At 36.5% G+C, this 69,381-nt stretch overlaps 10 protein-coding genes, 1 long non-coding RNA gene and 1 pseudogene across 12 annotated transcripts in view; 7 read left to right on the top strand and 5 right to left on the bottom strand.

The window, feature by feature from the left end:
• The window catches only part of LOC18019643 (oligopeptide transporter 1), a 4,249-nt gene extending 4,195 nt beyond the window's left edge, over window positions 1-54 (top strand). Inside the window, exon 6 of the mRNA XM_006401336.2 lies at window positions 1-54. This exon is cut by the window's left edge and continues 1,194 nt beyond it. The gene's annotated coding sequence lies outside the window, so the exon portion shown is untranslated.
• A 56-nt stretch (window positions 55-110) lies between these two features.
• Window positions 111-2,235, bottom strand: LOC18019642 (ER membrane protein complex subunit 8/9 homolog). Its single transcript, XM_006401335.2, has 5 exons — window positions 1,909-2,235; window positions 1,308-1,454; window positions 1,166-1,225; window positions 495-661; window positions 111-388 (listed from the first exon to the last, which is right to left on the bottom strand). The coding sequence occupies exons 1-5, from the start codon at window positions 2,128-2,130 to the stop codon at window positions 358-360; spliced, it is 627 nt and encodes a 208-aa protein (XP_006401398.1). The 5' UTR covers window positions 2,131-2,235; the 3' UTR covers window positions 111-357.
• A 5,810-nt stretch (window positions 2,236-8,045) lies between these two features.
• LOC18019193 (nucleotide-sugar uncharacterized transporter 2) lies at window positions 8,046-10,540 on the bottom strand. The gene is made up of 7 exons (XM_006401334.2): window positions 10,233-10,540; window positions 9,773-9,924; window positions 9,467-9,675; window positions 9,203-9,296; window positions 8,959-9,125; window positions 8,713-8,883; window positions 8,046-8,500 (listed from the first exon to the last, which is right to left on the bottom strand). The coding sequence occupies exons 1-7, from the start codon at window positions 10,309-10,311 to the stop codon at window positions 8,182-8,184; spliced, it is 1,191 nt and encodes a 396-aa protein (XP_006401397.1). The 5' UTR covers window positions 10,312-10,540; the 3' UTR covers window positions 8,046-8,181.
• Window positions 10,541-16,672: 6,132 nt separating this feature from the next.
• LOC112086732 lies at window positions 16,673-18,636 on the bottom strand. The gene has a single exon (XM_024156301.1). The coding sequence runs from the start codon at window positions 18,297-18,299 to the stop codon at window positions 16,839-16,841; it is 1,461 nt and encodes a 486-aa protein (XP_024012069.1). The 5' UTR covers window positions 18,300-18,636; the 3' UTR covers window positions 16,673-16,838.
• Window positions 18,637-18,864: 228 nt separating this feature from the next.
• LOC18019192 (transmembrane protein 245) lies at window positions 18,865-21,290 on the top strand. The gene is made up of 2 exons (XM_006401333.2): window positions 18,865-20,848; window positions 20,939-21,290. The coding sequence occupies exons 1-2, from the start codon at window positions 18,989-18,991 to the stop codon at window positions 21,032-21,034; spliced, it is 1,956 nt and encodes a 651-aa protein (XP_006401396.1). The 5' UTR covers window positions 18,865-18,988; the 3' UTR covers window positions 21,035-21,290.
• Window positions 21,291-24,663: 3,373 nt separating this feature from the next.
• Window positions 24,664-27,139, top strand: LOC18019191 (E3 ubiquitin-protein ligase At1g63170). Of its 2 annotated transcripts, none has more exons than XM_024156868.1 (4): window positions 24,664-24,773; window positions 25,420-25,949; window positions 26,044-26,416; window positions 26,730-27,139. In XM_024156868.1, the coding sequence occupies exons 2-4, from the start codon at window positions 25,453-25,455 to the stop codon at window positions 26,874-26,876; spliced, it is 1,017 nt and encodes a 338-aa protein (XP_024012636.1). In that variant the 5' UTR covers window positions 24,664-24,773; window positions 25,420-25,452; the 3' UTR covers window positions 26,877-27,139. The 2 variants fall into 2 exon arrangements, with proteins under 2 accessions (XP_024012636.1, XP_006401395.1); XM_006401332.2 differs by lacking the exon at window positions 24,664-24,773 and adding an exon at window positions 24,781-25,219.
• Window positions 27,140-27,883: 744 nt separating this feature from the next.
• On the top strand, window positions 27,884-28,240 carry LOC18019190. The gene has a single exon (XM_006401331.1). The coding sequence runs from the start codon at window positions 27,884-27,886 to the stop codon at window positions 28,238-28,240; it is 357 nt and encodes a 118-aa protein (XP_006401394.1).
• A 950-nt stretch (window positions 28,241-29,190) lies between these two features.
• LOC18019189 (calcineurin B-like protein 2) lies at window positions 29,191-31,479 on the top strand. The gene is made up of 10 exons (XM_006401330.2): window positions 29,191-29,338; window positions 29,928-29,981; window positions 30,062-30,216; window positions 30,345-30,427; window positions 30,516-30,575; window positions 30,660-30,768; window positions 30,851-30,903; window positions 31,002-31,082; window positions 31,157-31,269; window positions 31,416-31,479. The coding sequence occupies exons 3-10, from the start codon at window positions 30,093-30,095 to the stop codon at window positions 31,471-31,473; spliced, it is 681 nt and encodes a 226-aa protein (XP_006401393.1). The 5' UTR covers window positions 29,191-29,338; window positions 29,928-29,981; window positions 30,062-30,092; the 3' UTR covers window positions 31,474-31,479.
• A 2,424-nt stretch (window positions 31,480-33,903) lies between these two features.
• On the top strand, window positions 33,904-36,511 carry LOC112086468. The gene is made up of 3 exons (XR_002899537.1): window positions 33,904-33,940; window positions 34,522-34,614; window positions 36,472-36,511. It is a non-coding gene; the product is annotated as an uncharacterized LOC112086468 (long non-coding RNA).
• An 11,592-nt stretch (window positions 36,512-48,103) lies between these two features.
• On the bottom strand, window positions 48,104-50,946 carry LOC18019188 (heat shock protein 90-2). The gene is made up of 3 exons (XM_006401328.2): window positions 50,696-50,946; window positions 50,267-50,408; window positions 48,104-50,172 (listed from the first exon to the last, which is right to left on the bottom strand). The coding sequence occupies exons 1-3, from the start codon at window positions 50,816-50,818 to the stop codon at window positions 48,338-48,340; spliced, it is 2,100 nt and encodes a 699-aa protein (XP_006401391.1). The 5' UTR covers window positions 50,819-50,946; the 3' UTR covers window positions 48,104-48,337.
• Window positions 50,947-61,221: 10,275 nt separating this feature from the next.
• On the top strand, window positions 61,222-62,142 carry LOC18019187. The gene has a single exon (XM_006401327.2). It carries the CDS (start codon window positions 61,243-61,245, stop codon window positions 62,140-62,142), a length of 900 nt encoding a protein of 299 aa, XP_006401390.1. The 5' UTR covers window positions 61,222-61,242.
• A 1,930-nt stretch (window positions 62,143-64,072) lies between these two features.
• Window positions 64,073-67,301, bottom strand: LOC18019186 (annotated as a pseudogene).
• Window positions 67,302-69,381: the final 2,080 nt, after the last annotated feature.

Below are 69,381 nucleotides of genomic sequence, written 5' to 3'. Positions count from 1 at the left end.
AAAAGGACTAGGTTTGGTTTTATGTTCTTTAGGATTTAACTATGTACTTCGCAAGTTTAAGAGCAACAGCCAAACAAAGCAGAGCTTTCATTCCAACTATATAATCAAAATGCAAACAAAGAAATAATTAAAAAAATTGGATCACGAGAACAAGCCCCAATTCATATCATTCAAATGATAAAACTAGGGTTTAAGATGTGTACCAAATAAAAAAATTGAACTCTGTTGCGTAGCTGGATAAATACTTCAACAAGATTCAAGGGAATTTGTAAACAGAGGTCTTCATGAAATTTTTGTTTTTCGACTGAAGATGATGAAAGCAAAAAAAGTCTAATTAGCTATATCGCATATCCGTCTTCAGTTGAAAAGTCCAGGGTTTAGCCAGTCCCTGCAATTACAGTGAACATAAGTCAGATTTTACCATCGTCTACATAAAGTCATAAAGGTTATAGCTTTTAGTTTTTTTTTTTTGAGTTTGTGTGTATCAAACTTACTTGGTGACATCATCGAGATGATCATCAAAATCTGTGATGTCCTTCCATTTCTCAGATGAAATGTAATCTGATAAAACTACATTGGCCGATGGCTCTTTCAAGAGAAGCTTGCTTCCTCCATCTGTTCCAACTACTCTCCAGTTCTTAGAAGCATCCTTCACACAGAGCTAGCAAACACATAGAACAACTTTAATTACTAACCAGATAAAAAAATGGAAATTTGACCTATTAAGTATTAGTTGCAGCAAAAGAAAATTTTCATCAAGCAGAAAGTACCCAAAGAGAAGTGTTGATTAAAAGGACAACATAAGCTGGGTGTCAAGAAAGTTGCTAGCACAATTCAGGTAGACATTCTGGAAATGTAATCAGCTAGTATGGTCATGTTTTATATCTTAGCATTGACAGTATTTGTTTAGGATGCAATACAAAAAATGAATGCAACGATGAGACAAGAGCCGGGACTAACAATACATTTTGCAAATACTACAAAACTCGAGCTTCTCAGTCTTTCAATACTCTCTCTTGAGCTTATGTATAGCAATAACAATATGAAAACCATACTTTTAAATGCCAAGAAGCTATACTGGTGTAGAGTGGCCATGATATATATTCCTTACTAAAACATGCTATACTAAGCCTTCCAAAACGTTGTCCTGATTAGAAATACCAACCTGCATCACGGGGCTTCGCTCTTTACTCCTTGATAAAGCTTCAAGCTTTTTGTTGTTCAACTACAAAACAGCATACATGTGCAACATAAGATGGTTATTTCAATAAACTGCTGTAATTGAAACTAGAGGATAAGAGATTCACCAAGAGAATTGGTGCCTGAGGGAAATAACGAGAGATGTGATCACCAATGTTCTTAGCCACACCACAAAGCTCCACATCATCGAACCTCTCATTTGCATGAAAGTACCCAACAATACTCAAACCTTGAGCCACGTAATGCTCCTCTATCTAACACATCAAAACAGCAAAAACATATCCGAAATCCGTAAGTTCAGAATCCTAGACAAAGTTAAGAAATGCAAGACTTTTTCCCATCTGCCAGTTCGCATCAAGAGCATCTATAGATGCAGAATATAAATCTCTCTCAAACACAGCTACGGAACAATGTTATGCTGGTGATTAAACCTAAACAATCCAAGATCTGAATTTTCAATGTTCATATAGAAACAACAGTAAGACTTTAATGAGAATTAAGCAACAGAGAGAACAGTAAGAAGAAGCTAATAAATACATTTAGTACACGAGCTAAAGTTTCGAAAAATTCGTAATTCAATATCCACACCAAAGCAATCAGATCCTAAGTTTTTCAAAATTCAATTCAAAGCTCATGTATCAAACCGATTCGAATCAGCAAAAAGAAGATGTAAGAAGCAGAATCATAAGAAGAAGAAGAGAGACCGACCATGATGAGAGAGATCTCGAGAGGAGGGAGGAGAGCGAGGTTAGAGTGAAAGAGCGGCACAGAATCCGAGATCTCCACGACTCCTTCGTCCTTAGGGCTGATTCGACCGACGAGGACTCCGTTGACCGCCGCCGTCTTGTGTCGCAGAGAGTGGAGAACGAGTTTAATGTACGCGTTCTGGGAGATCTCATACTTCAATTCGCCGTTACTTCCCATCCCCATCTCTCTCTAACTCGATCGGAGACTCACTGAGTCAGTTCTTATAGTCCCACTCGCCGGCGTACGGTGGATTATAAAGGATATTATGAAGTCGTGAAGCAATTGAGACGTTCTGAGATCAACTTTTTGGTTAACGACAGTGGAATGGACTCCACAGAAGCCGGGTTCGGGTCGGCCCGAGTTTGTACCGGTTTACCCGATTCAATTAAAATTTTCGTTTTTGTTTTTTTTTTGTCGTAAAATTTTCGTTAAAGTACGGTAGGTGTTTTGAAATTATAGAAAACATCAGTAAAGTTGAAGTAATTACTAATTATATCTCCTATTATCAAAAGGATCACAAAGTTGTTATAGATACTCGAAAACTAAACCATATATTCCATTTTTTGTACTCATAAACCATTAAACCGTTCAAGCCCTCTTTCACCAACGAGAGGAAAAAAAAAACTCATTCTCATTGATTGAATAATTAATTTACAATTGAACTGGTTTTATACACAAAAGAAACGGGTAAACCAGTAACCCAAAAACAAAATAGAAATCGGTTTATACTATACCGATGTACATCAAAATCAATATGTACCAAAGCCATACAAGAAAGCTATACAAAACTACTCTATATACAATAAAAGTCCCCCTCAAGATGGGGCGTAGATGTTTCGGAGACCCATCTTGCCAAGTAGAAACTTGAACTGAGCAGGATATAGAGGTTTTGTAAGTGGATCTGCAACCTGCAACTCTGTCTTGACATGAAAGAATTCAAACAAACCAGATACCAATCTCTCTCTAATACTATGACAATCAGACTCTATGTGTTTAGTCCTTTCATGGAATACAGGATTCCTAGCAATGTGCATGGCAGAGGTATTATCACAGTATAGATGAGTGGGTTTAGAGAGTGGAACCTGGAGTTCTTTGAGAAAGCTAGTAAACCATACCAATTCGTCCGTTGCTTTAGATAGGCTCCGATATTCAGCTTCAACGGATGATTTGGACACAGTTGGTTGTTTCTTTGATTTCCAAGCAATGAGAGACGTTCCTAAGAAGATGCAATATCCAGTGGTGGATCGTCTCGTATCTCGACAAGAAGCATAGTCAGAATCAGCAAAAACACGAATCTGAAGTTCTGACTTTGCAGAGTAGAATAAGCCTTGTCCCACGGTGCCTTTGACATAGTGAAGAACCTTGAAGAGAGCCTCTTGATGAGCTTTCCTCGGAGCAGCTGAAAACTGACTGAGTTTGTTGACTGCAAAAGTAATGTCAGGCCTAGTGATCTGTAGATACATTAGGCGACCAATGAGACGTCGGTAAGATTTAACATCAACAAAGTCACCTTCTTTGTCCTTAGAAAGTTTCAAATGAGGATCCATAGGAACAGAAGAAGGTTTACACCCTAGAAGACCTGTGTCATCAAGGAGATCCAAAGCGTATTTACGCTGACACACAGTGATCCCTTCAGCAGATCTGGCAATCTCCAAGCCAAGAAAATACTTCAAAGGGCCAAGATCACGCAGTTTGAAATGAATTTTCAATTGTTCCTTGAGAGTGTCTACTGTAGAATCATCATTGCAGGCTATGATGATATCATCTACATAGACTAAAACACATAAGAACACAGTAGATGTTATTCGGATAAAGCATGTATGATCGGCAGCTGTTTGAGTGAATCCCAAACTGATCAATGTGGTGGAGAATTTAAGAAACCACTGGCGAGATGCCTGTTTAAGACCATATAAAGATTTCTTCAGCTTGCAAACAGCATTCGGAGGAAGGTCCCCCTTACGAGATGAATACCCTGGAGGAAGCTTCATGTATATTTTTTCATCAAGGTCCCCATTAAGAAAGGCATTCGAAATGTCCAGTTGAGTAAGAGAGAGACCATATATCGCTGCAAGAGATAACACAAGCTTAACCGACGTGAGTTTCACTACAGGAGAAAAAGTTTCATTATAGTCAACACCTTCTTCCTGCGTGTAACCTTTAGCAACCAGGTGAGCTTTATAACGCTCAATGCTTCCATCAGCATGAAACTTCACCTTATACACCCATTTGCAACCAATGCAGTGTTTATCAGGTGGTAAGGAACAAATGTCCCATGTGTCTGTGTCCTCAAGAGCCACGACTTCAACATCCATTGCATCACACCACACCCGAAATTTCTTTGCCTCAGTATAGGATACAGGTTCTTTTTCTTTGTCAATAGAGGCTAAAAAAATGTAATAGGTGGGGGCGATTTTATCATAGGATAAGTATTTAAAGATTTCGTGAATGGTTGAGGACATGACTGAATCATAGTAATATTCCTGAAGATAAGCAGGCTTTTTGGTCCTCCTATGTGATGTTTGAATAGAAGATTCAGAAACATCTGTAGTAGGAGTGTCAGAAGGAGCACTCTCTACGGAAGGTGATGATGAAGAATTATCAACACCGGATCTGATAGATGTCATAGGAGGGTTGTCCATTAGATCAGGAAAGTGGTTATAAGCTTCCTGTGAAAGATCTGTTTGGACGAAAGGAAAGAGCTCTTCATGAAAGACAACATGTCTAGAAATGAAAATGGCATTAGTTTGAAGATCTAAGAGCTTGTACCCTTTATATCCATTAGGATAACCAAGGAATACACAGGCTCGAGCTCGGGATCGAATTTATGTCTGTTCTTGGGTGAGGTAGAGGCATAACATAAACAGCCAAAAACTTTGAGCTGAGTATAATCAGGAGCCCTCTTAGTTAGAACCTCGAATGGACATTTGTCCTCTAGAACAGGAGCTGGGGTACGGTTTATAAGATGAACTGCAGTAAGGACACATTCACCCCAATAAGGAAGAGGAATGTGGGATTGAAAAAGAAGGGATCGGGCAACATTCAAGATGTGTTGATGTTTTCTTTCTACCACCGAGTTTTGTTGAGGTGTTTCAGGGCAAGAGTGATAATGAACAATGCCTTTGGATTTGAAAAGTTCAGTGAATTTGAGTTCGTGAGCATTGTCGGATCTAACCCCTTTAAGTTTTGTTTCAAATTGGTTTTCTACCATAGAGATGTAGGTGGGAAAGACGTTTAAAACATCAGATTTGTTCCTAAGGAGATAAACCCATGTGGCTCTAGAACAATCATCAACAATTGTAAGGAAATATCTATAACCACCATGAGTTGGAACAGAAAAAGGCCCCCAAGTATCAATATGAATAAGGTCAAAGGGTTTATTACATATATTGTTGTGAGAGATAAAGGGAATATGTTTCTGTTTGGCCAAATGGCAAACCTTACAATGAAAATCCGAAAGAGTCTTGGATTTAGGGAATGAAAGAACAGAATGCATGGGCTGTATCTTAGACATAGATGGGTGACCTAGCCGTTTATGCCACAAATCTGGACTAGAGACACTGGCTACTACTGACGCAGATGGAGTGCTTTGAAGAGAGACTGACTCAACATCCAGAAAGTAGAGATTAGCCACTTGCCTACCCATTCCAATCATTAATCCCTGTGTACGCTCCTGAAGAACACAAGAAGACTCATCAAACCATATTCTACAACCCATGTCTTTCGTTAGACAGCTGACACTTAACAAGTTGAATTTGAACTGAGGTATGTAAAGAACATCACGAAGAATGAGATTTCTACCCAAAGGAACAGTACCTACACCAACAATGCTCACATGAATTCCATTAGGCAAGGTAACGGTGGTATTAGGTAAAGTTTTAAAGGATGAGAAGGAAGATTTTTCATGGGTGATGTGTTTAGTAGCTCCTGTATCTATGACCCAAGCATTAATAGCAATGATGTTGCTATTAACAGAACAGACATAAGGCCTATCAATTCCGGAAAAAGAACAAAGGATAGAGGGAAAAATTTTACCGGAAATTGGGCAAACTGTGGATTGAGAAAGGTCGGAAGATACTGAGACAGAGTGAACCTCGGGTGTGACAGCAACACTAGGAGATTGAAGTTTGCTGCTAAGGAATGAAACAATCTGTTGAATCTGATCAGAAGAAAGATCATCTGCAGAAGAACCTTGAGTAGCAGGTGACTCATTCACTGTCATGTTCGCATGAACGGAATTCTGTTTGCTGAATTTGTGTTTAGACTTGAAGTGAGCAGGATAACCATTCTTCTTGTAGCAACGCTCAACCACATGTCCAACTTTACCACAAAATGTGCAAGTAGGTCGTTCTTCATTAGACTGAGATCCGCCTGTATTAACAACTGCATTCGCATTGTGAGAAGGATGCTGTTGTGAGATCTGAAAGGCCGAAGGATCTATGTCAGGAACATGAGCAGATTTTTGACTTTCTTCTTGATCAAGGAGATTGTATACTTCAGACAGAGAGGGAAGGGTCTTCTTCATCAAGATACGACTTCGTATACTCTCATAGTTATCGTTCAGTCCCATCAAGAAGTCGATGACACGATTAGTCTCTCTTTCAGCTAATAGATCTTCAACAGTACGAGCTGTGATCTGAAGACTGGATAACTCTTCCCAAAGAGACTGAACTTGAGTGTGATACGACGATAAGTCTAAATTGCCTTGACGAAATGTATGAAGCTGATGACGAAGCTTATAGAGACGAGGCAAGTTAGACTTGTGGAATCGCGTATGGAGATCCTTCCAAATAGCTGATGCAGACTTAAAATACAGGATGCTAGTGTAAATCTTCTTTGTAACACTATTAAGCAACCAGGATTTCACCATGCTATTGCATCTACACCAGATCTTATAATAAGGATCAGATTCATCAGGCTGAGGTATAGAACCATCGAGAAATCTCATTTTGTTCTTAGCCTCTATACTAGTGACCATAGCTATGCTCCAGATTCCATAGTTCGAGCCATCTAAGGCTTCAGCAGTAAGAACGAGACCAGGATGATCCGAGCTAACCAAATGATAAGGACTATGAACATTATCGGGAGAATTTGATACCTCGAACGGTTGCGAAGACCGTGGAGTGATAGATCTGCGAGGATCTAAGCGATTCGGAACACCAGTAGCATCGCGAGAGGAATGAAGATCCATGGATTGATCGCGAGCCTTCAGAGGTGTGGGAGAACCAAATTCTGGTGAATCTGGTGATGGATTGCGATACTTCGACTTGCATTTCTGTTGTTTCACCATTGTTGACTTGAAAACAGCTCAGTTTCACGGGAAACGAGATTTGAGACTGTAGAACACGGGAAACGTCGAAAGGGAGCTCGTCGAAGTTGAAGAGATATGATCGGAAACGGAATCGAAAGATTTTCCGACGAGATTCCGGAAAAATTGAGCTCAAAAGGAAGAATCTGAGATCAGAAAAGTTTGTTAGACTCTATCGCTCTGATACCATTTCACCAACGAGGGGGAAAAGAAAAACTCATTCTCATTGATTAAATAATTAATTTACAATTGTGTTGGTTTTATACACAAAAGAAACGGGCAAACCAGTAACCCAAAAACAAAATAGAAATCAGTTTATACTATACCGATATACATCAAAATCAATCTGTACCAAAGCTATACAAGAAAACTATACAAAACTACTCTATATACAATAAAACCCTCTGTAATATTTAGGAGAGGCGGTTAAAAACAAAAAAAAATTGCGATTTAAATTTCTACCCAAGAAACTCTTATTGTATTGCCATCATTTTGTGGCAGTAAGAATATTTATGTTTGTTAATTCGAAATTTGTATTAAAAGACTTCTGAAAGTAAAGGAAACATCAATAACTTGAGAATTAGTGAACTAAATAATCTTGAGTATTTTATTTTTAAAAGTTGACTTTCGGATCATTTTGTGGCAGTAAGACTAGTTTACTTTTCCTACGAACTAAAATTATAACTGTTATGCCCATTTTTTCACCTGAAAAACGTTTACCGCATTGTTTTACAAGTCAAACCCATTAAAAAAACAAAAATGTATCTAAATACATCTCACACAGTAACAAAAGACATCAAATCTGTATTTTATTAATTTACTAATTCAATTAGATAGCAAAATGTTTAAACTTAAAACCGATTTTACAAGCTAATCCCTGAAAAGGAAAGAAAACTATTTTCTTGGCATCTAATTAAAAAGAACATAAGCTATACGATATTTGCAGTTGTCGTCTTTGAGAGATTTGGCTCAGCCGAAACAACGGCGGTCTCTCCTCCTCCGTCGTCATTCTCAGCTTTAGGTTTCGAAACGGCAGTGTTTTGATTCGGAAGCAGCTTGCTCGAGCTGTGATCGATGGATTTCCCTGGAAGATTGAGCCACGTGTATACAGACATGCCGGCAAGAGCCGCCACAGCGCCGCAGATGCTGATGAAACCGGGATCGGAGCCAAAGATAACGTAACCCCCAAGCAAGATCACACATGTCTTGAATTGCCCTAATACTACATGAGATGTTGCCGAGGTTGCCCTGAAACAAACAACAACGTTTGTTCATGAAACAAATTTCTATAAACCGCAAACAAATTGATGTTTAGCACCGGTTTTAATGTTTAGGCGATGAGTTTGAACCGGTTTAGGTTCTGTTCTTGAATCATGATGATAGCCAAATGAAGCAGAATCAAGTCATACGAATTACTCAAGACTGATCTCCGACCGTGAAGCAAAGAACAAAAGACTAACCCGAGAGCGAGTGCACCAGACCACTGGAGAAGAAAGCCGAGCAGAGCCGAGACGAGGATTGCAGAGGAATTACCCAAGTCCCATTTGAAGAGCAAAACTCCAGGTGGGTCAAGCCATGGCATGAGAGCCAACAAGAAGAAAACAGTAAACGGCGTCGTCTTCCACATCAATCTTCATTCAATAAAAAAATATATTATCTTAGGAGACTTCAATTGCTTAAGCATCAAGTATAAGAAAGATTTTTACGCTAGAGCAGTCCAGTTAGCTTGTTGCTGAAGATTAGACCAGAGAATTTTATTGATGGCACTTGGTATAATCCAAGCAACAGCAACCAATGCACCAAACAAATTGAATTCTAGATCGGTTACTGTCGCGATAGCCACACCTAAAGATACTATGGCTAATGCCACAACCTATAAGCACAAAAAAAAAACCATGTAATAAGTTTTTAATTAATCAGGTGAAATTTTTTAAAAAAATCCAGCTAAACCTTTGTGGAAGAAATGGTTTTCTTGAAGAGAACAAACTCTGCAAGGACAATCGTTGGTGTCACCGCGATCTTGGCCATCTGGTAGAATCCAACACTGGACAAAAATCAAAAGTTTTTTCAAGTATGAGATAAGAAGATGAAACAAAGCATAATCTCTTTATCTCTTCACAGTCTGATTTTAGATCTACACAGTTTGATTAGTGCTATTAAAAGTAAATCTTGAGCTATGAATGTTGAGGCAATATTTACAGATTAAGCTATTACCTGTTGTGTTTGAGACTGGTATTAGCGAGACCAGAAGCAAAGGCCATGACAGCTCCAAGAGAGAAGAGAGAGGAGAAAGGTGTTGTCTTTGAGGGAGGAGACATTGGAAGTAATGAAAGAGACTTGAAGAAAGCTAGAAGTATCCACGCAACAGCATAGTGAATCAACGTTAGAAAGATCGGAAAATTGAATCCAACTCGTCCCATCACCTGCAGAATTAGAAACCCACCAAAAAAGAAGTTTACAATTACTATTGTAACATGGAAAAAGAGACAGAAGAAACTGAGATTGATGAAGCTAAATTACTAATTTATTGGCGAGGATGATTCCAACTGCAACAATGAAATTGAATGACATTGCAACAACAGGGCCACAGAATCTCTGTTGTTGGCGTTTAGCTCCTTCTGATGTTTTAAGCTCATTGTATAGAGAGCTTCTAAGTTCTTCCAAAGCTCGTCCTGAAACAACAGAAAACGAATCCACAAAATCACAAACTGATCAAAGGCAATTCATTTTCTTCAGAAGCAATTCATCAAACAGGTAATAAACATTAAATTCTTAAAACGGAAACAAACGATTAAATGATCCTTTAGTTATCAACAATCCGATCACGACCATTTAACTTAGCGATTGAAAAACAGAGAAAATGTGAGAACAAAGCATCATCTCTTCGAAATCTCTGAATTTTAGGGAAATTTGTAAATGAGCAAGGCAAATCAAATGAGGAAGATGATGAGCAGATTCATGAATTATTATAACCATTCACCTGCTTCTGCAGCATCACTGTCTTTCCTTTTGAGAAATTTCCTTGCATCTTTTCCAAACAAGGAATCAACCAGACCCATCACTCAAGAAAAATAATGAAAAATCTCCGATTGTTTTAACTCTTTCTGTGAAAAACCCAGATCACATTTTCCATTTTGGTGAAAAAAAATGAAAACTTGACGTCAGATCAAAAATACGAAAAGGAATAAAGAGATATCTGGATTTAATGTCATTGGTATGATTGTTTCGGCAGAGGCAGAGCCCTTATAGAGAGAGAGAACAATTAGCAGTTGCTTCAATACGCAGTTTCATGGCGTATATATTTCTGTTTTGTGTTATTCATTTTTATCTTGAAAATTAAGAAAATTGAGGAATTTTCCAGGGATTTTTTGTTTCCCTTGAGAAATTGTCGAGTGTGTGTGTTGCCACGTGTTGGTTTCATGTACGTCCAATTGCTGACCTCATTGATGAACAATTTATTCAGCTCGGTTACGAGGTTTTTTCCAATTAAACCGTACAAACATCTGTATAACAATATTGCTTTATACAGAATATATTCAAATTTAAAGGTATGTTTATATTTATGAGAATATCTCTCTCTAGCTAATAAAGCAAAAACATATAGGTGTTTATATGTACTTTTCACATTAAATAATTATCTATTTGATCACAAGCATATCACTAAAGCATTTACACTATTAATCGAATTACTAACTATGTTCGAATTTTTTTTTTTTTTTAAATCAATCATTGTCAACAAGTTTGACAAAGTCTGTCGATAGGGTTAAGAGAGTTATGGGATAGCAAAATATTGTTGAAGTCAGGACGAATACTTTAAGATTTTCCTCATATTCATACAGTATTTAAAACCAGCAGTAAATTTCTACTTTGAAATAGTAGGGTTAGTTAGACAAATGATTCATGCGTTAGGCGTATAACATAAGGATATTTCTTTTATATATAAATGATGATAACCTGTGATAGTTAACTGTGTTTTTGCGAATAAAAATGACTTCACATGTACGCTTGACCTCGAAATCGTGAAGCTTTAATTCCAAGATTTAGAAGTCTCAACAAGAACAAACTATGGAAGGGCCTACAAAAATAATAAAACAAAAAGCTGCATGTCCACGTCACCATCTCTTTGTATAATTTAACTATGTACATAAACTAAAAGTAAATAGTGCTGATTTGTGGATCCACCTCTTAATTAAAGTATTTCCATTTTACTATGACTAAAACATAACACCAATATAGTCAGGACCCGGTTCTGTTTGGTTCACAAATGAAATCTCTACTATTCTCTCTGACAAGTTTTATTTGATATGATGAAAGCAGTGGAAGTATACAATACACAGAGATTGATGGGCCTATTAATCAAGTCCATTTTTGATCAGTCCTTGTCCAACAATTTGTTAGTCACTTGGCCCGGTGTACCAGACGTCGGATGAGTTGGTGAAGAAAATCCAGCATGGGGACTTACGACCACAAACTCACAGGTCATTACATGAGGACAACACATATTCTGTAAATCAATTATTGGGAATTTCATTTATTTAGAAGATCTCAGAGATTACGCAGTCGACTTCTATATATTTTCTATTTTTTTTTTAGAAAAGTTTGCATTTCTGTATTATATATTTGTTCTAACATATAAACCATCGCACTACTTTTTTTTTCATTATATTATATGAAGGTTAGACTTGTGTAGCAGTTAAATACTACTCTTTAATTATTTTCTAAAAGAAATCTAATCAACTAATTTTGCAAGGGACCTTTTTGTAATCGATTTTTTATTTCTGTGGTAAAATGTAATTGAAGGTTAAGAGTTAATTTGAGAGAATCGGTCAGTACGTTGTTAAATTATAATTGCATCTCATAGTATTTGTGTATTTGCCTATGGATCAAAACATAATCTAGTTTCGCAAAATACTAGTTTCTACAAAAAGCTTTCATCAAAAAGCATAATTATTTGACAGAATTTGTTTCTTAATTTGGATAGGAAAAAAAAAGGTCTAGTGTTGGTATAACAATCACTAAAAAGAGAAACTTTGTGCAAAAAGTATAAAAAATGGTAATCCGTTTTGTGTAAAAGGAGTTATCGAATGCTTGTTTTGGGATATAAACATAGAAATACTTTGTTTTAGTACAACATCAAAGAGACACGAGAACGTGTTAGATTGTGACTCGCGTTAAAATATCTGGCCTTGTCGTGTCTTCCATGTTCGAGTCATGTGGCATTTTGGTTTGACAACTTGTGTTGGTCAACTGATCTAATTTACATTAACAAAATTTTATAAGGATTACTCACCCTAAGTACCAATTTATATATCCAGAAATAGACTATCAATCAATTTTAGTGAACTTAGTCTATATTTTTTTTTTCCGTCTAAATTGTTTTTTTATTATAAACAAACAAACCAATTTTTACAAACAAAAAAAATATCACAGCTAAACATCAAAGCAGAAACAGACCAAAAGGATTTACAACACAACAATGTCACCTTCTTCTATAAATGTATTCTGCATCCAAAAAGGGTAGCCCAAAGCTACATATGATTGTCGACGATCTTCATTCATAACACTTTTAGCAATAAGAGAAGCACCTTTGTTAGTACTCGGACTCTCAAAAACAGTTTTCCAATCCGAGATCTTGCTTAAAACTTTGGAGATTTCAAGAGCCTGAAACTTGAAGGAAGGCCAGGCATTAGGTCTCGATAAAGCTCCTATCAACTCTGAGGCTTCCGACGCAAAAATTATATTAGACTGATGCAAACTTGACATACTTTCCACTGCCCAGATCCAGCTTGCTAACTTAGCATCATTAAACGAAGGAATAAGGCTGAAGGAGCATCTACTATGTAATAAAACCACTCCTTTATCATTCTTTAAGACCCAAGCAGCACCTCCTATTGAGTTAGATTTATCCCATGAATGCCCAATATTACACTTTCTCCATGAAATAGGAGGATGCAGCCACTTCTTTGCTCTTAACGTGGCACCATTACGATCAAGCTCCTGATCCACTCTTTCTATTTCTTGAGCTAGAAACCATTGATTGGTATCATCTCTAATCTTATCCATAGTATCAATGGCTGAAAAATTCTTAGCTTCAAAGAGGAAAGAGTTTCGGTTTTTCCAAAGCAACCAAAGAATCCAAGGGTATAATCTTCGAATTTCTAAGGGAATATCTTTGTTTTTCCAGCTCATCAGCAAATAAAAGATATTCTGAAAAACTGAATTTTCATGGAAACCATATTTTGGAGTAGGAAATTGAGAAGAAGCCCATACCTGTCTTGCTCTTGTACATGAGAATAAAACATGATTTGCAGATTCACCTTCAAGACCGCAAATTTGGCACCGAGTGTCCATCTTCATACCTCTTGAAATGAAATTATCAACGACCGGAATGGCCCCGCTAATCACTTTCCACATGAATGTTTTGATTTTGGCTGGGCAGAGAGAGGACCAAATTTGTTTTTTAATTTAATCAAAGGAGGGTTGTCTTAACATCTCTTCTCTAACAACCGAAGCGTTAACTTTACTAGCCAAGCAAAATCCAGATTTCACCGAATATTCTCCACTCCTTTCAGCTTTCCAACACCAAAAATCAGGAGATGATAAAATCGGTTTGATTTTGATGATCAAATCAATGTCTCGTTGTAAAAAGTGTTCCTCCAGCTTGTCTCTATCCCACCAATTCCTTCTATGATCAATAAGATCTTCCACTTTTAATTCCAAATCTACTAGACTGTTTTTTCTAAGAGGAGCTCTGTAATCTCCATCCTCAATCCATAAGTCAGTCCATACTCTTATAGAAGCACCGTTACCAACCATAAGTCTTAAACCTCTCTCAAGGAGATCTCTTCCAAAAAGTATGCTTCTCCACCCAAAGGAAGGCCGAGTTCCTATTTCAGCATCTAGAATGTTATCATTATCATAGTATCTACTTCTCATAACCTGAGAGAAAAGACATTCTGGATCCTGAAGGAGTCTCCAAGCTTGCTTTGCCAACAACGCTTGGTTAAAATCTTCAATTTTACGAAAACCTAAGCCTCCTTGATCTTTGGGAATACACATCTTTTCCCAGCTAATCCAGTGAATACTCCTTTTATTCTGCTCTGTTCCCCACCAAAAATCAGCCATTGCAGAAGTTAGCTTCTCACAAGTATATTTAGGAAGTTTAAAACAAGTCATTGCATACACCGGCATTGACATAGCCACAGACTTAATCAAAACTTCTTTTCCTCCTTGTGATAACAATCTTGAGTACCAGTTGGACATTCTATTCTTGAAATTATCTTGAATATAAGCCAACATCTCTTTTTTTTTGGTCCACTGAAGCATTCCGGTAAGCCTAAATATTTGCCTGCTCCACCTTCATTGTGAATACCAAATTTTTCTTTTACCATCGTCTTCAGACTTTCTTCAACATGATCACCAAAAGTCAAGGAAGACTTATCACGATTTATTACTTGACCAGTGGCTTCGCCGTACTCCTTCAAAATACTTTGGATTGTTGCACATTGGCTTTCTTCTATCTTGCACATGAATAAGCTATCATCTGCGAATAACAAATGATGAACCGCAGGACCCGAATCCGAGAATTGAATACCATTTATTAGACCTTCTCTTTCAGCTTTATTAAGGAGATGAGTCAAACCTTCAGTGCATAGAACAAACAAGAAGGGGGATAAGGGATCACCTTGTCTTAACCCTCTTTCTGGAATGATTAAACCATGCGGTTGACCGTTAATAAGAACTGAGTAGGAAACTGATTTGACACAGAACATAACCCAATCTATCCATTTACGATGAAAACCAAGAGCCTTGAGAAGATCAGCCAAAAACCTCCATTCAACTCTGTCATAAGCTTTAGACATGTCAGTCTTCATAGCCATAAACTCTTTTGAGATCTTGGGATGAGTTCTTAAAGCATGAACAGCTTCATGGGCAATCATAATATTGTCTGAGATCAATCTTTCAGAGACAAATGCTGATTGATTTGGAGAAACAATCAGAGGAAGATGGGGTTTCAGTCTTGATGCTATGATTTTGGAAATAATCTTGTACATCACAGAGCAAAGACTGATAGGCCTCAGATCAGTCATAAGTGGAGACCCAACCTTTTTCGGAATCAAGCAAATTTGAGTGAAATTCCATTCTCTTGGAAAAAAACCTTTTCTGAAAAAATCCATAATCTCTAAAGATACTTGATCCCCAATCATATCCCAATAATGTTGAAAAAACAAACCGGTCATACCATCTGCACCAGGTGCACTATCCGGTTTAATAGAAAAGGCTGCATTCTTGACATCTTCTTTTGAAACGTCTTGGATGAGTAAATTATTAATGCTATCCGAAACTCTAGGCTTGAAATCCTTGAATGTATCATGAAAGTCTTTAGGATGAGATGATTTAAAAAGATCAGAGAAATACTTTACGGCCACATCTCCTTTAGAAGCTTCAGCTCTTTGTAAAATTCCATTACCATCCATCAAAATTTCCAATCCATTTCTGGACCTAGAGGCTTTCACCGAGGCATGGAAAAATTTGGTGTTTCTATCACCATTACTAAGCCATTTATCTCTGCATTTTTGCTGCCAAAAACTTTCTTCATCAAGATAGGTTTTAACAAGATCACTTTTCAAAGATGTCATTCTCTAAAAACAAGGAAAAACGGCTGAATACTCTAAATCCAGATCTTTCTGCAGTCGCTGTATTTTATCATTGGCATTCATATTATTTTGCCTTTTCCATTTACTTAAGGCTTGACGACAAGATCTCATCCTATCTGCCACACTATTTGCTTGATTCCTTGTAGAAGAATTCCATGCTTGTATCACTGTTTCTTTGACCAAAGGTTGGTGAAGAAACCTTTTATCAAATCGGAAACAACCTCTATAAGAGTCTTGGGAAGAGATCAATTTCACTAAAACTGGTCTGTGATCAGAACCTCTTTTTTCTAAAAAAGCTTGATTAGAAGCTGGAAAAATTCTAAACCATTCTTTATTCCCAAATCCTCGATCCAGCTTACATTGAACCCATGTAGTATTCCTTGTTCCACCCCAAGTGAATCCATTGCCTGTACTTGGGAGCTCAGACATACCGCAACCATTAAGCATGTTTATGAACGGAAGAAAAGAAGAGTCGCATCTTCTTGGACCACCCAGTTTTTCATCATTGTTTTGGATTTCATTAAAATCCCCAATCATGCACCAGCATTCTTTTCTATTTACACCAATCCTCTGCAATCTTTCCCACACCAACGGACGTAGACTTGCAGTCGGATCTCCATAAACACAAGACATGAAAAGGGTAATAGCTCCATATTAAGATCCATCAGATGCTTATCAACAAACTTGATGACCAAAATAAATGCTTTGTTGCTTTAATTTTAGAGTAAATTTCATGGTCGGTTTATATATAGTATAAACACGATCATAACCTAGCCACTCTTGAATATCTACAAGAACATCCATCGCATTCATCGTTTCCATCAAAAATAGAATCTCAGGGAAATGCATCTTCCGCATTTCCATGAGCCGCGGAACTGTCAAATTTTGTGTACGCCCCAAACCTTGATAGTTCCAAGACAGAAAGCTCATTAAGCGTTGGACGGTCCCTCATTTGGGACCATCTCTTTGTTGTTGGTCTTAGCAACTTTGGGAGAATTTTTTCTTACAGATTCTGTCTTCCTTTTATCCACGATCCCTTTCTCCAAACCATGATTTTTCTTTGCTTTACTCAAATCATTTTGAACCTCCGCTCCTTTTATCTTTCTTCTGCTAACATAAGGTCTCTTCCTCACATACTGTCTTTTCAGTTTTGTCCCGGATGGACTAGCTTCAGAGAAACCAGAGTCATATTCCGTTGAACAATTCTGGAAAAATAGAGGATCAACCATACCAGAGCAAACCACATTATCGCTATGAATAGATTGAAGCTGCGACTCCCAATTCATAGCTGTTCCAGCTTTTATGGCAGAGGACAACAATTTCTGGTCTGAAGAAGCGGTAACATCCTTTCTAGAGTTTGTCTCGGCCATTTCATAGTCATAAACAATCCCCTTTCCTATGTTGATATCATATGAGACTAACGGTGGCGGTTCTAAACGCAGAACAGTTTTTTTAGCTATTGGATCTTTTTCAACCTCTTTCAAAGATGATTTGATTCTCTCTTCCCTAATCTTCCTTTCATCTGGATTCACAACCATTAAGTATTGTCTCATACCTTCAAGAACTTCTGCTGCAATCTTTGGTTTACCTGTAATAGGGTGAATCCCAACTTGATCTTCTGATATAACTCCAAAGAGTGGGTCATTCTCCTTAAAAACAGCAGATTTTGATTTATCCGAGAGAACGTTGGACCTTCTATTTGCAGCATCAAGTTGTCTCCTTTTGATGAGAAGAGGACAAACACTTTGTTCATGGGTTAATCTTTGACAAGTGTAGCATCTTTTCTGAAGGCGTTCATAAGAGTAAAGAACAGTTTCCTTTCCTCCATCAGGCAAATTAACCTCCTTAAAAGTTCTCAGCGGTCTAGACACATTGAAAGAGACTTTGACTCGCACAAAATCCTGACTTTGAGCCTTAGCAGGATCAAAAACAACTTCAACAACACGACCGACGAATTCTCCAAGAGCCGTAATGGCACGAACAGTACGATGATTCATCGGAATATGACGGATCTGAACCCAAAGCGGGATGAACTGGAGATAATCTTCAGGGGGTTTAGCAACCCATCTTTCCATAGCTAAGGCCCAATCGTTATAGGTATGAACACCTTTCTCAAGAATCTCAATTAGGTCATGTTCTTCTTTGAAAAAGAACTGAAATTTCTCCTTCGTAAGAGCCACCCCTGTTACCTTGTCATACTTTTGCCATTTCCGTGGCATATCGAGGATTAAGTTAGCCATCTTTTGACAATCAGGATTCAACAATCTTCCAACCAAACTTAATCCATTTTCTCCACTTGAGCAGTATTCCGGAAGGTCTGGCATATCAAAGGGCTCTTCAACCTCCTCTAATGACATAGCCATCAACGCTTTGTCCATAGCAGCAGACATCGTTGGTAACTTTCTGGAAAAAACTTGATACTTGATCAAACACACAAAAATTTCGGTGGAACTTGGGTATAACACAAACTTGAAGCACTGAGCCAAAGAGAAAAATGAACTCTTATTTACTTTGAGAATTTTTGATAAACAAGAACTTTGACTAACTTTGACGAACACTGAAGAAAAACATGGAAATTCGGGTAATTTTGAGCAGATAAGATAGTAAATATCTTAATTTGGGTAAAAAACAAAAGAGATAAGAAGTTATTCAAACTAATGCTCTATCTTCTTTCAAAAAGCGAATACTCTGATAGAAGAAGAGAGGACTAAGCCCAAAAGAGGGAAACAACGAAACTATCAACCCATCTCATAATCATGGTTGTGAACTTTGTCTATATATGTAAAAAATGTTTTGTAAATGTAATGGAAAAAATTGAAGTCGTCTCATTGTGGTGTGGTCACAGACTAATATATTCGTCGGTTAGGGCATATCCGTCATTTCATGTTACTAGAATAGTTTCTCATTCTGTCTCCATTAATGGCCAATCATAACATCTGAGAAAAATAGATAAAATAATTATCTGAAAAATCTCTCTCTCCGTTTCTCCTTGCAGGCTTGAAGGCAACGCATTTATGTAAAAAAAGAAAACCTTTTCGTAGTTTTCAAAATCCGGTCTTGGAGGGAGAGAGATTGATCGATGGAATTGGTCCCGTACGATTCGGAGACGAAATCATCGATCCCCGAAAATCTCGCGTGGCAAGACATGTTTCGCTCAGCCTCATCGCGTAAGCCTCAAGACCCTTCTCCTTCTTCGTCTTCATCGGAGCCGCCGCAAAAACCCTCCGCCGTCGGAGGAGGAGAATCCGGCATGACGTCGCTATCCGCCGTTGATTCCCAAGCGCGTCTCGCTATCTACATAGCCATGGCTCACGCCGGTCTCGCTTTAGCCATTTTCGTCCTGTATTTCGCTGGGAAGCTATTGCAAGAGTATCTGAGACCGATTCAGTGGGCGATTCTCTGTTCGATTCCGTTGAGAGGTATCCAAGAAACCCTTGTCGATTTCTGGAGCGAGCCATTGAAATTAGGGCTCACCGAAGTGATTCTCGCTGTTCCGGTTTGGGTGTTCAACGTTTTCATCGGATCGATTGTGGATATCAAAAACGTATGCTTTAGGGTTTTTCTAAGGAGATCGAAACCCAAAAGAACGAGGAAGAGGAACAAGTCTGGGTTTTCGAAATTGGTCAAATGGTTAGTCTCGTTTGGTGTGTTTGTGATTGCTTATGAGAGAATTGGGGGAATTGGGTCTCTTGTGATCCTCTCTTTAGGGTTTCTGTTTAGCTCCAAGAATGTGGATTCGACTCTCTCTGCTGTTTCTTCTCTGAGGACTAACAGCTTTAGGCGAAGCCATTTCACTGCCTATTTCACCAGAGGGATAATGAAGAGACTGAACACGATCGTTGCAATTGGTTTGATCGTGCTCATGATTCTTGGATCTTTGACTGGTGTCATCTTCTTCTCTTACAAGATTGGTGTTGAAGGTAAAGACGCGGTTTTCTCTCTCAAGTCTCATGTCGAAGAGAGCAATTACGCTGAGAAGATTGGTATCAAGCAATGGATGGATGAGAATGATGTCCCTGGAATGGTAGATATGTACACAACGAAGTTCTATGAAACGGTTTCTGAGCAGATTGATAGCTTAGCAATGCAGTATAACATGACGGAGCTAGTCACGGGCATTAAGCATTTCGTGATCGGGCATCCTCAGAACACGTCAACGCCATCCACGGCGCTTATAGCTCCGTCTCCTTACACCGAGAAGCTGATGAGCTTGAGGACTCGGGTCAAGAACCGAGAATGGAGTCAGATATACTCGGAGGTCGATGTGATCTTCAGGGAGCTTATAATCACAAGAGAAGATTTAGTGGAGAAAGCTAAAGGCTTTGCTGTTAAAGGAATGGATGTATCACAAAGGGTTTTCTCAAGCAGCGCATCGGTTGTTGGAGGCGGAGCTAAGTTCGTCTTCTCCATAGGAAACTCGATAATCTCAGGCGCAGCGGAGTTTTTCAACTTTGTCTCTCAGCTGATGGTTTTCATTTGGGTTCTGTACATTCTAATCACGTCGGAATCAGGCGGTGTAACGGAGCAAGTCATGAACATGATCCCTATCAACCCAAGCGCTAGAGTCAGATGCGTCGAAGTCCTCGACTTGGCCATCTCCGGCGTTCTTTTAGCCACGGCGGAGATCGCCTTCTTCCAAGGATGTCTCACTTGGCTGTTGTTTAGACTGTACAATATACATTTCCTCTACATGTCGACAGTTCTTGCCTTCATCAGCGCTCTGTTGCCGATTTTCCCTTACTGGTTCGCGACGATCCCAGCTGCGTTGCAGCTCGTGCTAGAAGGAAGATACATTGTTGCAGTGACTTTATCTGTGACTCATCTTGTGTTAATGGAGTATGGTGCTTCAGAGATCCAAGATGACATTCCAGGATCCAATGCTTACATTACTGGACTAAGTATTATTGGTGGAGTGACTCTGTTTCCTTCTGCTCTCGAGGTAACCAATATAAAGATTGTATGTAACTTTAGGCACAACAAACATTTGGCGATTTTGTAATACTTTTTTTGGGGGGGTTTTGTGTTGCAGGGAGCGATAATGGGACCGTTGATAACGACGGTGGTGATTGCTTTGAAGGATCTGTATGCAGAGTTTGTTCTGAATGATCCGAAAAAGATCAGTTAGCTGTGTCATTGGTTTCTTCAAATAGGAGCTTCAAGTGCTTCTGCCATGATGGTTGCTTTGTGTTGGGAGAAGAATCATGTAGATTAGTAAAGAGAGAGAGAGTGAGACAGAGATCTTAAATTGTTAATTGTTTGAAGTGTTTTTTTTTGTTGTTGTTGTTCTTGGATTGTAATTTATGTAGTACGCAGTGAGATTTGTAGAATTAAATTTCAACTGTTGTCATCTCTGTTGTAACTTATGATATCTGATTCTTTCAGAAACCGTGTAAATTTTTTGGATAACTTTTTTTTTTAAAAGGCAAATAAGGTTTTTCTTTTCCTCGGTTCTTCAATTTTATTTATCGTGTGATTCCGTGTACGAGAAACATTGAATAAGATTAGAGAGAGGGGAGAGGCGAGAGAAAAGTTAAGTGCTTCTTCTTGTAAAAAAGAGTTATTAGTGTATTTCTTGTGCTTGTGTATCCAAAGATCTTCTTCTATAGTTTGGATCGTAAACTATTTGTTTTCATCGCTTTACTTTTTGTTGTGTTTTAAGATCAAACGAGTGTACGACGGTTTAAAGACGACTGATTGAGATTTCACAATTAAAAATAACTCAAAATAGATTAGCGTTGTCCATGTTAGGAAGTGCTTGGCGATCCTACCCGTAAGAGGGGCTCAAATCCTAATCAAACACTGGCTTATTATACAAGGATATGTTCTTTACTAATAAAATTACAAATCCATAACTAATCTGAACAAAAAAAAAAACAGTAACATTTTTAATCTTTTTAAACAAGAGGATCTTTCAGGAAAGGCCAGTTAGACCATCCACCATGATCGGTTATTGTTATGGTTGGGTGTGGAAATCGTAGTGAAACAGAGTTTGTTGTGGCTAGCTAAATGGTTCCATCAAAATAATTCCTCATTGGATTCGATTACCTTATAAGTCATTTTCATAAACTTTGCTTTGCATTATGTGTAATTTATTTCTAAAGCTGTGTAACTGCGAGTTACAATTTTTATCGAATCCATTTAGAGTCCTCGATAAATAAATTAAAGTTTCGAAAAGGAAAAATAAAACATTTTTTTTTTTTAAAATGGAAGTTGCATCAAAACACGGCTCGGTGTTAGTGATGTCGGGAGTATAATAACACCAAAAGAAGTGAGTCAGAGCCGTGTGACAAATGGGATTTCAAGCTATATAATCAACGTGTTTTTGTACTCGTGTGAAGCCACGTGTTAGGCTTTAATGTTGCCTTGAAAATTTTCCATTTTTCTTACAAAATAAACAATGATTGGTCAATGTTCTTGACATTTTCTCCTGTTATGTACTCATATATTTTTCCATTAACTGGCACCCGCATTGTCGACGAGGCCGACATACATATACAAAAACCTGATTTGTGGTCGACGATAATAGAAGAAAAAACATTGATATTCGATTAACGTTATGAAATGAAAGATTATGTTAGTTATCCTTATTCAAACTTTCAAAGTGTGGATCGTAAAGACTAAAAGACTAAAAGAGTACATGGCGTCGACTTACTACTAGTATTTAATTAGTTTATAATTACTAGTAATGGGTCATTAAGACGGATCTAGAAGTGTAACCCCTGCATGTCCCCTTTTAGTTTTAATACTAGTCAACAATTAGAATGATTCTTGTCTTTTAGGTAGAGTAAAAATAAATTTGGATTTTTGTGTTGTCAGTGTCAACTATATTACTCCATTAGTACTTACTATTTTAAGAGATATACCTTACTATACATATCAGTTTATATCTTATTCATTATCTCGGAAACTTCAACCTTTTTTTTGTATGTGAATGGCGTCGAATAAATTATAAGAAGTCAAAACATATAATGCATGATAGATCAAACAATCGTTGCCTTGTAGGATAATTATAAACATGTTATACATAGATCATGAAGAAAAAAGCGAACCACTCGATGAATCTCTATTATCTTTTCTAATGATTCTAATATTACTTCTTCTTTTTTTTAGCAAAATCTCATCTAATTTACTTACCCGGGGTTTTCAACTAAAACTTCAACTTTTATTCCCCAATAACAATTTTTTTACCGATCAAAATTCGCCACTAGAATTATTAAATTTTCTGATTATTTAAAAAAGAAACAAATTTATTTATAAGCAAATAGTCAAATCAGAACGGAAAAAATAATTGACCAAGGACCTCCGACATCAACTGAACGTTCTAGAATTTTATATCTTATTTCATTCAAAATTGGTTTATTGTATTATTATTCTTTACCACTTTCACATAATCCAACAAAATTTAAATAAAAATGGGACAAAAATAACGTGGAAAAAAAAAGAGAAGAAGAATGGCCCCCACCCTTCAACGTAGATGATAGAAACTCTTCTGGTTGTGATTAGCTAGCCAACCATCCCCACTCTTTCCATTTCCTCCCGCCACTTTATTAAATTTTCTTTGTCAAAATTATAATTTACACATTATTTATTTAACTAATTTCCAAAAGAATGTGTGTGTGTATATAAAGATATTACCAAAACACTTTGTTTTTGCAACAACAAAATTTTGGATTTTCGATACATACGTTTTATATGCTTTCGACCATGCCTTTAGTGATACATGCATTCTTGCCAACAAAAAGAAAAAAAAAAGAATCTAGAAGCAGTACTCAATAGTCAATATCCTCTAGGTCTGGGCACATTATCCGAACCCGAATAAGTTATCCGAATCCGACCCGAAAAAGAGAAACCGAATCCGAATCGAAACTGATAAAATATCCGAACGGTTTTTAAATTTTTAAATCCGAAAAACCGAAACCGAACCAAACCGAACCGAAAATCCGAATGGATATCCGAAATATCCGAAATACAATTATATACCCAAAATACTAACTACAATTAGATTTAATAACCTAAAATTACAATTATAAATCCAAAATATGAATTATTTTTATTCTGAAAATGATGAAAAATCCAAAATAATTTAAACATACTAAGTTTTTAGTTATATTTTTAAAATTTTGCCAAATTTTATTTGAATTTAACTAATTTTATTTAAATTTAATTATTTTTATTTAATTTTATTATTTTTTGGATATCTGAACCCGAACCGAATCCGATCGAATATAACCGAACTCGAACCGAAATTCCAAAAATATCCGAATGGATTTTCAATCTAAAAACCGAAAATCCTAAAAACCAAATTATCCGAACCGAATCCGAATGGATATCCGAACGCCCAAACTTATGAAAAGCCATGAAACGAATTAATAGTCGTGTAATATTAAAATCAAAATATCTCTTTTTAGTAAGAAATATAATATTAGCTAAATAATTCTTGTTTAATATCACATACAATATGTAGTAAATTCATTGGATTAAATCCTAGCCATACTGTTACAAGCCTAAAAAGTAAAAAGTTAAGTTATGGGCGCAGACAAAAAAAAAAAAAAAAAAGTTTCTTATGGATTTTCTATATTACTACTATAGTGGGAGGTTATCAACGCTGTCAGAAAAAAAGAAGAAGATTTTTCTGTTATAACAAACAAGGTGAATTGATGACTTCATCAAGATGTTCTTCTTATCCATTCTTTTAAAAAAGAAAACAATATAATAATAAAAAAAATACAAAAAAATAAAATATCTCTCCCTTGGCTCACAATTCTAGAGAGAGAGAGAAACAAAGAAGAGAGAGAGACGAGTCTGCTTTGGCGGTTGGAAGCAGCAGTTGCTATCTGAACATTGCTTCATAAACAAAATCTCAGGTGTGTTAGAAGATTAGGCCAACGGTTTATCTTCTCTCTTCTTCTTCCTCTCTCTGCGTTTGATTCTTCAAACCAAATCAAAAACAAAAAAACAAATCCTTTCTTTATAAATATAATCAAAATGGTTTGATTCTTGGTCGCCATCTCTCGCCCAACTTCACCTTCTCTGACATAATCGCAACACCTTCCTTTTCTTCTTCGTGATCATCTTCTTCTCTCGTTTCTATATCTACTCTATAAACGTGATCTCCCTCTTAAATATTTTTTTTGTTCATTTCACACAAAAACCCTTTTAAAAAATTGTTACTTTTTCCTTCGTTCCTGGGTTTAGTTTCGATTTGAAATTAAGCTTTCGTCTGTAAAAACAGAATCTTTTTTTGTTTTTGTGTGAAATCGTGGAGTTCGTGTACGGAGCTTAGTTTGCCTTTTTGATGGTTGCAGATAAGGTATCTGAATATATTCCTTGTGAATTTTTCATGTGTTTTTCATATTGTTGAGACATGAAAATTTCGTGACTTTTTTTTAGTTTCTAATCCTGTTGTGTGTGTTTCATGATCGTTTTGCTTATATACTTGAAGTTCCGTGCTCACAACTTATAAACTATCTGGGACTTGATTTTTTTTTTTTTTTTGAATTCCTTTTGAAGGTCTAAATCTTGAAAAGCTTGGAAAAGTTTCCAATGAATCCTCGTTATGAAACATCTTCTGATAACATCTCGATCACTATTTCATCATCTTCTTCGTTGAATACCACACCTCGAGGTCATGTGGTTGTAGCTGCTAGTGATGCTCAAGAGAGGGCTCCATCTTCGTTCTACATAAGATTAGCTATGAGGGTATCTAGAGCTAGATGGTTCATCTTCTTGAGAAGAGTGTTTCATTACCAGAACGGATCAAGATCTGATCTTGGATCTAATCCTTTCAATTCTAGCACTTGGATGATGTCTGAGCTCATTGCTCTGCTTGTTCAGCTCACTGTGATAACACTCACACTAGCTATCTCCAAAGAAGAAAGACCAATTTGGCCAGTAAGGCTATGGATTACAGGCTATGATGTGGGTTGTCTCCTTAGTCTTATGTTGTTATATGGTCGATATCGTCAACTAGACGTTCAACAAGGAAATGGGTTTGTTCTCGGCGATATTGAGCAGCAACAGAGAGGCAGAGAAGAAAACAGGTTACCTCCCAAAATCTAATCTTTGTCTATTCTGAATCCAAAACTTTTGCAAGATCCTGAAGTTGTATTGATATTTAAAATGTTGTGATTTCAGGAGCTCTCGTTTGATGAACAAATGCAGAACATCGCTAGAGCTTTTCTTTGCTATTTGGTTTGTGATTGGGAATGTTTGGGTGTTCGATTCTAGATTCGGTTCTTTCCACCATGCACCTAAGCTTCACATCCTCTGCGTCTCTCTTCTAGCGTGGAACGCTCTCTGTTATTCTTTTCCATTTCTCCTCTTCTTGTTCCTCTGTTGCCTTGTCCCTCTCATCAGTAGTCTCCTTGGATACAACATGAACATGGGATCTTCAGACAGAGGAGCATCAGATGACCAAATCTCTAGTCTTCCTAGCTGGAAATATAAACGAATCAACGACAAAGCTTCTGATTCTGAGTCTGATTCAGCTCCTGCAACCGATGATCCAGTAAGTCCTAATCTTTTTGACTCACTAATCAATCCAAACCTAAAAGGTTTCTTAGGACAGTAGATCTTGGTTTGAATGAAATTCCGCCTTTTAAGACTGGAATCTTGATATCACTATCATAATAGGTGTCACAGGTTAGCCTAGTCTCGGTTTATTACTATCTGCATATTTTGGTTAATCAATTAGATATCCAATCATGTTAAAATTGAACAGGTTTAATCTGTTTGATGCACTCGGGGGAATCTGAATGTTGTGTATTAGTCTAATTCATTGAAAAAGGACTAGATTTTGATTTTTGATTTTGATTTTGCAGGAGTGTTGTATATGTTTGACAAAATATAAAGACAAAGAAGAAGTAAGGAAGCTTCCATGTTCACACAAGTTTCACCTCAAGTGTGTAGATCAATGGCTTCGAATCATCTCTTGTTGTCCTCTCTGCAAACAAGATCTTCCAAGATGAAAAAAAAATATAAACCCTAAAAGAAGACAAAAGATTATGAGTCAAAATCTCTAATTAAGTTCGATACCTTTTTTTTTTGTTTCTTCTCTCAAATGTTTCTTTTTTTTTCATTTTTTTTTGTTTTGATTTGAAGCAAGTTGGTTACTTGTGTGAGTGTCCAAAATTTTGTACAGAGAGCTCACCAGTAATCGTAAAGTACATTGTGAGGAGATACAAATCACAATGCTACAACATTTATAGAATATATCTTTATGTAGTGTTTCTATTTCACATGCTTCTTTCTCTTCTTGGCCTTAATATTAATTTTCAATTTATATGCCTCCAATAACATGAGCTAGTAAACCCTGTAACTACACTAAGTTTTAGTTATGTACCTAAATTAAGATACCTGATTTTCATGTCTGGTATAAAGTTTGGACAAGGCATCTAAATAATTTGAGATGATTTTGACTTCAAGTCTTCAACAATCTTTTTTTTGGTCAACTACTTGACTTCAACAATCTGAGGTGTTTTAATTTGGGTTTGGATTCTAAGGTCGCCCCCATGCTAAAAATAGGTACAAATCCAAAAAAAGTCAAATGTTTTGGATTTTTTTTTTTTTTTAAGTTACAAGATTTTTTGAATTAGACAGTTCTGGATTTTCAGTTTGGCACTTAGACAATTTTTTTTTCAAATATATTTTGACTAATCAAAATTTGGTTTATTCATAGTTTTTCCCAATTAATTGAAGATACATAATATTATCCATGCACAAAATTGGAAGTGTGTAACCATAAAAAGAAGAATATAACCACCAAGTCAAATATTTTCCCCCAATTATTCTTCTGCTTTTTCTTTCTAGAATACTAACCACCAGAATCTTAAAAAAAAAGCAGTTTGTCAACAACCTTGTATGACTATTTTTAGATGGCTTCTCTCACAAGTCACCATATATTACCACTAACTTCATTCCCAATTATCAACAACAACAACAACACAAACCAATATTCTATATTTTCATAAAAACCATGGTGAAAGAAAACCCTTCAACCCTAATTCTGGGAGAATCTACGGCGGAGAAGAAGTATTCCATAAGTTTAGCCATGATCAAATCCAAACCTCCCAGTGGCTCCGCCGTTGAACCGATCAAGAAACAGAGCCAAGACCAAAACTCACCGAGTTTACGCCGTTGGGGCTCGTCCTCCGGCTCCGCTAAACTGGGGAGGCAAAATTGCTTATGTTCTCCGACGACACACGCTGGTTCTTTCAGGTGCAGGCACCACCGCGTCGAATCTTTGACACGTGCAGGGTCTATTGGATCGAACCTAGCTGTGCTATTGTCATCCAAGTCGAGCCGGTTTAGTGACACCCTCAAGGCTCAGTAAACCGAATTTTATAGTATGTGTTCGGTATAATAATTTTCTGTTTTTTTTTTATTGTATATTTTCTATTGACATTGTTCAATAATGTGTACAAAGACTGGTTGAAATCGGTATTTAAAACGATTCAAGGTTTCACCGGTTAAATTTATATTTGAGCATTGATTACTTGCACATTTTATTACGCATTATCAACTAAAATTACAATTGTGCTATCACACTACCTGAAAAATGAAATACAAATATTTTTTTTCAAAACATTTTATTTGCATTAAATGAAATCAATGCAAAAATGCATCGACAAAACTGTTTGAAACCGATTAAGCACTATCCGACTTTATGGAGATCAAGATTATAAATCCTGAGAACGGTCTCAACTTCTGATTTGATACTAGCATACATTAGATTCTATTTCTTAAAACATGCGCTAAAAACGTTTTGATTGAATAAAATTTTACATTCATTTAAAATAAAAATCATAGCAAAAGTTAAAGAATGATTTAAATAACCCAACAAGAACACACTCACTCGTAAAATTTATGTCGTTCGATTCATTTGGTTTAAATTTAATCTCAGTTTAAACTCCACCACCGTGTATCAAGAAAGAAAGAAATCAAAGTTTAAAACCGTACATTTCATTGGAGAAAAAAGAACAACTTATGTTAGTGAAGTGATTTCCATTCTAATTAATTAACCGAAATAAAAACCAATCGAACCAAACCAAAAGCTAAACGTTGCCGTATAGAGCAAGTTTTACTCTCCGATAAACGACGTCGTATTATACAGCGCATTATTTGACACAGGCTCCACAAACTCGACGTGTGACATAGCTTCTTCTTTAAACACTTCTTCGCGGCTTAACAAGTGTATCAACATAAGTGATTTAAATAAACAAAAGAGATTAATTAATTTGGGATTATGTTTATTATTTTTTGTTGTATTTATTTATTATATATATATTTAAAAGATTTTTCCAGGTTTTGATTTGTTCTTCAACTCTCAGCTTTACGGAATCGTCTCCGCCTTTCTCTCACCTTGCCAATCTCCAGCTTCAACCGCCAAAAGTCGCCTTGAGATTTAAGATTCAAAGCAAACGAAGAATCGGTAAAATTTCTATTCGCGAAACCAATTCAATTCATCTACTGATTCTGAGTTACATAACGTAATTTATGATCTAGATCGTTTTTATCGCATTCGCTGGATCGATATTAGCTTATTACGACATGCTGTTTCGATTGTTCAAATCCGATTTTCATTATGAATCTCTTACACGCAATCGCAATTGGGTTTTCCAGTTCCGACGATGATTATTACTATTATCGTATTTTTGTCGGGAGCATTAGTTTAACTCTAAGCCTGTTCCATAATTGTGATGTTTAAGGAAAAGAAAGAATGATATTTTTTTGGGGGTTAATGCTTGAGTGGGAATTAGCCATTAAATTTCTTATCTTTAAGTATTTTGTCAAGGATATGCGTCAGTTTCTGTTTATGTGTGGACATTAGTAATCATCTGGTAATAATGACAATGACTTGAGTTTTCTAGTTTGTAAGCAATGTGTTGCCTTTATTGACTTGAGATTATAACATTATGAATCCTTGTACTGATCCTACCTTAACTTTCCAAGCTGTGTTACATAAAATCTTATGAGCCAAAAGATTTAAGTGATTTCATCTCATCCCCTTTACATTACAGATAATCGCAGAGCGCCACGGGTTTTCTCAGACGGAATTAGGAAATGGTGAAAAGGTGAGTTTTTATTTGTTCATATAGAGTTTTTTTTTTTAGTTAGAAAAGTTTCTCAGTGTATTGTGTTGTTTGTTTAATAGGCATGGAGAGTTTTGATTTGCTTAAGATATCATGTCGCAGTGCGTAGACGGTTTCAAGCATTTATGCACCTCTGTTTTAGGGTGTTTTGATCTCGATTTATATAAACAATCCGGAGGACTTGGAGACCCTGAGTTGCTTGCGAGAGACACTGTTTGTATGCTACTCAGCTTCTCTAATCTTGTGTTTTGTTTTTTTTTTTTAAATTCGGGTATAAGATTCTAAGGAACACTATTAGTGGAACAAAAATTCATTATGATGACTGAATTTGTTTTTGGGGTGCAGTTAGTGTGAGTGAAATAGAAGCTCTTTATGAGCTGTTTAAGAAAATCAGCAGTGCCGTGATTGATGATGGGCTAATAAACAAGGTAAAGCTTGTGTAATCTTTTTGGCTCATCTGTCGCTTGTTGACACAATCTTGTCAAGATTACTCATCTCTTGTTAACTTTGTACCAGGAAGAGTTTCAGTTGGCTTTGTTTAAGACAAATAAAAAAGAGAGCTTGTTTGCTGATCGGGTGATGTTTCTTTCCAAAAAACCTCATTTTGTCAAAGATCAAGTGTTGGAAAAAGTAATGCTGAGATATGTGATTTGGTTTCAGGTTTTCGATTTGTTTGATACAAAACACAATGGAATACTGGGGTTTGAGGAGTTTGCTCGTGCTCTCTCTGTCTTTCACCCAAATGCGCCTGTAGATGACAAAATCCACTGTACGTCCCTAATGACTTGGGATAAAGAAGTCCTCATTAATTTGGTGTCAAAATTCATGGTATATATATATTGTTTTTACAGTTTCATTTCAGCTATATGATCTTAAACAGCAAGGGTTCATCGAACGTCAAGAGGTAAAGCTTCCATATCTTCAAATAGCTTCTCCATAAATCAACCTGTAAAACTGCACTTTATCATCCTCACTGACATTTTCGTCGATCATTTTGTTCAGGTGAAACAAATGGTTGTGGCTACGCTTGCTGAATCCGGAATGAATTTGAAGGATACTGTCATAGAGGATATAATTGACAAGGTACGTTAGTTACTTTCTCTTCTTCGACCAGATATTTGCTATGAAAGTAAATTTCCCGAGTTTTGATTGTTCAGACGTTTGAGGAAGCAGACACGAAACACGATGGAAAGATCGATAAAGAAGAGTGGAGAAGCCTTGTTCTTAGACATCCCAGCCTTCTTAAGAACATGACTCTTCAGTATCTCAAGTGAGTTCCAAGTCTTTCTGTTTACGTAACTGGAATTGAATCTATACAACAGAATTGCTTCTCTGGTTTCTTTTTTCTTCTTATCTTTCTTCATCTCGATGATATGCAAATTAAAGGTCGTGATCTTGTTGTGTGCGTGCTTGCAGGGACATTACGACTACGTTTCCGAGCTTTGTGTTCCATTCTCAGGTTGAAGATACCTGAAACAAACAAAAAAAAAACAAGACATTAATGTACTGTTGAAAGTTGTTCTATCAGTTATGCTTTTTTTCTTTGTTTCATTTCTTAATCGTTGAACTCATTTATTTTTTATTGAGCTTTTTTGTGAAGGGGTTTTTATCCTTTTTGATGTTGCTTGGCCTTTCTGTAGATACAACTTTTGCATCTTGATCTTATGATTATATTATATGTAAAGTTTCAAGATTATTGATCCACGACACACACCTTCATGGATTATCATCATGTATGACAGCTGATCATGGTGAGAAACAAGATATGATGATAAGAACTATAATAAAATAATAATATCTTTTGGTCTTGATTATCATCCTAATATTCCTCTTTTTGATATTTATGATCCTAGGAATTGGAATAATCCTGACAATAAAACAAATTATTTATTGATTGAAAAAGGACCACAAAGAGAAATGGATCTTGCGTTTCTTATTGACGATAAAACTAAAAGGCATTTTGCATATAGGCATTATTCTAGAAAGTGGTGTAATGGGGAGATTCATGATAGAAAGTGGTTGGTTTACTCAAAGCATGTGGATAAAGTGTATTGTTTTTGCTGTAAATTGTTTAAATCTCATGGTATCTCAAGATCGTTAGCAAACGAATTGAGGACCATATGGCTAACATGAGAGATTGAAAGATTAACCATATTAGTGATAGAACCATAATTAATAGTGATAGACTAAAAAATCATGAGAGAAGTGAGGAGCATATGGCTAACATGAGAACTTGGAATGAGTTGAAAGTTAGAATCAAAGTAATCTAACTATTGACAAAGAATTCCAGCAAGATATTGCAAAAGAAAAAGAACGTTGGAGACAATTTTTATATAAAATAATTGCAATTGTGAAATGTCTTTCGAAAAGAAACTTAGTCTTTTGAGGATCAAGTCAGAAGCTCTATGAAGATTGTAACAGTAGTTATTTAGGAATGATTGAGATGATTGCTGAATTTGATGTGATTATGCAGGGCCATATTATATGCATCCAAACTTATGAGATACATTATCACTATCTTGGGCATAACATTTAGGATGAGCTGATTTCTCTTCTCACTCATAAGGTTAGGCTTTCTATCACAAGTGTTATCAAAGAGGCAAAATATTTTTATCTTATCCTTGATTACACACCAAATGTGAGTCATCAAGAGCAAATGAGTATAATCATACGATGCGTAGATATGTCAAGTAAAAAGATAAGAATATAAGAATATTTCATAGAGTTTATAATAGTTGATGATACATCGGGTCTAGGTCTCTTTAATGAATTACAAAATGCTCTTAAGTCTCTTGATCTTAATATTGAGAATGTGAAGGGACATTGTTATGATAATGGTTCTAATATAAAGGAAAAACACCAAGGAGTTCAAAAACGATTAGTTGAAATTAATTCGAAAGCATTGTTCATGCCATGTGTTTGTCATAATTAGAATCTTGTTGTTAGTGACATGATTCATTATCATGTGAAAGCTGTATTTCTTTGGGAATTGTGTAACGCACATACACTTTATTTTCAAGCTCTACCAAAAAATGGAATATTTTACTTAAACCATATTTCATGTTTTACGATAAAAATCCGTCTAGTTGGAAAGTTCAAAAAAAAAAATATGTTAAGACTAAGGTATCAAACAGCCACATATAAGATCAGCTTTACTAGAATTGTATACTTTGTGTGATGATGCTATATCTAAGAATCAAAATGAAAGTTTGGTTGATGCACTTGAAAATTTTGAGTTTTTACTTGGTATGATTATTTGGCATACACTCTATACCATAAGAAATTACAAGCTAAATCAATTTGTATTGATAATGTTATCAAACAAGTAGAAGGTGTAATATCTTTATTTTATTTTTTCAGAAATACAGAAATGATTGATACCATAGTATGAATATAGTTAAAAAAACTTGTTGATGATATGGATGTGGGTGATATATTTCCAAATAAGCGTTAGAGCTTTAGGTATGCATGTGATGACCAATCTTTGCACAATCAATTTTGTTTTCTTTCTTGTTTAGAGTTTGTACCTATAAGCCTAGCTAGAAGTTTTTTGAAAAAGATGTCTCTTGAGTGGCATCTTAGGTCAAGTGGAGGAGAAAATAAAGAAAGCTACTTTTATGAAATCACAACTCCAACTGAAAAAAGGAAGATAACTGTTTTGGAGAAGGAGTTTATCTATCTTCTGGCTGAAGAGGTCTTCAAGGGAGTGATCTACTTCAAGATCAAACAAATCAAGAAGGAGCAGATCCAAGGAAGACTTTCAACCCAAGAAAAGCTTCTCAAGGTGCTATTCTCCAAGCTTGATTGTGTTGGAGATGGGCACGAGAAGAAGTGGAGCACTCTAGCTCATAGAGGTGTGATTCTTCCTCTTCCTATGTGCGTCATGGTGTGAGTCTCTTGTACAAGGGGATGAAGTGATGCTGACAAATGAACAGGAAGAGGTAATTCTTGTTTATCTTTTCTTTTTCTTTATGTCATGTCTATGAAAACTTTATTAGTAGTGCTAATGTTATGTGTTTGATGATTTATTTTTTTAGGTTGCATATAGGCATTATCCTACAAAGTTGTGTAATGAGAAGATTTATGATAGAAAGTGGTTGGTTTACTTAAAGCATGTGGATAAAGTGTAATGTTTTTGCTGTAAATTGTTTAAATCTCATGGTATCTCAAGTTCGTTAGCAAACGAAGGATTGCAAACGAAGGATTGAAAGATTAGAACTATATTAGTAATAGAGTTAAAAATCATGAGAGAAGTGACGAGCATATGGCTAACATGAAGACTTGGAATGGGTTGGAAGTTAGAATTCAAAGTAAATCTAACTATTGACAAAGAATTCCACCAAGAGATTGCAAAAGAAAAAGCACGTTGGATACAAGATTTATATAGAATAATTGCAATTGTGAAATGTTTTCGAAAAGAAACTTGGCATTCTGAGGATCAAGTCAGTAACTCTATAAAAATAGTAACAGTAATTTTTTAGGAATAATTGAGATGATTTCTGAATTTGGTGTGATTCTGCAGGATCATATTAGACACATCCAAACTCATGAGATACATTATCACACTATCTTGGGCATAACATTCAGAATGAGCTGTTTTGTCTTCTCTCATAAGGTTAAGTTTTATATCACAAGTGTTATTAAAGAGGCAAAATATTTTTCTATTATCCTTGAATATACACCAGATATGAGTCATCAAGAGCAAATGAGTATAATCATACAATGCATGAATATATCAAGTAAAAGGATAAGAATAGAAAAATAGTTTAGAGTTTATAATAACTGACGATACATCAGGTCTAGGTCTCTTTAATGAATTAACAAAATGTTCTTAAGTCTCTTGATCTTTATATTGAGAACATGAGGAGACCATGTTATGATAATGGTTCTACTATGAATGAAAAACACCCAAGAGTTCAAAAACAATTAGTTGAAATTAATTTGAAAAGCATTATTCATGCCATGTGCTTATGTGCTTATCATAGTCTGAATTTTGTTGTTAGTGGTATGGCTCATTTCTGTGTGAAAGCTGTATTTTTTGGAATTGTATAACGTATATACACCTTATTTTCAAGCTCTACCAAAAATAGAATATTTTACTGAAACATGTTTCATGTTTTACGATAAAAAATCTATTTAATACTAGATGGAAAACTCAAAAAAAAAAAAAAAATTAAGACTATAAGGTATCAAGCAGCCACAATAAAATTGTATATTTTGTGTGATAATGCTATATCTAAGAGTAAAAATGAAAGTTTGGTTGATGCACTTGAGAATTTTGAGTTTTTACTTGGTATGTTTATCTGACATGATATTCTATACTTCAGATAAAAAAATTGATATTCTATACCATACAAAATTACAAGCTAAATTCATTTGTATTGATAATGCTATCAAACAAGTAGAAAGTATGATATATATTTTTTTTTCAAAAATACAGAAATGGTTGATTTAGCTTTTGTATGAATACAGTTAAAACTTGCTGATGATATGGATGTGGATGCTATATTTCCAAATAAGCGTGAGAGTTTTAGGATTGCATGTGATGAAAACATCTCATGCTCAATTTTTTTGCAGTCAGTTTTTGTCTTATAGTCTTTCAAATTTTAGTTTGAGCCTGAAAGATATCTCTTGACCCAACTCCCATTCAAGAGATATCTCTCTAAAAAAATCTCCAGCTAACTGGCTCCACTGATTATAACTTATGTAATCAGTGTGCGGTGAAAAATCTCCAGCTATCTGGCCCCATCAACAAAAGAAGTGAAGAACAGCTCTTCATCCTTGTCATTTGCTTTGCATTTAAGAAACTAGATTTGAGATTGAGTTTGAAAGTGGATATAGAAATGATTTTTTTAAGAGCATAATTTGTGGAGGAGAGAAGAATGAGAGAAGAGAAGCCATGGTAGAGGAGAAGAAAGATGATGAGAGAATAAGAAGAATGTTCTGTATTCATAGAAGACAGAGTTATAGTCATTGATACATAAAGAATTTAAGATTGTAACATTATAAGTTGTTTGCCTAGATGTTTTTTTAGCAAGTCATAGATTGTTCACATTCATCTTTTGAATTGACTTTCAAATTAAATTCATAAGGGTGACTTCCAAAAGTTAATTTATAATGAGTTCAAGCTCCAAAATCAAATAAAAATCATAATTAAAGCAATTAAAATTTTAAAATAATATTATTTAATGAAAAAAATATCGATTAATCATTGATCAATCACCGATTTTTGATCTAAATGCTAGTCGGTGCCTGTCTGCCCGCTTACTGCCTAGCGATTATTTAAGTACTGATTGTAACTAATGAAATTAGTGTGCCTTTATGGAAAAAAAAGCTTTTGAAAGACTCCATCAACAAAAGAAGTGAAAAATAGCTCTTGATCTTTGTCATTAGTTGTGCATTTAAGACTCATCTTGGATTTGAGATTGGAACTGGATATGAAATAGGTTTTTGAAGAACAGAGTTTGTGCAGGAGAGAAGAAAGAGAGAAGAGAGGCCGGCCATTGCAGAGGAGAGGAAATATGATGAGAAGAATAAGAAGAATGTTCATGAGGAAGTCAAATTCCTCTGTATTTATGAAAGACAGAGTTATGTCAGGTTGGGTCAAACATGAAATTTATGAAAATCTCGGTTCATGTTATGAAAGACAGAGTCATGTGGGTGTACAAGCCCTATTTTCCTTATCTTTCAAAAGCGATAACTTGTTCAAAAAGAAATAAACAAGATAAAATTCTGGTCAATTTTTTCTTTGATCATTGATACATAAAAAATTTAAGATTGTAACATTACAAGTTGTTTGCCTAGATATGCTTTTTAGCAATTCATAGATTTGTCATATTCATCTTTAGAATCTAATTGACTTTCAATGAAAATTCAGAACATTGACTTCCAAAGGTAATTTATAATGAAATCGAATAACGCAATCGAGATGGATTCAACTGAAGCATGTCACAACTACCTATAGGAAGTCCGATTCAATGAGTAGATGAATTCAATTGGTCCGCAACTGAAAATTTTACATTTATTAATTTTGTTTAATTTGTTTTTTTTTTTAAAACAAGGCGTGAAGGAATGTTTTAAGAAAAAGCTAACCAACTTGTAACATTTCGCGTTTTCATTACTCGTGCTTTGTCGCAGATTTAGCCAATAATATTTTTGTATTTATTCATCGCATGTTTGGTATATATATGTGATGTGGTTTAGTCGAAACCATTTAGATTTTTGTGAATTTTGTTACTTATTTAAATTTAGAAAAAACAAAATTTCTCACGTTGCTTATGTACGCACATTTTCATTTCTATTCACTTTTTTTTTGGGGATTCAAAATCTACGGAGATTATTCAGTTCTATACCATATATTATTGCCCTATATTATTCTATTAACTTACCTTTTCTATTTCATTCTTTTAAAGCTAAATAAACAACTATAATATTTTCTGATCCAAATTTAAACCATAATTAATGTCTTTCATTTGGTTTTTAACTCAAGCACAAAAGAAAATGGAAGTACCCATGTGCCAAAGAAACTGTTAAATACACTCGTTTCCAAGACAGTGTTTATATATCACTAAACCTAAAGAGAAGACGTGTGGAGTTGTTGTCGCTTGATATCTTGATCTTAAAAAGTCACATTATCGTGTTCAAATCACAATGTTCCATTGACATTATATGCTAGCTAAAACATTTGTAGACCCCCTTCAAGTTAAATGAGATACTACCACTAAGACTAATCAAGAAGTACGAAAAAACATAAGAGTATTAAGAATTTTTTTAAAATAGTTAAACTTTGATTTCAATTTGGCAAGGGTAGTTTGCTAAAATCAAAACAATAAAGAGAACTCTGTCCAATGACAAACGACAGTGATATCCAAACTACTAGTCTATTTTTTTATTATTATTTTTTTTTTGAGGTGGAATATGGTAAGGGGCCACGAATCCATCTCCATAAATTTTACTACAAACAACGGTAAACAATTTCATAAGGACAGATGCTTCTTCGTGGACATCCAAGACTTCGACGCTGTTAGTGTAACATCCCAAACCCAACCCAATTAAAGGAGGCCCAGCAAATTCAGGTCCACTTCAAAAACCCTAATATAAATAGGGAATTAGGAGTTAATGAACCTCATTTTGCCTCTAATTACCCTAGCCCCCAAAGAAAAAAAAGTGAGAGAGAGAAGGAGAAGCTGCTCGCCGCCGCCGCCGAGGAGGAGAAGCCGCGCCGCCGCCAGAGAAGGGTGCCGCCGCCGCTTGCCGAGAGAAGAAGGAGCACTCGCCTGCCTCCACTTTCTCAGAAGTTGCTTGATTCTGTTGCCTCTTCTAGTTCTCCTTAATCTCAGCTCTGCTTTTAGGCCAAGGTGAGGATTAGATCTAGGTCTTTTTTTCTTATCACTTTATCTTCTTCTGGTGTGTTGAGTCTAGATCTGGTGGGACAGGTCTGTCTTCTTGTGCATTTAGGCAGATCCATATATATATATATAAAACTAATAAGATCTAGAATCTCATTAGAGGAAGAACCAGCATGATTGATTGACAACCCTGTTGATTGGTTAGTGATTGGTAGAAGTCCTAAAGGTCATAGTCTGTTTCTGGTATAGTGATGTGCCGAATGCAGGCTTGTTTGCTGGGTTATGTGCTGTCTGTGTGACCGTGTCAATAATCCATTCATCCGGTGGAGTGATGACCCACGGGACTGTCCATGTGGCATGCCGGGATTGGACTGTCTGTGTGACAGGGTCTCTGTCTGTGTGACAGGGCGTCTGTCTGTGTGACAGGATGAGATGTCGACCTGTGTCCGAGTGACAAGGTGGTTTGGCCTATTGAGAGGCGGGATCGGAGACATCACTGCTTGTTAGTTGCTTGTGCACTTGTAGAGTGCTTGTTTGGTTTCATTAGATTTATTCTTAATATGTTGGTGGATATAAATGAATAAGGCGGGAGCCTGGTTTGGTTCTCACTGAGTAATTCTCCCAAATTACTCACCCCTCTCTCTCTAAATTTCGATATGCAGGTGATTGTGATTGTGAGTGTGATTGTGCTGATGTCTGGGAAGAACTAGACGAGTAATTCTAGTGTGGTGTGCCTTCATTAAATGGAGGAAGTTTTATTGTTTTTAAGAACTATTTCACCTTTCTTTTTAAGACAATGGTTCTATTTTATTTCGGATTTAATCAGTTATTTCATCTCTTTGTAAGACTTGGATTTAGGTTTGGATTTGAATAAAGAACAACAAGTTATTTGGAATTGGTTTAGTTTAAGATAGTTAATATCCCGGTTTATTCTGGTTTCCTTCGGAACCAGGAATCGGGGTGTTACAATTTGGTATCAGAGAATGGTTCGAACTAGGTGTTAAGAGAGCTAAGTCTAGAATAGTGGGAATGGGATTCGGATTTCAAAAAAAATGGTTTAAAAAGTTTTTAAAAGTTTTCAAGTTTTCAAAGTTCAAGGATTTTTCAAATGTTTTCAAAAAAAGAAAACACCACCTAGACTAGCCTCTCTAGTTTTGTTGTTCTTTTCTTTTGCAGGAAGTTAGTCTTTACGTGACCAGACTAACTTATCTGTCTCCATGTCTTGTCAGATGCCTCCGAGGGCAAAGAATGTGTGCACCAGATCCCAAGCTCGTCGTTTAGATGGTGCTGACGAGGCCTCGAGCACATCAGGAAGTGTTGCCCCAGTGCCTCCAGCTCCAGTGGATCAGCAGGGAGAGAACCTTGCGGGAGGTGTGCCTGTTCAAGTGCCTCCAGCAGCAGAAGTAGCTCATGCTGCAGTCCTGAAGGAGTTGCGCCGTTATCGAGAGATGTATGGCCACTTGAACCCTGGAGTGGGAGTGAATGCTCATCAGGAGCAGCAGCAGCCGCAGCATCAGGAGCAGCAGAATGTGCAGCCGCCAGTGTTTGAGCCGCCGCCTGTGGTAGTGCTGCCAGTGTATGTTTAGCAGCAGTATAGACTCCACCGCCTCCTGTGCCTGTCAATGTGTTTGGACTGACTTATTATCAGGCCATGAAAAATTTGAAGGATATGGGAATGGAAGCCTTTGGCGGGAGGTCTGACCCAGTGTCTGCGGATAACTGGAGGAAGAGGTTGGAGAAGAATTTTGAAGCCATGAGATGTCCGGAGGGATACCGGAAGGATATAGCTGTTCAGTACCTGAAGGAAGAGGCGCTGATATGGTGGGACGGTGTGGTCGAATCGACTCAAGGTCGTTATGAGTTGACCTACCGGGAATTTCAGGAAGCTTTTGCTAAAGAGTATTTCCCACCTGAAGCTTTAGATCAGATGGAGAGTGCCTTTGAGGACCTGCGTCAAGCGCACCGTACTGTGAGAGAGTACAAGGAGAAGTTCAACCGGTTGAGGAGGTTCTCCAGGAAGCAGTTCACGCAGGCAGATTTGGTTCGTCAGTTCATGAAGGGCCTGAAGTTGGAGCTGAGGAGCAGGTGTTCTCTTAGGAGATATGACACCTTGGTGGAGCTTGTGGAGACAGCTGTCATCCAAGAGACCTCGCTTGAGGAGCTGAGGAGAGTTAGGCAGGGCTCGTCTCGTCCAAACCGTGCTCAAGAAAGGCCGAAGAGGACTTGGGACACTATGGCAACTCCAGGGATTGGACTGCCCATGTGCCAGAAGTGTGGAAGGAGGCACCCAGGAAGGTGTGGCGCCCACAAATGTTTTGGCTGTGGTAGTGTTGGCCACCATGAGAGGGATTGCGCAGTCGTGGGGACTAACCGGTGCTATCGTTGTGGAAAGAGTGGCCATCAAAGGAGGGATTGTCCGGGGAATGCTAATCCTCAGCAAAGAGTGGGAGCATTGCCAGGACCACCAGCTAAGAGGCAAGCTGTGGAACCCCGTGTTTCGCCAGAGATCCCGAAGGAGCAGCACCGATCGCTGGTTAGTAATGTTCTGTGAGATTCTATATTTTTGCTTGTGAATAGGAATGTAGAATGGAAATGCATGACTAGATATAAGTAATCATGTAGGATCGGTCTCAGTAGGGGGCGCGATTGCATATACACCGTCGACACCGGTGCCACACATAGTTTTGTGGCCCGAGGTTGACCCAATGTTGGACCTTCTCCGGAAAGTTCACCCCCAGGTTGAAAGAAGTGGAAACTGCTGGAAGTGAGCAGGTAGAGACCATTGGAATCCATGAAGAAGTGCCTATCTTGTTGGAAGGAGCAGATTTTCCTTGGACTCTAGTGGAAATGAAGTTGGGCCACTATGATGTCATCTTTGGAATGGACTGGCTGAAGCATTATGAAGTTGTCCTGAATTGCCGGAAGTCAAGGGCCTACATTCCGCATCGAGGAGGTCGGGTTGTCTTTCAAGGAGTAAAGACCGACACAGGAGTGCCAGTCATTTCGATGATTCATGCCGAGAATCTTATAGAGGAAGGATGTGAAGCCTTCTTGGCGACAGTCTCTATGGTAGGAGAAGGAGCACCTAAGAGCCTTGAGGAGATACCAGTGGTAAATGAATACGCGGACGTATTCCAACCATTGACTGGACCTCCGCCAAGAAGAGGAGTTGACTTCACTATCGAGTTAGAACCTGGAACAGCCCCTGTTTCGAAGGTTCAATATCGATTGGCACCAGCAGAGATGGCTGAGCTAAAGAAGCAGTTGGAGGACTTGACGGATACATGATTTATTCGGCCAAGTAGCTCGCCATGGGGAGCGCTTGTGCTATTTGTAAAGAAGAAAGATGGAAGCTTTTGACTTTGCATTGATTATAGAGGGCTGAATAAGGTGACCATCAAGAATAAGCATCCCTTGCCAAGGATTGACGAGTTGTTGGACCAGTTAGAAGGAGCTTCATGGTTCTCTAAGATTGATTTGGCGTCAGGCTATCACCAGATTCAGATAGCAAAGGAGGACATTAGTAAGACAGCATTCCGAACTCGATATGGTCATTATGAGTTTGTGGTAATGCCGTTTGGATTGACTAATGCGCCTGCAGTTTTCATGAAGTTGATGAATGACCTTTTTCGGGAGCACTTGGATAAGTGTGTGATTGTCTTTATTGATGATATCCTGGTCTATTCAAGGTCGGAGAGGGAGCATAAATGGCATTTGGGAATGATTCTGCAGAAGTTAAGGGATCAGCAGCTTTTTGCGAAGCTAAGCAAGTGTAGCTTTTGGCAAAGGAAGATGGGATTTCTTGGGCACATTGTCTCAGAAGAGGGAGTAGCAGTGGATCCTGAGAAGATCACTGCAGTGACAGAGTGGCCTGTACCTAAAAGTGTTACTGAGGTCCGTAGCTTTTTGAGTCTGGCTGGATATTATCGCAAGTTTGTGCCTAATTTCTCCCGTATTGCCAAACCTCTCACCAGCTTGACGGAGAAGAATGTTAAGTTTGAGTGGACGGATAAGAGATCTCAGAGTTTTGAGGAGTTGAAGCAGAAACTCACCGAGACTCCGATATTGGTACTTCCAAGGTCAGGAATACCATATGATGTATACACCGATGCCTCTGGATCTGGGCTAAAATGTGTGCTGATGCAGGAGAAGAAGGTTGTAGCATATGCATCTAGACAGCTTTGGAAGCACGAAGTGAATTATCCGACTCATGATTTGGAGTTAGCAGCAGTAGTCTTTGCTCTGAAGATTTGGCGTGCTTACCTGTATGGGGAGAAGGTGCACATATATACTGATCATCAGAGTTTGAAGCATGTGTTCACTCAAGATGATTTGAACCTAAGGCAGAGGAGGTGGATAGAATTATTGGCTGATTATGATTTGAAAATTTCCTATCATCCGGGAAAAGCCAACCAAGTGGCAGATGCCTTGAGTAGAAGGAGAAATGCGGTTTCTGAGGCTAAGGAAACGCAGGAGCTGATAGCGACCTTGGCAAATTTGAGTTTGTGTGTCGCTGAAGTAGAGGATGATGCCGCAGGATTGGAAGCATTGGATAATGCTGACCTGCTAATGAGGATTCGTCAGGAGCAAGCGCATGATTTGTCCCTGAAGGAGATTTTTGAAAAACAAGTGGTTGGATACCACAAAGCAGACAATGGGACTTACATGTATAGGAATCGGGTCTGTGTTCCCATGAATGATGAGCTAAGGAGGGAAGTGTTAAGTCAGGCTCATCAGTCGAAGTTTTCTATTCATCCAGGGAACACCAAGATGTATCGGGATCTGAAACGCTACTACCATTGGTCTGATATGAAGCGTGATATTTCTGCTTGGATATCTCAGTGTTCTACATGTCAGCAAGTGAAAGCAGAGCAGATGGCACCAAGTGGACTTCTCCAGAACTTACCATTACCAGAATGGAAATGGGATATGGTAACTATGGATTTTGTGACGGGGTTGCCCAGGACACTAAGTAAGAAGAATGCGATTTGGGTAATCGTAGACCGTCTTACTAAGTCAGCTCACTTTTTGCCAATTAAAAAGACGGATAGAGCAGAGCAGTTGGCGCAGAAGTATATTGATGTTATTGTGAGGTTGCACAGAGTTCCAGTGAGCATAGTGTCGGATCGGGATCCGAAGTTCACGGCTAGTTTCTGGCAGGCTTTCCAGAAATCCTTGGGAACAAAGGTCCATCTCAGCACAGCGTACCACCCTCAGACAGATGGCCAATCGGAGAGGACGATTAGGACCCTAGAGGATCTGTTGAGAGCGTGTGTCCTAGATTGGGAAGGAAGTTGGGAGAAGCATTTGCCTTTGGCGTTATTTGCTTATAATAACAGCTATCATAGTAGCATTGGGATGGCACCATATGAGGCTCTATATGGTCGGCCTTGTCGCACACCTCTGTGCTGGACAGAAGTAGAAGAAATGAGAGTGCTAGAGCCAGAACTTCTTGAGGAGGCGTCTAAGCAAGTGGAAATGCTTAAGACGAGGTTGAAAGAAGCTCATGATCGTCAGAAGAGCTATGCAGATCAGCGAAGGCAGGAGTTATCTTTCGAAGTTGGTGATATGGTGTATCTGAAGTTGAGGACCTTCAGAGGGAATGATAAGCATCGGCTGATGAAGAAGCTTAAGCCTAGGTACATGGGACCGTACCCTATCCTGGAGAGGATTGGAGAAGTGGCTTATCGCTTAGAGTTGCCCAAAGAATTAGCTGAGTTCCATGATGTGTTTCATATTTCTCTTCTGAGGAAAGTTGTGAGAGAGCCATAGCTCATTTTGCCCCAGCCGCCAGCAGATGTAAGGAAGGACTTCTCAGCAGCATATCAGCCTGTGGCAGTGTTGGAATTTCGGGAGAAGGAATCGAATGGTAAGAGGAAGCTAGCGGTTAAAGTGTGTTGGGAAAGGGATGGAATCCGCGAAGAAACCTGGGAAGTAGAGCAGGAAATGCGGAAGGAATTCCCGGAACTCTTTAAGGACAAGGGAGAAACCGGAGGAGTAGGAGAGAATTCGGGGACGAATTCTATGGAAGCAGGGGAGAGTTGTAACATCCCAAACCCAGCCCAATTAGAGGAGGCCCAGCAAATCCAGGCACACTCCAGAAACCCTAATATACATAGGGAATTAGGAGTTAATGAGCCTCATTTTGCCTCTAATTACCCTAGCCCCCAAAGAAAAGAAAGTGAGAGAGAGAAGGAGAAGCTGCTCGCCGCCGCCGCCGAGGAGGAGAAGCCGCGCCGCCGCCGGAGAAGGGTGCCGTCGCCGCCGCTTGCCGAGAGAAGAAGGAGCACTCGCCTGCCTCCACCTTCTCAGAAGTTGCTTGATTCTGTTGCCTCTTCTAGTTCTCCTTAATCCCAGATCTGCTTTTAGGCCAAGGTGAGGATTAGATCTAGGTCTTTCTTCTTATCCCTTTATCTTCTTCTGGTGTGTTGAGTCTAGATCTGGTGGGACAGGTCTGTCTTCTTGTGCATTTAGGCAGATCCATATATATATATATATATAACTAATAAGATCTAGGATCTCATTAGAGGGAGAACCAGCATGATTGATTGACAACCATGTTGATTGGTTAGTGATTGGTAGAAGTCCTAAAGGTCATAGTCTGTTTCTGGTATAGTGATGTGCCGAATGCAGGCTTGTTTGCTGGGTTATGTGTCGTCTGTGTGACCGTGGCAATAATCCATTCATCCGGTGGAGTGATGACCCACGGGGCTGTCCATGTGGCATGTCGGGATTGGACTGTCTGTGTGACAGGGTCTCTGTCTGTGTGACAGGGCGTCTGTCTGTGTGACAGGGTGAGATGTCGACCTGTGTCCGAGTGACAAGGTGGTTTGGCCTATTGAGAGGCGGGATCAGAGACATCACTGCTTGTTAGTTGCTTGTGCACTTGTAGAGTGCTTGTTTGGTTTCATTAGATTTATTCTTAATATGTTGGTGGAAATAAATGAATAAGGCGGGAGCCTGGTTTGGTTCTCACTGAGTAATTCTCTCAAATTACTCACCCCTCTCTCTCTAAATTCTGATATGCAGGTGATTGTGATTGTGAGTGTGATTGTGCTGATGTCTGGGAAGAACTAGACGAGTAATTCTAGTGTGGTGTGCCTTCAGAAATGGAAGAAGTTTTATTGTTTTTAAAAACTATTTCACCTTTCTTTTTAAGACAATAGTTCTATTTTATTTCGGATTTAATTAGTTATTTCATCTCTTTGTAAGATTTAGATTTGGGTTTAGATTTGAATAAAAAACAACAAGTTATTTGGAATTGGTTTAGTTTAAGATAGTTAATATTCCGGTTTATTCTGGTTTTATTCGAAACCAAGAATCGGGGTGTTACAGTTAGGGACACAAAAAAGTTCAGAATTTGAGAGGAAAACGACGAGATCGCTGATATCTTACGTGTGTAAACAGAGTTTCTTACGTCGTCTAGCTTGAACACCAATAGAACTTCGGTTTTCATTTTCACAATACCCTTGATGATCTTGACCGTCTTCTTGTACCCTTTAACCAAGAAAGTTTCACCAGTTGTTCTGGACTCCACCAAGTGTTCGCTTGTGTAGCACGAATCCAGGAGGTCAGCTTGGGAAGTTTTGGAAACCGCACGCTCTGCAACTTGGGGTTCTTGCTATGTTTGTGGAGATGCCACGATGCGATGAGGTGGCCTCCAGATTCAGGGATGCAAAAAATGTCGTCTTTCTTGGAAAACATGACAGGGGAGGAGAAGAAGCAGGGGTTTTCGATCCTGACGTTGACCCACTTGGAGTTTCTCTGAGCGGGTCTGCAAAAGCATTCTAGATATTAAGTGGAGCAATTTGTAGAACGAATCCTGCCAAAATCATTCACTTGTGGATATTAAGTGGAGCAATTTGTGGGGCATTCTAGAATAAGAATCATATGCTTCTAAATTTAGAGCAAAAAATTTAGAGAAGAGACAGGTGGCCATTGCAACCTATTTAATCGTTCATATTGGTTTTAAAATGAGATTTGATAAGGTAGTTTTTGAAATATTTTATTTTCTTATTTTTCTGTTATGGATATTTCTGTTTCCAAAAATCCAGATTGATATAGTCGCCAAAAGAAAAAATAAATAATTGGTTTGATATGTATGATCCAGGATGATGATGACTCTCTCAGAGTGGGTTGTTGTGCCTTGTCTTTTGGAAAGATTATGTGTCAATCTCCCAACACAATTCAGGTATATGAAATTTTGATTTATTTAAATATCGTATTTTATACCATATATCTCTATGATTGCTCCTCTTATATGGTATCAGACGTTTTTTTTGTTTCTAATCTTTCAAATCTTAATATTGACTATGATGACATTCAATTTAGGTGAAATTTGTGTGATTATTCCCTCAACTGGTTTTTATTGTTAAGGAAATGAATACAATCATATCTCCTATGATTGCTCCTCTTATATAGTATCAGAGCCTTTAAACTCTATGTGATTAAACAATAAGTATATACTAATATTTAAGACCAGTTTAGAGTGTCATTTTGGACAAAGCTGGGAAAAAAACTCTAGAATATATTTTTTTTAAAGAATCATCACCCCATATGTATAATAAAAAAAGGTTTATATATATATATATATATATATATATTCTAGAAGATGAGATTCATCTCATAGATCCTATCTCTGCTAAGCTTGTGAACTTTACTCTATGTGAGAGAGGATTTAGAAATTAGATGGAACACGATGTCAAAGTTTCTTAAGCTACTATGTCACCATTTATGTCTGCAATTTTGGAGCCAAAGAGATTACCAAGAAGCAAGTAGTAGTAGCCACCTATATATCTAATTGATAAGATTGGGATGAAAACTGAGTTTGATAAGGTGAACCTCAAACCCAACTTTTAATTGATGCTTAATTGGTGATTTTAATTGGTACTTGATGACGATGATCTTGAACTGTTGGCTGTTGTAATCTTAAAGTTGGAGATGTGGTGTGTAAACCTCCAAATACAAATGAGGTACTGATTTTAATCCTGGAAATTGTATTATTGGTTTAATATAACATGAATATACTTGCATCTAGTGTTCTAAAATACACTCGACGCTAGCCAGGCGGTCAACCACTGTATAGTGTCTAGGTGTATATGCCGGTGTACAAGTGATATATATGTATAATAGATATTTTGTTTAGAAAAATATATTATAATAAAAAATATAATGAATACGCAAAAAATAGTTTAAGAACTTCAAAATTTAAACAGAAAATATAGAGAAAATGATTCGAACAATAAAAACGGGTTCACCTCAGATCATAACCATTAAAAACAAAAGACAAGCCTAATTCCAATTTTCACATTCTTTATCTTCATCTATTTGTAAAATCAAGTCACCATTGGTTATTGTCTAGAGAGACTTAAGCATTGTTGTTGTGTTGAAAAATGTTGAGAGAATTGATCTTCTCTATCTCTCTATTTAAAGAGACTGTAACAATGGTGTAAGAAAAAAAAAATGAACACAATTAGCCAATTTTTCAGGCATTCTAGCTGGAGATGACTATAATTACACCCTCACTAAGAGCCCATTGATTTATCACAGAGATCTTCAAGAGGTACAAACTTGCGGAAAAAAGCACATTTGATAGGTGTTTGCTTCGCCAACATTTGGAACATGACTCGGACCACAAATGTGTCGTCTTATCACATTAACCAGTTTTCATATCATTTTCTCCCAGAAAAAAAAAAGAAAATTACCTTTGGCCGGCTGATACATTTGCAAACAGAAAATTTACAATTGATGCTTATCGACGACCCAAAAAATCATATGACTGCGACTTGTATGTCTCATGAAACCAAAGAGTAAAATATAATTAGCTTCAAGCAAAATCGATAAATAACACTGGGAGAAAAAGCTTACACCGCTAATAATACTCTAGAAAAAGAAGAAGAAAAAAAAACCCGAAATATTAGTAGTTTCAACGATAAAAAGAAACAACAGAAAAAGTAAAAAAAAACCCGGTCGCAAATCTTTGGGCGACTTTTAATCAACTTCCTCCATCTTGCTACCTTCAGCATCGGCATCATCTTCAAGCGGGGGCATCTCTGCATCAGCTTCAACAGTATCATCCTCATCGATGCTCAATCCAAGCTTCAACATCCTGTGGATTCTGCTCCCGAAAGTGTTGGGCTCGTCGAGGCTGAAACCAGAAGTGAGAAGAGCAGTCTCAAAGAGAAGAAGAACGAGATCCTTCACAGACTTGTCATTCTTATCCGCTTCAGCTCTTTTTCTCAGCTCGTCCATGATCGAATTCTCTGGATTGATCTCCATCGTCTTCTTGCTCGACATGTAACCACCCATGCTGCTGTCTCTCAAAGCTTGAGCTTTCATGATCCTCTCCATGTTTGCGGTCCACCCGTATTCGCCGGTTACAAGACAGCACGGCGAGTCCACTACACGGTCAGAGACGATAACCTTCTCAACTTTGTCTCCCAAAACGTCCTTGATCACCTTGCAGAGTCCTTCGAACTTCTCCTTGAGCTCCTCCTTTTTCTTCTTCTCGTCCTCTGACTCTTCAAGTTTCAGACCTTCCTTTGTTGCAGAGACGAGCTTCTTTCCCTCAAATTCCTTGAGCTGACCAATGGCGTACTCATCAATGGCGTCAACCATGTAAAGGACTTCGTACCCCTTCTTCTTGAGCTTCTCGAGGAAAGGGGAGTTCTCAACAGCCTTTTTGCTCTCGCCGGTGATGTAGAAGATATCGTTCTGGCCTTCCTTCATCCTTGTCACGTAGTCCTTGAGGCTGGTCAATTCATCGCCGCTCTTGGTGGAATGGTATCGGAGCAACTCAGCGATCTTGGTCCTGTTTTGAGAGTCCTCATGGATACCGAGCTTCAGATTCTTGGAGAATGCTTCGTAGAACTTGTTGTAGTCCTCCTTGTTCTCAGCAATCTCAAAGAAGAGCTCCAGGCACTTCTTCACGAGGTTCTTGCGGATGACCTTAAGGATCTTGTTCTGTTGCAATGTCTCTCGTGAGATGTTGAGAGGAAGATCTTCAGAGTCAACTATACCTTTGACGAATCCAAGGTACTCTGGGATGATATCCTCGCAGTTGTCCATGATGAAGACACGACGGACATAGAGCTTGATGTTGTTAGGCTTCTTCTTAGTGTCAAAGAGATCGAAAGGAGCTCTCTTGGGAACAAAGAGAATAGCTTTGAACTCAAGCTGTCCTTCAACGGAAAAGTGCTTCACAGCCAAGTGCTCTTCCCAGTCATTGCTCAGACTCTTGTAGAAAGCAGCGTATTCCTCCTTGTTGATTTCCTCTGGCTTCCTCATCCAGATAGGCTTCTGCTTGTTCACCAAATCCCACTCGTTAGAAACCTCCTTAATCTTCTTCTTTTTCTTCTCCTCCTTTTCTTTCTCCTCATCCACTTCCTCAACCTTGCCTTCCTCGTCCTTCTTCTCTTCCTCGTCTTCATCATCAGAAATCTCCTTCTCGATGGTCTTCTCAACCCACAGAGAGATTGGGTAGCTGATGAACTCAGAGTGCTTCTTGACCAAATCCTTGAGCCTCCGCTCCTCAAGGTACTCCAATTGGTCTTCCTTGAGGTGAAGGGTCATCTTTGTACCCCTACCAAGACTCTCTCCAGAGGTGTCTCTGGTCACGGTGAAAGACCCACCGGCCTGAGACTCCCACACGTACTGCTCATCGTCATTGTGCTTGGTGGTGACAATAACCTTATCAGCAACCAGGTAAGCCGAGTAGAAACCAACACCAAACTGACCAATCATGCTAACATCAGCTCCAGCAGCCAATGCCTCCATGAATTCCTTTGTACCAGACCTTGCAATTGTTCCAAGGTTGTTGACCAAATCTGTACACAATAGAAGATCATACACGAATTAGCCAAACACAACATTACAAACCCCAAGAGAATATCATGGCTCTAGGATGAGAGCAACACGTACCAGCCTTGGTCATCCCAATACCACTGTCAACAATGGTCAAGGTGTTGTTAGTCTTATCAGGAATGATGTGAATGAAGAGCTCAGGCTGACCATCGAGCTTGCTCTTGTCGGTCAAGGACTCGAACCTAATCTTGTCCAAAGCCTGTTTCCAAACAGCTAATTGTAAGCAACAAATACACAGAACGTATACAAACAGCTCAATGCACAGAGTTTAAAGCTCAATGTATCATATACGCGACATAAAAATCAATCCGAACTTGATATCTCAGAGGAAACTGATTATTATTGGTAGCGACACTATACCTAATAGATAGATTTGAATATCAAAGGGTTCCCTACTTCAATTAGTTACCAGAATTCTGAAATCGAAGCGCAGTAAACCCTAATCAAACCTAATCTACAATCGATCCGGCAATAAGATTCACGTACATCGGAGGAGTTACTGATGAGCTCACGAAGGAAGATCTCCTTGTTGCTGTAAAAAGTGTTGATGATGAGGGAAAGCAATTGGTTGATCTCGGCCTGGAATGCAAAAGTCTCTGCGTCTGCCATCTCGCTGATCGGAATTCTAGCTTTTCGAGTTCTACGGTTTTTATAGCAGATTTAGACCCGAGACGAAAGAAGAAGCGAACAGAGCTTTTTCTAAATTTTCGTTGGGAGAGCAGAGAAAGTATTGATACGAAACCAAGAGGTAGAAGTCAATTTATATATATAGATAATGGTGTTTCGAGTTTCCAGATCCTTCTATAATTTTGAGTTTCCAGATCCTTCTATGTGAGATTTTAATTAATTTTATTGGTTTATTCTATTCCCCTTTTTTCGCCAACAGGCCTAGTTTACTATTCTCTTCAGACCATCTCTAATATTATTCCAAATTCCACTGCAAAATAGAATTTGCCTCCAATTATCACTCCAAAATGGAATAGAAAATGAAGTTACTCTAAATATAGAGCAAAAAATAGAATTTCTCTATTTATTGGTCATAACTCTATTTAAGAAGAAAAAATTGAGTTTACATTGGAATAAAACCCAACTCCATTTTAGGGTTACTCTAAAATAAAGAAAAATATGCATTCATACAATAAAAATGCTCTTATTGAAGGGTTCATTCGTTATAGGATCAAATAATAACAATATATATATATATATATATATTTATATATATATAAATATTTATATATATCTTTCCCAATTCAAAAAAGAAAATTTGATTTAGTATACCAGACCTTTTATATTTTTTTAAAACTAACGTTTTTTAAAAAATATTTGAAAACTAGAATTTTTTAAATAATTTAAAAAATAATTATATCTATAACTAATTTTGAAAATATAATAAATAAAATAATTCGTTTCTATTTTTTACTTTGGAATTAAAATATGTTTGAAAATAAATATAATAATGATTTTATATATAATATATATCTACCTAAAAATAATAATAATTTGATTATATTAATGTTTAGATATAAACAAATTTATATAGATATATACATAAATATAATCTTATAATTATCATTAACATACTCAAACTCTCTATATATACAATCATTATTGTACAACAAAATGATATTTTTTTGCATTCATATTATTATCTAAGATAATTTACATAGAATATCATATTTTAGTGCATGAATGTGCACAAAAATTCATTAACGTCCATGAATTTTTCACCACTTCAAAAATTCAGTAAAATTCAGTTCATTAATATTAATGCATTCTTTAATCAGAATTTATATCATTTTGTTATTTTCAAATGATTATCAATTTTTATATTTATGTTTTAAATCACTTCAAATAATAGTGACTAACAAATATCTGAATCTGTGCATTAAAGAATTGAACACATTATTACAATTTTTTTAAAAACTTAGTTATAAAATTGGTGATATCCAATCAAAGTTGGATTTTTTGACGAAAGAGGTTATTCATCTACAACAAGGTTGCAAAAACAGAAGTCATTTGGTGTATATTTCTTCAACAAAAATTTCTGTTAAAATACTATGTACTCTTCTTATATTATACAAATTATAGAACAATGTATTGTTTTGTAGAATCGCAAACTTGAGTTGCAAGATCATACAGATCATACTCTATTGTCATTTACTGAAGAGAGTACAATGAACAAAAATCTGAAGCATGCTTTTGATTTTGCCAAGATGACTAAAGTTTCGATGGAGAAAGATGGACACCAAAATCAGAATGGAAAAGTTATATCTACATGATACTGTGGATAAAACACTATTGAAATAACAAATCTTTAGGGAAAGAAAGATCCAAAAGATAAAAAAAAATATCTCACAAAGTATGTTTTTGGTGGGAATCATGTGGCAAAAATCACAGAAACTTGTAACGCATATAATCCTTTTGTTATGGTGGATCAAGCAAAATTTTTGATTGGTTCGATGCATTATTAAAAATTGAGAAGTTAATATTGATTAGATATGTGTATTGCAATGGTAATTTTGTTTAATATTCATTTTTGACATTTAAGTTTTGACTGCAAAGATACAACTGCTGATTTAGGCACATGTGATGGTGATCCAGATAAAAACTTCTTCTTTGGCCTTATGACACCAACAAAATGGTTGGATGACAGAGTAAAATATAAAAATAATCATTATACACGACGAAATATTTTACTATAACTAATTATATATATATGGTGACAACACATCAACACTGCTATGTTTTTGTTAAGACGAAGATTGTCAGTTATCCCATGTCCATTTCAAAGTGAAAGATTGAGATTAATGTATGTACCATTCACAATATTGACGATTAGATTTTATAGAGATTTCTCAAAAATCCAAAAAAATACGTTTGAAATAGTTTGGTTATCGATTACTTCAATGGTTTCTTACCTCGATGTGGAAAAACAGAGAAGAGATTTAGAGTAGATGTGGATGATTTTTATGTGGTTTTACTAATGGAGTATCACGAGCTATGTTATTTTCACCTTGAAATTCTGGATTTTGATTCTTTACCGAAACACAGCGACGTGTGAACGTGAATCGACATGTTTCAAAAATATCTTTAACTGTCGATCATTATTAATGATCACAGGAGGAATATACTTTGGCATGTTTACTAACATATTTTTAGGCAACATGTAACTAGGCTCTATATCATGACCAAAACCAATTCATCAAATTTCATATCATCTCTGATTTGAAATAGTTTTCATCATTTCTTATGATTCATCACAAAGTTCCATGATTCATTGCTCATCACCCAATTTCCATAAACTCCAAAAATCTGCACTATTCTTAAGAATAATAAAACTCATGTTGGTTGTTTTTTTGTTTTTTGTTTTTTAAATCAAACTCTTTTACCAAGGTATACCTTAATTATTAGCGTAACTTCTACTGAATCCAAATAATATCTCTTATCACTTCAGTTATGGAATCATAGAAATGTGTTGGGATTTGATAATAAGAATTTCTATTTTTAAACTTATAAATATCCCTGTAAAAATAGGGTTTAGTTTTTTCAGAATATATTATTTTTTGTAATATTAAACCAAATCTCTCTTTATTTTATAGGTTGCTATTTGCCAGAATAAATATGATTTACTTTACCAAAAAATGAGATTAATTAAAAAGTAAAAAAGAGATCATGTTATACTTCTCACTTTTTAACTATTTATCTTTAATTAACTATAAAATAAATAAAAGAAAGAAAGAAAGAAATGTCAAAACCCTTAATACCTTATCATAAAAAAAAGAAGACCTATGCTTTCTCTACAACCCAAAAATGAAATTAGTGATCAATTTGGTGAAATATGTTTTGACAAAAATCAGAGATTTCAAATTGTTTTTCCATTGGTTTTTTTTCCTTCTTCTTTTTATTCCACTCAATGGCCACCAATTCAAGCCATTCTTGTTTCAATGGCTTTTTTCTTACATTACATTTTCCATCTTCCTACTCTAAGCAAGTCAAAAAGTTAGTTTTTGCTACTTTTTTTGCAAAACCCATAGCATTCTCTTTAATTGCTCTCAAAACAAAATCATTTGTTTTGTTGAGATGATGCTGCCAAGTGAGAAATCAAGAACCAAAGGAGGAGGAGAACGCTGAGAAGAAACAAAACACTATGATCGTACAAGAATTGGTCATGAGTTTGATTATTTGTCCAATTTTATTAAACTATATAAAACAATAAGTATGTGAAAATATTAGCTTTTCCAAAATATTATGAAATTAAATACTCAAACATATGCTAAATGAATTTGTATCCAAATCAACATGTAAAATAGTGTAATGTGTGAATATTAGTTTGATTTATCCAGTTTTTAGTTTTGGTATGTAAGAAAATTCATATATAAATAAATTCATATATATAAATGAACGGCGCTGCCTCATCGTTCAACTTCCTCACCTCTCTCGTCTTCCAAAACGACTTCTCCGCCTCTGTTGTGAAACTGTTGTATAATCTTTAAACAACAAACGTAGCATAACATGCACAATCTTCAACACAAGCCGCTGTTGTGAAAGCTGTTGTGAAACTGTTGAGATTTAGAACTGTATACTTTCTTTATTAAAATGAAATGTGAATTACAATGTGGAATCAAAGTATCATAGCGATCTGATCTAAGATCTCATAACGATCTCTGCAAGCTCATCTCGCTTTGTTACAACACTCAGAAAATGCATAAAGAAAATCACAAACAACAAAAACTTGAGCTTTTATATCACTTGACTCTACTCTTATCCTCTTCAACGGCAACCCTTCTGTTTCCAGTTGAGACTCTCCAGATACTCAGCTCATTTGCCAGCTCAGCTTCCCTATTCTGAGACCGAGTCTTCTCGATCACTTCCTTCCTTGGTTTCTTCTTCCGATAGTAAGCTTGGTGCAGCTTATCAGAAACCAGCTGCTGGTAGAAGCCACAAGCAACATCTCCAAAAAGATTGTGTGGTAAACAGACTTGGACATAACCCAAGGACACATTCTACCAATACAACATGCTGTAAATTTCCATGTAAAATATAGCTGTGTATTATTACCTGAAATGTTGATTGTATAACACATAGATTCAGGTATATTTTACAGAGATCATGCTGACCCAGCTTGGTGCAAATATGTTGAACGATATAATCAATAGCTACATGATTATCCCCACAACGAGGAATTATGGTATCTACATTCTTCTTCGTTGGAAGAATGAAGTCATCAAATGCAGGCTTCACAAACTTTGAGTAATGCACTAGACAGTTTACTTCAGACGCAGACATTTTTTGCCATAACTATTCATAGTGTTAAAGAAACTATCGGGCTAACCTGATCGAGTACTGTGCAATATCTCTATCATTTTGGGAAGTATCTCGTTTTATCCTTCTTGCCAAGCGCACATCAGCATCTGCAGAGAAAAAGAAAGTCAATTTGAAATTTGCTATATTTCATAAATTTGTCCAGAGAAGAGATGTCATGAAAGATTGACCTGTATCCACAAAAATCTTCATGTTCATCAATCCTCGGACTCGTGGATCATGGAAATAGAAGTATGCCCTCAAGTAATATTACATCCGAAGGGTTTACCTGCCAAATCATTTTCCAAAATCAAAGCATCTTTAACAAACATAAGGCATAATATATATCTTGTTATATCTTCAACTAAAATACCATAGTATGGCATTGCTAACACATAGTCTAAATTTCATACCCAAACAAGCTAACTCCCTTGAAAGCAAACAGTCTAATAGGTCCAATAAACAAAATCTTGTACAAAATCAACTCATTGCTCTTAGCGAGTTGTGAATCTAAAACCCAGCTTTGCTAAAGCAAAACTGAAAAATAAGAGCTGCAACTGTCATAAGCTTTTAGTTCATAATATATATATATATATCTTGTTAAATCCTAAACCCAGATAGAAGCTAGAGATGACATTAAGGAAAGAACCATCATTACAAGGAGAAACAATGCAAGGAAGTAGGCTTTCTCAAGTATTTTCGATATTTCTTGAAATTATTAACGTCCACTGACAACACGGTTTGAGCATTCAATTTGTGTCTCATAATGAAACAATAGTAAGAAGGAAAATGGTACCCTTCTGGAAACAGTGCTTTTATAAGTTTTGAAGTCGTATTTTGGAATTTTGAAACCAACTGCCAAATTATTCACTTCTGGATATTAAGTGGAGAAAATTGTGGGTTATCATGACGGACAAAAAAATTCTAGAATAAGAATCATACGCTCATAAACGAAACGACATCTAAAACAAAATCCAACTTTGAATATAGGCGCCGGCGTTTTCACAAATCAGTTTTCATAAAGGGATTCAAAAACTGATTTGTTAGTTTTTTTTCTCCTAAAATAGGCAAATTTCACAAAGAAAATGGTAAACTAGTTAAAAACAATTAATTAAGGGATAGTTTCAGATTTAACCTGAAAATAAAAGTCAAACACCAAACTAACCTTTTTTTTTCTCTCTCCAATTTTTACCATTTTGTCACAATTCTATCCTTCTCACTCAAGATATTAACGAAAATGCCATTATAAACTCATTATTTCGATTTTTTTAAATATTGGCTAAAATCTCCTTAGACCTCCTAAAACATTTTTTTTTACAATAATGTCATCTTCTTCAATACCTTCAACCACCATGAACAACCCAAAAAATTAAATCAATGCTTCTCAACCGATTTTAAAGCTGTAATAAGTTAATATGAGAGCTCATACACTTATAACCTTCCTTATTCTTTTCTAATTTCTTCTCTAAAACTTTTGGGCTGAGTTATAATGTCAAATGTTATGCATTTTTGGTGATTTCAGCTTAATTGAGATCTGGGTTATTTTTTTGGGTGAAATTCAGAGTTCAGGGTGCATGAGAGACCTAAAAACGAACTCAAAACCGATTTAGGTAATGATACAATTTAATTTTGGTAATATCTATATCTGTATCGCGAAAGTATACTTCTTTTTTAAGTCTACTAGTCAACATAAGGTTATTTTTGCAATTGACTTTTTAAAAGTAGACTTCATTAAACTTCACGAGAAGTCTACTCGATATCCTTTGAAAACAAAAAAAACTAGTAGACTTCGTTTGAAGGCTTAAGAAGTCTACAAAAGAAAAGAGGTTATTTTTGTAGTTGACCGTATTTTGACTTTTTAAAATAGACTTCTTTCTAAAGTCTACAGTTTACGTCTGCACAAGAAATCTACTTTTAAGTTACTTTTGTAGTTTGACCAAAAACGTATAGGTCATTTTAGTGTTTGACTAAAAATTTTTAAAAAATAAAAAATACAGAAAACTCTGGAAAACTGCAGTAGACTTCAGAAAGAAGTCTAAAAATGGTAGACTTCTTGCGGAAGTCTACTTCTGCTTTCCGGTCAAACTTAGAAGGAATCTTTTTTTAAGTAGACTTCCCTGTGAAGTCTACTAAAGATAGTCAATTGCAAAAATAACCTAAATTTTTCGGTAGACTTCTATTGAAAAAGTAGACTTCAAAAGTAGACTGTCAGAGAAATCTACTCTTACTTGAAGTCTACTATAGAAGTCTACTTTGTTAGTCAATGACTCGGTCAAATGCTAAAGTAATATTTTTGGTCGGAAGTCTACTTTTGAAGTCTACTGAAGGAAAAGTCAACGGTTTAGTCAATTGCAAAAATAATCTGTTTTTACGTAGACTTCTTTCGCAGACTTTTCATGGGAAAAAATATACTTCTCCTTCAGTCTACGTTTGAAGTCTGTTGTAGAAGTCTACTTATTACATTTTTTATAAATTAAGGAAATTTATAAAGTATTTTTTCAATTTTTTTTATTAGAAATGTTTGTTAATAAGTGATTGAACTATCCAGTGAATTTCATTTCATTTCATTCGATATTTATTGTGGAATCAGAATTTTTGATTTTTAAGCTACTTAGCTTATCAAAGTAGACTTTGTGGTTTAGTCTACGTTTGAAGTCTGTATTAGAAGTCTACTTATTGTATTTATTTTAAAAACGTTTTTTGGTACATTTATAAAGTATTTTTTTCAATTTTTTGGTTTTAAAATGCTTGTTAGCAAGCGATTTAACTACTCAATGATTTTCATTTCATTTAAGTCGATATTTATTGCGGAATCAGATTTTTTTAATTTTTAAGTTAGTTAGCTTATCAAAGTAGACTTCTCTAGCAGTCTATGGATGAAGTCTAATTGAGAAGTCTACTTTTTGTATTTATTTTAAAAAGGTTTTTCAAAAATATTTAATTTTTTTTTTTTTAATTTTTAGGTTTGGACATGCATGTTAGCAAGTGGTTAAACTACTTAATGATTTTTATTTGATTTAAGTCGATATTTATTCTGGAATCGTATTTTTTTATTTATAAGCTAATTAGCTTGTAAAAGTAGACTTCTCATGTAGTCTACAAAGTCTTCAAACGAAGTTTTCTATGTAAAAACATTTGATATATGTGTTTGCTACAATGTGATTTGTAATTACGTCTGCTATTGAGATTTTTTCTTACAAAACTACCTATGAGTTTAATATGTTTATGTGTTATAATTATGGTTCAATTTTTCTTGTTCTATTAGACTTACAAAAATTTTCAACCCTACCATCTATTTGTATTTCATAATTGTTGAAGTCTATGAAATTTGGTTGTATTCATTTGAAAAAAATATTGTCAAATGAAAATCTGATTTTGAATTGTTTGAGTTTGCTCAGTTTGAATTGTGACAGAATTTTTAGTATTGTTTTGATTCAAAGGTTCCTTTGGAATCATTAAATTTCTGGTACATTGAAAAAAAGGTACAACTTCTCCTTTTCTATAATCACAAAATGAAAAAAAATGAGTAGTACAAAATAGATCTCAAATTCACATTACATAAACTGACCTAAATTTTCCAAACCAAAAACATCGATTAGAATGAAAAACAATGACCATAACTAAGAAGACAACCAAGAACAAAACTGAGAGTGAAAGTGAAACAAAGTTCACTCCCAAAGACTTTAGTACCCAGAGACTCTAACCTCTTCTCTCTCCCCTGTATATATACAATTTAAACATCTCACAATCTAGAGGCTATCACAAGCACAATCCAGAACCCAGAAAAATTGAAGAAAAGCCCAAATCGTTAAAGGTACCAAAAACAGTTATCAGTCTTTTTAACCGGAGAAGTGAAGATCCATGTGAAACCAAAGGGATCTGTCACTCTCCCCTTGACTCCACCGCCAGCTTCAACCTCCGATATGTCCTCCACTTTCGCAGCTTCGGCAGCAACAGTAGCTTCGACGTCTTCGCACTGATAAAAATAAATAAAACCAACTCAATAGTGTTCTCCAAAATCCATTAAAACAAGTTAAAATCCAGATCTAGAAAGAAATCAAATGATAAAACAAGTAAAACCTTAAAAAAAATTGAGAAAACACGAAGATCCAGACGCCAAATATGGAGAGAGAAAGAGAGAGAGAGCTTACGTAGAACCAGAGTTAAGGGAGACGTTGCAAACAACGATGGTAGCACCAGCGAGCTTGAGCTCAGCAGAGAGAAGGTGAGGGATCTCCAATGGTGCGAGATGCGTCAGACATGGCTAGCTGGATAGTGAGAAGAGAGGCGAGAGAGGCGAGAGAGGCGAGAGAGGCTAGAGAGGCGAGAGAGGCGAGAGAGGCGAGAGTTTTTTTTTTCATTAAAAAGTTAGGGTTACATCTTATTTATATATGAGAAAAAATCTTGGATAAATCTTTTTGGTTATATTACGGTTTATATATCGGTTTGAACAATTTTTAATGGTTAGAATAACTTTTTCGGTTTAATTTTGGTTTAATTTTTGGTAAAATTATTTTATTCGATTTAGCAGACTTCCATATAGAAGTCTACAACTTTTAAAACCTAAATAATAATTTTTTTCTACTTAATTTAAAAACATAAATTTCCATTTAGCAATATAAAAAAATAATTTCTGTACATTTGGGTTACGATTACGGTATTTATGAATGTAAATTTGATACCAAATTATTTTCTTCTAAATTTTAAAATTAAATTTCCAGATTTAATTACTTAGTAGACTTCATTTCGATAAAATAAGTCTACTATTAGACTTTTTTCTCTCTTTAGTAGACTTCGTCGGTGTGTAAACGGTAATTAGAACATCCGTTTTTTGTTTACTCATACATGATTAAATGGTCTTTTCACTACCTCTTTAAGTTAATTCTGTCAAATGTTTTTTCAGAGATTTACTTTTGTATTCAAAGTCAAGTTTTATGTTATTTTTAGCAAAAACCCCATTAATTAATGTAAAGTTCCACAAAACTATTCCTTTTTGGGTTTTTAAGATCGGCATTGAAAATATAAATATTTGAGACTTTGCTCCAATTCAAAAGGGAAAAAAATTACAAAAAAAAAAAAAAAAAATTTAAAGCCCAAAAAGGATTAGGGTTTATGACTTGCTTTATAAATTACACACAAGACTAGGAGAGTCGTCGAATAAGGGAAACTAATTAGAGATGGTATCGGAGAGAAGAAAAAGAAAGAGAGCTTTGTATTGGATGATACAACGAAGAAGAGTCAAGGTGGGCAAAGTCAATGATGATGATGATGATACTTGTGATGTAGCAAGAAAAAGAAAAAGGTTACAAAGAAGAAAAGAAGAAGATGATGATGATACTTGTGAAGATGTAACAAGAAAAAGAAACATGATAGATGATTTACCTGAGAACATATTGTTGCACGAGATCTTCCCGAGGCTACGTAATCCGAGAGATGTGATTTTTTGTAAAAGCGTGAGCAAGAGATGGAACTCTCTGATATCTTCTTCGTCTTTCGATCACAGCAAGCCGAGCAGCTTGGCTTTGATACTCAACACACAACCCCAGTGTGCTACAAACGAGACACGTTTAGAGGGATGGAAAGGTTTCCGGTTAAGCAACTATGTCGATCCCGAGTTTGATTCTCCGGTTTGTGTTCTAGCCTCCTACAGAGATGTCTTGCTATGCGCAAAATATACATCTCCATGTCGGATCAAGGCGAGATTACAGTTCTACATTGTGAATCCCGTGACAATGCAATGGACCCGACTTCCTAAGACTGACTATGATTACTCCTTGGTCACTCCTGTTATTGGGTTATTAGGGAATGTGTCAGAGGGCAGGTACCATGTTATCAAGCTGTCGGGGTCTACACCGTCTCAGCTTAGACTCCGTGTGTTTGATTCTAAGCGCGGTAAATGGAGAGACCGTTGTATCGAGCATCAGCCTTGGTCACAGTTTGCATGGTGTCCAACCCAATGCCAAGGGTTAGCCTTTAACGGAGCTCTACACTGGTTAGCCCAAGACGGACCTATTGTAGCTTATAACCCTAACTTTAGGAGGAAGGAATGCATATTTATCCACCGTATCCAAGAGATGCGCCATGCTTCTTATGGTGCTGATGCGGTCGTCTCAGAGACCTTAACCGTTTCAGATGGCCATCTACGCATCATTCAGCTCGTCTGCTATCCCCTTATTACGAGTGGTCACCATCTCTCTATTTGGACACTCGTTGACTACAAGCAGTCTATATGGAAACAAGAGCATGATCCTACCTATTTCAGTGACATGGCTTCTGATCTTACATGGATACAAGACTACATGCGGGGATATAAACTGGAGACAGCTTACCAACACAACATCTCCTTTTTCATGAGACCGCATCCTGGCGAAAACAGCAGACAGCAGATCATTTGTCCACAGCCTTTGTATTGCCATCCAAACAATCCTCTTGTCGTTTACTTGTATTTGCCGGAGAGCATTGTCTCGCTTGATGTCGCAACAAAGAAGCTGCGGTTGATTACAAGAGTTAGGAAAAATAGAGTCATGGGCGGCAGTTACTGGAACCGATATGATAAGGTGATACCAATGACACTTGTCTTAGATCCTTCATTGGTCCCGGACCATGAGCGTGTCCTGCTGCCACCGTCGTAGCTGGTAAGATCCATTGGATATTGATCTTAATTTGTGATAGCCAAGAATAGAACTATAACATGTGTGTGTTTTTGTTTCTTTTCTCTCTAATCTAGCATGCATGATCATGATATAAATGTACGTTGTTCCCTTTTTCCCATCTCCACTTACAGCTACTAAAACAAAAACAACAAAAAAGATTTCTTGAACATCACTCAATCAATCACCTTAATTAATTTCTCGTGTACGTTTCACTTTGTTCGATCAGATCAATATGGTGACTCAAGTAATGACAGGAAATAATCCAAAATCAAATTAATTGCTAAATCTCTGACGACCAGAAGACATATATAAATCCTTATTTTAGTTCATGCATCATCTAGATGTAAGAGTGTAAACTTGTATAACACTCATCAAGCTTACATGGGTTTATATACAAGAGGAAGAGCTCAATCACAGAGATTACAAGACACAATTACAGGGATTGCAACAGTTAATGTAGATGACTAATTAAAGGGATTTGATCGATTAGTATGAGGTGATATAAGTTTATCTGATATGGAGGGAGAATTCTTACTTACTAATTAGAGCACTAACTGATGCGAGATGAAGAGTCTTGGAATGCTCTTATTTCAAGACGCATGTTAGAATTAGTGAGAAAAACAAAAAAAAACAAACCTAAAAAACAAGTAAGTTTCGATTTTTCATTGCTTGAGTCTTGACATGGTTTTGTTAACTGAGCTTTTGTGGAACTTAAATTAATTGGACAATTATTCTTAGGAGAAAGATAATATGCAATCAACTAATGTAAATAGTTTTTTCTTATTGTTATAAGAGCTGTATAATTACAAGAGTAGGATGAAAGTAAGGAATCATTTCAATGAATTTGCTCTTTAGTGAGTTTTCAGAGCTTCAAATTTTGAAAGATGCACTAAATGATAAAAATGTGAAAGCTAACAAATGGATTTTCAATTCATCCCACGTTTTTCATTTCTCTACTAAATAATAACGTGATATTATAATTAGACTGTTATACTTTTCAAATGATACCAGTCAACTTGTTTCTTGGTTATCTAGTTTTGGTTTGCATTTTTATTAAAAACTTGAGATATGTTGGACATAAAGATACGCGTATAGTGACATGTACATCTCTTAGTCTTACACTCTTACTGGAGAGTGAAGAGTGCAAAATTGCAAACGAATGATGAATCGTTTCATACCTATCTAAATATCTAATTGTCAGCTATTGAATGCTTTGGGCCTCTAAACGGACCCCATCAGTATTAGAGACTGGCTTTGATTAAAGATCACCAATAATGCAGAAGGAGAGGCGCGTGGGATCCAAACTCGTTGAGCTCGAGTAAGGTATAAGATCGTGGGACCCATTCCTGGATGGTTATGTTTATGGCGCCAAATACCTCTGACCTTTGGTTAACATAATCAAAGAGAATTGGCACTTCTTGCAACAATCTAGTTATGACCATAGATCGTTCTAAACGTACAAACCAACTTTACATTTTACGTTTACATTTTATATAGCAAAGGTTAACATGTACATGCAAACGTAATCTGATAGACTTTAAAATCTGTGACCGAGGAGGGATGTATAATCAGTCTCGGCTCAAACAGCTTTGGCCACAAGTATTGGGACAGTATATGGAATTAGTAAAAAACCAGTCCTCTATAATTCACAAACGCTTTAGCTTTACATGAAATAAACCCAAATCATGTATTAAAAGGATATGGAGTTATCAAGAGATTTTAAGGATACATATATATATATATATGTGTATGATACATGAGTTCCAAAGTTCTGATTTGGATCAACCAAACCCTTCACTGGGGCATTCTTTCAAGTGAATCAAAATTGTTCCCAGAGCTTGAGGGTTCCTTTATATCGGAGACAACCAGAAGATTTTAAGGTGATTTTGGCGGTAACATAAATGTATCACCGATCTCTAATCATCGTCGGTACCAAAATATCGGTCTCCAAACTCACCCATACCGGGAATGACACGGAACTCTTCGTTTAGCCCGTTTTCAATCTCCGATGTCACTATCTTTAATCTTGGAAACTTCTTGCAGACAACATGAACACCTTGAGGTGCCTGGTTAAACCCAAAAAAATAAGAAAGAAAGAATCTTTAGGGGATCATGAGTAATAACGAGGCTGTAAAAAAGATATGTCAAGAGCCATGCGCTGATTCTTAGGCTTATAAGGTTTAGAAATATGATGTTTCCCTCAAATACACCTTTGCTTATAATTAAGAAGATTGATAGCTTGAACAGCTGAGTTTCCTGGAAAATGCAAGTTACAAGACTGAGTTAATACCACTTAACCGAGAAGGAAGATAAGAGTACTTGTAGGTGGAAACCGGAAAAGAAAGGTTGGAAACCTGTGCCGAGGATAGGATCTAACAAGAGGACGTGCCTTTCCGCGATATCATTAGGCAGTTTCTCATAAAGACGCTGTGCAGGACGGTGTGATTAAAGATCTAAACGACGGATCTAGAAAACTGGGACAGACATAGTTGCTTGTCGCCTTCCCTGTGAATTAGGATCTTCCCTATTTTGATACCTTTGCAACAAGCGCGCAACGCATTCTCCATGCTCTCACCACTATGATGATATCAGTAAAGTGTATATGAGAGTGGAATAGGTAAGTATGTAGAAGTTTATCTTGAATAGACTTAAGCTAGTAGAACAAAGTAACTCCTAATCACGGAGACACCACATAACCGTTTACAGAAATCCACACCAGAGTATACAGATCCTGATACAAGGGACCGGAGATATCTCTTAATAGTGGAACAGAACCGCTATACCTCTACATTAATGCTAGTGAATTCACCAAAAGAATTTCTAAAAACATGCTTACCGGTTGGAGTGATGACCTGCATTTCAGTAAAAGGCAGATGTCCAAGACCATGCTCTACAACCTACCAAAAACGCAAACTACCGGGCTATAGCTATTCATATTGTTATACCAAACAAAATACAAAAACAGACTTACTTCAGACGCAGACATTTTTGTCCATAGCTATTCATATTGTTAAAGAAACTACTGGGCTAACCTGATCGAGTACAGTGCCAATATCTCTATCATTTTGGGAAGTATCTCGTTTTATCCTTCTTGCCACGCGCACATCATCCTCTGCAGAGAAAAAGAAAGTCAATTTGAAATTTGCTATATTTCACAAATTTGTCCAGAGAAGAGATGTTATGAAAGATTTAGGACTCGTGGATCATGGAATAAAAGATTTAGGACCTGTATCCACAAAAATCTTCATGTTCATCAATCCTCGGACTCGTGGATCATGGAATAGAAGTATGCCCTCAAGTAATATTACATCCGAAGGGTTTACCTGCCAAATCATTTTCCAAAATCAAAGCATCTTTAACACACATAAGAAGGCATAATATATATCTTGTTACATCTTCAACTAAAATACCATAGTATGGCATTGCTAACTCATAGTCTAAATTTCATACCCAAACAAGCTAACTCCCTTGAAAGCAAACAGTCTAATAGGTCCACTAAACAAAATCTTGTACAGAATCAACTCATTGCTCTTAGCGAGTTGTGAATCTAAAAACCCAGCTTTGCTAAAGCAAAACTGAAAAATAATGCAAAGCTTCTTAGTTCATAATATATATCTTGTTTAATCCTAAACCAGATAGAAGCTAGTGATGACATTAAGGAAAGAACCATCATTACAAGGAGAAACAATGCAAGGAAGTAGGCTTTCTCAAGTATTTTCGATATTTCTTGAAATTATTAACGTCCACTGACAACACGGTTTGAGCCTTCAATTTCTGTCTCATAATGCGCAACAATTGTAAGAAGGAAAATGGTACCCTTCTCGAAACAGTGCTTTTATAAGTTTTGAAGTCGTATTTTGGAATATCCACAGCTTGTCCTTGCCTCAGTTTCTCCATACAAGACAACAAATGGTCTATGTCAAATGCGTCTACAGGAAGACAACGATACCTCATTAGAATCAAGAACACAAAAAACTACCCGAGGATGTGAAGACAGAGAAAAGTATCTGTTCTAATGAGTATACTAGTGGCATTACGAATTCACACCAGTTTATTATAGAATATCAGCAACATCCCAAAGATATACTCACCTCGATGGTCAAAGTTGTATTCATGAACTCTAGCAAGTTCTTCTTCAGTCAAACTATGGTAGAACGAATCCTGCCAAATCATTCACTTCTGGATATTAAGTGGAGCAATTTGTGGGTTATCATGACGGACAAAACAATTCTAGAATAAGAATCATACGCTCATTAACGAAACGACATCTAAAACAAAATCCAACTTTGAATATAGGCGTTTTCATAAAAGTTACTGCTGGTTAATTCTGCTTTACTTTACTTACATTACTCCAGAAACACGGCAATACAGAACTCTGAAACGATGAAACAAAATGTTTACCTGGTTAACAAGTACAACACGCTGATCATGCAATTGCTGAATCATCATATCACAAATAGAAGTCTTTCCCGATGCTGCGCCTCCAGTAACCCCTAACCAACACAAACATCAAACAATGAAATCTCAAATCAAGACCATCCGTCTAAACTTCTCTTTGCCGATTACTCAGTGTAACATTTTTACCAAGCAGAGATACTGGAAAAGCAGAACTGACCTATTACAAAAGGCTGCCTTTGAATGTCTGCTGATGCAGAAGTGGTTTCCTGTAATGAACTCGTTCCATCCCATTCATGTGACCGTTCATGTGGAAACCAGAATAGTGAACTTTGGAAGAAGCTTCTATCATGTCAAAAAAAAAAAAAAAGTTTTCTTGAACATCACAGTTTTAGACTCTTTTGAAGTATTTTAACTAATGTCCTCATTTTCACATGCAAGCTCCCAAAAATAAGCCAATCCACAACAATAATCTTGGTTATAACATGTAAGGGTATAGATCTTGATTCTGCTTTGGAATAGGGCATGAAGTGGAGGACCACACACCATTCCTGGAGTACTAGCACTAACAAAACCCGCTAAAACCTGCATCCTAATCTTCAACGGCAAACAGTCTCTTATATATCTTCGATTCACTGCTCTCACCGATCCCAATCTGAAAAATACATAATGTACTTCCTCATGAATTGACGACATCAGCTGTTTGAAGTCTAAAGGAACTTACCAGCAGAATAGCTGGCCATTTAAGAGAAACGCTATTGAATTGTAGTCGAAATCTAAACCAGATGATAAAAGTTCACATTAAAAAGGATATCGCTAGTGAATATGAGCGGTTTCAAGTAGAATTTATTGGACATAGCGCTAAAATAAACACAACATAAGAGCTGCAACACAATCATAGCACCTAGCACTTATACTGAATAATACATTCTATTATGACAACCATATATAGGCAATATTGGGTTTTCAGACGCAACGATGACTTCAAAAATTCTAGTTGACAACAATTTAACAATATATAATGTCTATGAAAAAAAAAAAGGAAGTCAGAATTAAAACTGAATACCTCAATGTAGGCAGCAATTGTTGTTTCATGGTAGCTATTGCTTCCATTATAAGGCTATCCAGCCTGCACAAGTTTTAAAAGTCACAAACTGTCTATAACAATATTTGAACATCTATGTGTGTAAGTGGGAGTTTGTACACCAAAACACTCATCATAATTTCACAATTATAAAGCCACAGCGATAAGATGGAGCAAACAGCTCATGTGCTAACATAATCAGCTTCTGGAAAATCATGCCAAAGTATATAACACGCAGTACGTAAGAAGCTGAGAGGGGAGGGTAGATGCAGTAAACCCAGTGAAGACAAATTTAAACAAAAGGCGTGAATTTTAAACACAATTCACATATAATGTAATCTAAATCATTATCAATTCACAGCCAAAGAAGAGACGGCCAACCCTACATTTTGGTTTTGAGATGTATCCCACAATGCATGTTATAAACATCAGAACTACCATCTCGAGATATGCAACAAGCTAAACAACTAGAAGAATCATTCTAGAAGAAGAATCATACGCTCATAAACTAAACGACAGCTAAACAAAATCCAACTTTTAATATAGACGTTTTCATAAAAGTTAATATAGACGTTTTCATAAAAGATTTCTTGAACATTACTCAATCAATCACCTTAATTAATTTCTCGTGTACGTTTCACTTTGTTCGATCAGATCAGTATGGTGACTCAAATAATGACAGTAAATAATCCAAAATTAAATTAATTGCTAAATCTCTGACGACCAGAAGACATATATACATTCTTATTTTAGTTCATGCATCATCTAGATGTAAGAGTGTAAACTTGTATAACACTCATCAAGATTACATGGGTTTATATACAAGAGGAAGAGCTCAATCACAAGATTACAAGACACAATTACAGGGATTGAAACAGTTAATGTAGATGCTAATTAAATGGATTTGATCGTTAGTGTAATTAGTATGAGGTGTTATGAGTTTATCTGATATGGAGGGAGAATTCTTACTTATTAGAGCACTAACTGATGCGAGATGAAGAGTCTTGGAATGCGCTTATTTTAAGACGCGCGGTAGAATTAGTGAGAAAAACAAAAAAAAAAAAAAACCTAAAAGACAAGTAAGTTTCAAATTTTCATTGTTTGAGTCTTTTGTTAACTGAGCTTTTGTGGAACTTAAATTAATTGGACAACTATTCTTAGGAGAAAGATAATATGCAATTAACTAATGTAAATAGTTTTTTTTAATTGTTATAAGAGCTGTATAATTACAAGAGTAGGATGAAAGTAAGGAATCATTTCAATAAATTTGCTCTTTAGTGAGTTTTTCAGATCTTCGCATTTTGATAGATGCACGAAATGATAAAAAGTGAAAGCTAACAAATACTTTTTCAATTCATCCCACGTTTTTCATTTCTCTACTAAATAATAACGTGATATTATAATTAGACTATTATACTTTTCAAATGATACCAGTCAACTTGTTTCTTGGTTACCTAGTTTTGGTTTGCATTTTTATAAAAAACTTGAGATATGCTGGATATAAGGATACGCGTAGTGACATGTACATCTCTTAGTCTTACACTCTTACTGGAGAGTGAAGAGTGCGAAATTGCAAACGAATGATGAATCGTTTCATACTTATCTAATTGTCAGCTATTGAATGCTTTGGGCCTTTAAACGGACCCCAGCAGTCAAAAAAGACTCGTCAATATTAGAGACTGGCTTTGATCAAAAGATCACCAATAATGCAAGACTAGAGACTGTCTTAATTTCTAATT

This window comes from Eutrema salsugineum, unplaced genomic scaffold (genome assembly GCF_000478725.1).
Source record: "Eutrema salsugineum unplaced genomic scaffold, Eutsalg1_0 scaffold_2, whole genome shotgun sequence".
Classification (NCBI taxonomy): Eukaryota; Viridiplantae; Streptophyta; class Magnoliopsida; order Brassicales; family Brassicaceae; genus Eutrema; species Eutrema salsugineum.
Note: the sequence above shows the minus strand (reverse complement) of the source record. Positions and strands in the feature narration are given on the sequence as shown.

Excerpts from the sequence above, each read along its gene's own strand:
- LOC18019193 (XM_006401334.2), bottom strand. The coding sequence starts at position 10,311 with ATGGGTCTGGTTGATTCCTTGTTTGGAAAAGATGCAAGGAAATTTCTC. Across the intron at positions 9,676-9,772 it reads TCATCCTCGCCAATAAATTA|GTGATGGGACGAGTTGGATT; the intron begins GTAATTTAGCTT and ends CTAATTCTGCAG. Across the intron at positions 9,126-9,202 it reads AAACCATTTCTTCCACAAAG|GTTGTGGCATTAGCCATAGT; the intron begins GTTTAGCTGGAT and ends TTGTGCTTATAG.
- LOC18019188 (XM_006401328.2), bottom strand. The coding sequence starts at position 50,818 with ATGGCAGACGCAGAGACTTTTGCATTCCAGGCCGAGATCAACCAATTG. Across the intron at positions 50,409-50,695 it reads TCATCAGTAACTCCTCCGAT|GCTTTGGACAAGATTAGGTT; the intron begins GTACGTGAATCT and ends GTTTGGAAACAG. Across the intron at positions 50,173-50,266 it reads TATTGGGATGACCAAGGCTG|ATTTGGTCAACAACCTTGGA; the intron begins GTACGTGTTGCT and ends TATTGTGTACAG.
- LOC112086732 (XM_024156301.1), bottom strand. The coding sequence starts at position 18,299 with ATGTCTGCTGCTATGGACAAAGCGTTGATGGCTATGTCATTAGAGGAG.
- LOC18019191 (XM_024156868.1), top strand. The coding sequence starts at position 25,453 with ATGAATCCTCGTTATGAAACATCTTCTGATAACATCTCGATCACTATT. Across the intron at positions 25,950-26,043 it reads AGAGGCAGAGAAGAAAACAG|GAGCTCTCGTTTGATGAACA; the intron begins GTTACCTCCCAA and ends TTGTGATTTCAG. Across the intron at positions 26,417-26,729 it reads CTCCTGCAACCGATGATCCA|GAGTGTTGTATATGTTTGAC; the intron begins GTAAGTCCTAAT and ends TTGATTTTGCAG.
- LOC18019190 (XM_006401331.1), top strand. The coding sequence starts at position 27,884 with ATGGTGAAAGAAAACCCTTCAACCCTAATTCTGGGAGAATCTACGGCG.
- LOC18019189 (XM_006401330.2), top strand. The coding sequence starts at position 30,093 with ATGTCGCAGTGCGTAGACGGTTTCAAGCATTTATGCACCTCTGTTTTA. Across the intron at positions 30,217-30,344 it reads GCTTGCGAGAGACACTGTTT|TTAGTGTGAGTGAAATAGAA; the intron begins GTATGCTACTCA and ends TTTGGGGTGCAG. Across the intron at positions 30,576-30,659 it reads AGAGCTTGTTTGCTGATCGG|GTTTTCGATTTGTTTGATAC; the intron begins GTGATGTTTCTT and ends ATTTGGTTTCAG.
- LOC18019642 (XM_006401335.2), bottom strand. The coding sequence starts at position 2,130 with ATGGGGATGGGAAGTAACGGCGAATTGAAGTATGAGATCTCCCAGAAC. Across the intron at positions 1,455-1,908 it reads TCGAGATCTCTCTCATCATG|ATAGAGGAGCATTACGTGGC; the intron begins GTCGGTCTCTCT and ends TTGATGTGTTAG. Across the intron at positions 389-494 it reads CATCTCGATGATGTCACCAA|GGACTGGCTAAACCCTGGAC; the intron begins GTAAGTTTGATA and ends CTGTAATTGCAG.
- LOC18019192 (XM_006401333.2), top strand. The coding sequence starts at position 18,989 with ATGGAATTGGTCCCGTACGATTCGGAGACGAAATCATCGATCCCCGAA. Across the intron at positions 20,849-20,938 it reads TGTTTCCTTCTGCTCTCGAG|GGAGCGATAATGGGACCGTT; the intron begins GTAACCAATATA and ends TTTGTGTTGCAG.
- LOC18019187 (XM_006401327.2), top strand. The coding sequence starts at position 61,243 with ATGCAATGGACCCGACTTCCTAAGACTGACTATGATTACTCCTTGGTC.